The following is a 72,089-nucleotide window of genomic DNA, read 5'->3' as shown; positions in this document are numbered from 1 at the left end:
CATGTCAAATTAATCCAATTAATTATTTTGGGAGAACGCCTCTATGTTCGGCTTGCAAAAATGAAAAGGTAGAATGTGTAACAACGCTACATTTCATTTATGTTCGTCACTTTTTTGTGTAATTTTTAATTCTGGTTAGTTTATTTAGGAATTTTTTGTTTGTATTAAAATGGTTAAATTTCTGTGTATTTTTTTTTCAAGGGGATACTCATTTTACATATGATTAATAACAAGAATATTTTGGTATTTCATCAGTGAAATAAGAAAAGCTGCTAGTTAGTAATACACTTTTAAAAAAGAAAACAAAATGACTGTTGAAAGATATTTTTCAGTACTAATAGAAAAATAATTCATAATTGATAAAATAATTTTTAATGGGAGGCTTTTGTCCTAGGGGGCTTTTATCCGGGGGAGGGGGCTTTTGTCTTATCCCGATTAGAATGAATAAATCCCACAAATTTTAAACGCCACTGTCATAGTTACCCGATTGTGTTTTAAATGTGTATCACAGCTGCAGAACATACGAGACGTCACGTAGCACGTCGATGAAAAAATAGGCCCGAAAGGAAATTTTAACGCGTATAAAACTTATGTATTTAGGTCAGAAAAACTGAAAATAAAACAAAAATAATACTTACAATTCAGCAAAACAGTGATAAACATATTATTTTGTTTTCAATTCGCCGGAAATTCTCTCTCGTTGAAAAAAAATATATTATACAATCTTATATTCTTTGTGTAAGTTTTCACCAAATTTTTACTTAGTAGGCGTAGCAATCGTAACGCGTTATTTGTAATTTTCGTAAAAATTTAGCTTACATTATCCCTCGTGTATGTACTGAAAATAAATATTTTCTTCAATATTATTACCAATCATCAACATTTACGATAATATAGGCTATGTGAAGATAAATTTGGACAAGCTGACGGATTAAATTAATTGTAAGAAGTCAGGGGGATTCTTTCGTGAATGTGCATTTATTGAGTGGTGCGTTTGATGTGATATTTGAAAATATAAACGACACAATTTTGTTTGAAGGTCAAAAACTTTTTTGAACTAAATTACTCAATTTATGTCAAAACTTCAAAGTTTAAGACACACTCTAACTATATAATTCCATAAATCTGCATTTCTCACTCGAGTTATGAGTCTTAGAACGTTATTGAGTTCTGAGAAAATGCACTTTTTTGACGATGTCCAAATTCAGAAACTTGCGAGATATATCCATGAACAATTTTTTGTCATGGCAACAAAATAAATTGAAAAAACTAACGAATATCGTCTTGGGTTGCAAAATACAATGCAGTGACTACCTGAGAAAAGAAATGGGTCTTGAAATTTCATATTGCAATCCAACATATTATTCTAGCATTTTAATTAATGAAGACATCATTAACAATTATGTGGTCTTTGTTTTATTTGAAGTAATATAAAAATGACTCTAAATTTATCGAATATCGAAGGGCAAATATATATATGTGTATTTTTTATTTTATTATTATTATTTTTTTGGGGGGGTTATCAATGACCTAATTTTTTAAAAGACAACTTTCTTAACATTTGACTAAATTCAAGCTTATCATAGTCATGAACAAGAGTCTAATTTTCCATTACAACCTCATTAAGTGTGCTTATTGTAGCTATATACATCATTAACAACTGTTTGTCTATAACCATGCCTACCACTAAAATTCAATCATCATAGGTAGTTGCAATGTAGCTTTCAAATTGTAAAATTATCTGGAAATATTTACGGGATATTTGTCTTTTTCAACCTCTTGAAACATGATTTCTTCAGTCTCTTTATACATTTCCCTATTTACATTAGTTGCTGTCTCTTCAATTTGTTTACAGAGATGTAAAGTCTAAGTCTCATGACTTCATAATTTCAAAAGTATTTGGACGTCCAAAGTTAATAGATATTGTCGATCATTCTGACTTTATGTTTATTTTGAAAACGTGCAAAAGAGACGGAAGAATGTTAGACTTACCATGAAAGAGAAGATGATAAAACTGAACAAAGAAAACACAAATCTTATACTAATTTATCCACATCCTGCCAAACCCAAAGAAAACCCTAAAATCCATGAAGTTAGTCATCTCTATAGGACAATTTTAAATTGAAAAGCACAGTAACAGAGAAAATGAACTTTAAACAAACTGAGTAATACACCAGTTACAATAAAAAAGATTTTTTTTTTTCTGCTTTGACGTGGTGAAACTGTCCAACTTTTCCTAGAAGAGGATTTGAAGGCATGTTAAGATGCGCTAAATTGTAGATTCCAACCAAACATTTATTGGAAATGAAAATTGGTTTTACAAGGAGAAATTTTGAATAAAAATAAAAAGCAATACTTACAAAAATAAGATGTGACAATTGGCTCAAAACCGGGAGGGATATGCTTGCACCAATGTACAAGTAGCATTACAATGTCACTACAACCGGGTAGAATTTGTTGTCATAACAGTGAAATTAAAAAAGGGGTAGACAAGAACTAATTATACAATAAAGAAAGACAGGCTACAGTGGGAAGTCTGTAAAATGATAACTGAAGAGACTCGATAAACTGAAGCGTGGAGATCTTCTGAAGAGGATGGAAACGAAAAATGATAAAATCCAATTAGTACCACTCGTGGTCACCTAATCGGATCTTCTACCTAATCTGAATGAGTTATAAAAAAGTAAAGACATCATGAGTTACTATGAGAAATAAAATACATAAGAATAATGTACTCAGAACCATATCTTATAGCATGTAGACAAGACAGAAACCTAAATGAAATAATTGTCCATGGGAAACTAAATAAGATAAATTTGAATTTAAAAAAAAAAGAAAAAGAACATGTAAATAGAAAATTTGAGGTATGTAGTATACTAAGAAGAGATGATAGAAAGATAGAAAAATAAAACAAGACGATATTACATGCAGAGTTAAAAATAGATATGGATACAAAATGGAGAGTTACATAAATGGTGTACATTGCAACAATGTGGGAATAAAATATGCTGATGAAACACTAAAGAACATTACAGGACATAATCAAAGAACACATATCTGATGACAGGCAGAAAAAGAAGAAAATAATGAATGAAAATTTCTACCAGGCAGACCATAAGCAAAATGATATGATTATACCCATTTTGTAACAAATCTTTACTAAATCCCCTTTTTATGGAAATAACAACATTGAATTACAATGGATACAACAACTGAACAAAATTGAACTCTTTTGAGAAAACATTAATTAAAAATAATTTAAAAGAAAACATCTTGACTTTGGCTTTGGATGTCAATACACTTTTGACATTATAACGTCATGACACTATGACGTCATAGACAAACTGATGGAACACCAACCGATAAATATGTAGAGAAGGATCTATAAATGGTTACTGAAGACGGCTTGTGGCCGAAACTTTTTTTTTTGTTAATTAAAGAGATTGGAAAAGACCATTATATACAATAACTGTAGTTAAAATTTTAAAATTAGTCGCCTTTTGTACAATTGAAAACAGAAGCGTAACCTTGATATTATATCATATTTTATAATATGTTTGTCGAAGAAATCAACTCTCTTAAATTGTTAATAAGCTAAGCTTAGTAAAAGTCAGAGAAGCTTTTGATCATATTACGTCAGTATTACACCTCCTGAAACATGTAACATTCCCATTTTAGAGTGCTTCGTGTGCTTCTTGTGCGTGTTTCGTGGGATCATGTATCGTGCAGCGTGGGATTCGTGTGCGTGCTTCGTTCTTTGTGTATCGTGCAAACTTTCTTCGTTCAACGGTTCTGTATTTTGATTGAATGATAAAAATAGCTCCTATGGTGGATCAATTGTACCGGATACCGTAGTATATTTGTTTTCTATGCCCAGTGAAAATGTTTTCGCAATGTACCATGTAAATTAAAAATGAACACTTCTCATATCAAAATGCAATAGCTCTTTTTTTAGAAAAATAAGATGGTATCACATTAGTAAAAATAGCTAAATTATTTCAAAATAGTGTACTTTGGACTAATACTTAATGAAATTTTGGTATTTTTATTCTCATAGAACAAATTAGTGTGTTCCAAATGATTCATATACAACAAATACGGGCATTCGTTACATTATTTTACATGTAAAATTCTGTCCATATTCAGAACAATACGATGCTGTCGCATAAGTAAAAAAAATACTCTATTATCTTAAAGTTAAGTATATTTTATCCCAATGTTATGAAATTTCTATCTTTTCATAATCCAATACCTATGAAAATGTTTTCGCAATGTACAATGTATAATAAGAATAGACTTTTTTTAAATCAACAAAGCAATATGTTTTAAACAAATAAGATGGTTTTGCATTAGTTAAAATAGCTGAATTTATATCAAAATAATGCACTTTTCACTAATACTTTATGAAATTTTGGTATTTCTATTCTCCTTCAACAAGGAAAATATGTTCCAAATGATCCATATACAATAAATATGGATTTTTTTTTCAGATAAAAATTACTTTTTTTTCCATATTCAGAGCAATTAGATGGTATCGCATGAGTCAAAAATACTTTATTATCAAATATTGAGTATATTTTATCCCTATTTTTTGAAATTTTAATATTATCTTACTCCCAAACCATGAAAATATTTTCGCAATGTACCATGTATAATAAAATGGACAATTTTTATATTAACAATGCAATATTATTTTTTGAGACAAATAAGATGATTTTGCATTAGTTCAACTAACTTAAATACCTCCAAATAGAATATTTGTATCAATATTTTATGAAATTTTGATATTTTAATTCTCCTGGAACTAGAAAATATGTTCGCAATTCAAGAATTAGTGACATTTTCCACAAAAAAATTGTTTTATTTATTTCATTTTCAAAGTAATATGATTGTATGGTAGAAAGCTTTATCAACTTGTTATTTTGAAAATTTTACTTCAATTTTCATACTCCAATACCAATGAAAATGTTTTCGCAATGTACCATGTATAACGAAATTGGACGTGATTTTATATCAACACATATATAGACATTTAAAAATTGTATATATCGAATGTGTTTATTAAACCATTATACATATTAATGTAAAACTACATGTAAGTTGTATGCAATCACTAAAACACGACGAACACTGTATATCTTAATTTTTTATTAGTTTCGTTTTGCAAGTTTAATTCCAAAATATACCAATATACTGAGATGAACATTTCCAGCGAACACGATCATTCGTGTATCGTGCTTCGTTTAACGTGTTTCGTTTGGCTTTCGTGTATCATTTGCTTCGTGTATGTGGGATTGGGAACGTTTCAGGAGGTGTATATACAATCTTTCACTGCTTATCGTTTCTATTTGTGCCTAAGTTAATTGCTAGAGTATTTTTCACTTTTATTAAGTTGAAACTTGAAATACCAAGAATATTGACTATACACTTTTGACATTTATTGTTATTTATTTTGTAACAATGTAAATATATTTGATTTATTCTTATTCCAATTCGTTAGTTCCAACTAAACATAATTCGTCAATTTTGCTTTTGACAGAAATGTTGTACATGTAATATGCAAACACGCACATGTAGTTTTTACGGTAATCCTTACATTAACAATTTCAAATTTATCTGGTACCCTCATTGCGGGTAGCCTTATGTATCCAACAACAATGAAAATTTAACGTTCTATTTCGAACATCATTGACTGTCAGTCTCCGTAAGAATCGGGCATTGGTATGGAAAAAATCTCAATTTTAAAAGTTTAATTTGACTATTTGCACCATCAGAATCAAGAAAACAAGACAAGAATTCCCATATAACATTGGCAAATTAATTTATAATTGCATTCAAATACACTGAAAAGGAACAATAGCAAGATAGTTCACTTATTTTTCTAACATTCTAGTGAACAATATCTGAGCAAATCCAGTGATGCAGAGATATTAAATAATGTTGTATTGAAATAAAATACAAAAAAACATTCTTGAGTGAAATTATATTGTCAGTTCGGCGAGGTTTTGACATGAATGTGACTGTTTTTGTTTTCAATTTTGCTGGTTTCTTACATAAACTTACTCTTAAGAATAATTGATAAGAGTTATTACATGACACGTGATATACTTTCATGATATTTCGTATCTGTTATTCGGACAAGTTTAACACAATATGCCAAGAAAGGTGTTTTAAGGACGAGAGTTAATTGTTAAATGTGAAGATTGCTGTGATATTGTTATTCATTTTATGAACATGTTTATAAGAGACTTAACTGGCCAGATATGTGATAATACAATAATGCAATCCAAAGCTTACTGGATGATTTTTATGTAAAGTATATCACTGTTTTCATATTAACCACACATTATCTAACTATTCAGCATAAGCCGTTTCCAAACACCATTGGTATTCCCGGAAGTCTTCCGAATTCTAGAAATTTTGTTTGATCAGGAAACACCTATCCCCATTTTGTACATTTATTAGGTAGTTTTCTGTCCGCCTAATACCTTTATCATTTTGTACAATAATTTTGAAAGCCCGCCTAAAAACCAGTGTTACTTTTTCAGTCGAATCTTTGAAACCTATAAGAAGTCCATTTTCTGTTATTACACTGAGTAAATTATGGATGATCAACGACCATTCAGAACGGAATAACTCTATATCACTTAACATTATGGTTTGGTGGAGACAAAATAGAGAACAAAATTGAAACCAATGTCTACACTGTATTATTTATTGTTAATACGATCAAAGCATAATTTTATGACTAAACCTTCACTCAGAAAATGCTTCTTCTATTGCAATTTCAATATAATCAATTTATTTTAATTTCACGTTTCGGTGCCAGTTACAGCCTGTCCTGTGGTGTTTAGGTTTCTTTGTCGTTCAGTTAAGACGATTGGTGGTCTTGAAATGAAACTTTAAAATCCCGGTGGAGTTGTTATCTCTTTGGCATATTCACCATTTGCATTCTCATTATATTCAAAATATATTTGAATCGAAACCTGTATTACTGACGAGGAAATATTATCTCACCAACAACTCTTGAGCATTTATCGTAGAATTGTTTTTGTAAAACCGAGTTTGTTTATTATCCGAAAAAAGCAATATCTACTTAGATTTGGTACGGATTGAATATATGTTTAATAAAAAAAGCTCCCCTGAACGAAAAGTGATTTTTGTTAAACGAAAAACAGTGAGAATGTGTTCAATTTTGTTACCGTAAGAACAAGAAAATAGCATGCACGAACAGGCAATAGCACTAAACACTAACCTTTAAAAGACACAAACAAAGGGTATCTTTTTTATCCAAATTTGAAATATGATTTTGTGACTTTTCCTGGCAAAAATATTGACCAATGTCGTTAACAACATATAGTAGTACAGTGCATAAAAAAATTACATGCATTGGTAATGTTTCCTAAACCTTCATTCCCCTCCATTTGTAATCGTAATTATATCATGTAGGCTGATGGTGTATTGTTGGTGACCCTCAAGTTTAAGTTTGTCAGTAACATATGTAATTCATACGAAAAATTCCATGTTTTCTCTTGAGAATGCATGTTGTACATAAAATCAGTAATGCATTCCACAAGAAGAATATTTCATATTAAAAATTTATTCCAATCTAATTCAATCTTATTTAGAATTCTTATTAAAGTTAATATGATTTTTATCCGCCAAAGATCAGACAATCTTAAATCTGTCTCTAGAGATACCATCTCGTTAAACCTTAAATTGGATGAATATTTTGTATTGTAAGTTGATGTGTTGACAGTTTGACCTAAATATCATATAATTTTGGTAGGAATAATTTCTTTACTGATTTTTCCCCAGATTAACCATTATCCGTGTTTTTGCTCTGCAGATATTGTTGTTACATAAGTAAGAATGTAGGGATAAGTGCTGGATTTGATTTTGATATTCTTTAGGTTTTGTGTACTGTTTGTATAAGATTAATAAAATCACCCAATGTATCTGTTTGTAATGCTGTTGATTAGAGGTAAAAGAAATCAAGGGAACCAAGATTTTAGCGAAAATGTAAAGATGTATCAGATATGTGTTATTCTAAAGATTATTATTTTAATCTTTGTTTGGAGATACCTTAACACTTGTTGCGTTAAGATAAAATGTTATATAATAAAATATGATGCGAATATTATTTATTGTATCAACAGAGCATACGTGATTTTGCCTAATGTTTCAAGAAAATACCAAGTGACCTGTGATAAATAGATGCGATGGATTTGATGACAGTAGTAGAGAACGTAACTTACAGAAAATGCTATGGAGAAAACATGCTGTTTGTTTGTTTTCAAAGATTTAAGTAGCAGTCCTTATAAAAATCGTCGGGAGGTAGTTCATGCATATACAAAAAATCGTCGATGCAGTTTTATTTCTTCTTCAGAAACTGTTATACAACACGTTACCAGTCTTGGTTTTTTCATTTGAGGGTTGCACATTTGAGATAAGATTTAAATGGATTGTACATGCAATTAGCACTTTGCAAAAGTTATCTGTCTTGATTAAGTGTGATATGATAGATTTTATTGGGATATTAAAGTGTATTTTTACCAAAGTACAGATTTGAATACAGAAAGGACCACTGTCACAAAAATGTATAGACACAAAAAGCATCGTCTGATCCATGGGTTTTCTACGCTATGAATCACCTTACCATTGACAGTGTCTGAATTCTTAATGGACTGTTACTTATGATCTTACTAAATTCGGTGTTCCTCACATTGATTTTACTAGGTACACATTTATTGTTGTTTCGTCAACCCTCATTGAATGAGCTAAATTACCTGAAATTGCATTCCTTATACGGAAAATTTAGTTCAAGTTTCCAAGAAATATATAACTGTTTACCGCTAACAACGTAGATACGTTATTTCCCTTTGAAAATAAATGACTAAAACCGCTTGCCTTCTAAAATATGAAACTAAAAAGACTATTGGTTTAATAAGTTAGCACTGATATATCCATATTACATTTTTTCCTAAATGCAAATACGAAGAAAAAATGTTATAAAAACAACACAAATTTGATAAAATTCAAATGCTTTCAATCAGTAGATCAACCAAAAAAAAACTTGAAACATGACAAGAACGCTCGTGGATTTATATCAAGCGTAAGTTTTGGTAAATCAATGACGTAGCACTTCCATATATGGTAAGTGGAGTTCACTTCCGGTTTTCATTTATGCATAATAAGGGTCGTTGTGATAACACAAGTATTTCATTCTAACTTTGTCTAAATATACTATAATTTTATATATATAAACGTTTAAAAATGATATTTTGGTGTCACGCCTCCTTAAAAAAAGTGCACTGCATAAAATAAAATTACAAAACGTTTCGATCTTAAACAAATTAAATTTGCAAGTTTCACATTATCACATTATTAAATTTGTTAAATAGAAGCTATAGAAGTTAAATATTCAGGGAAATGAATTGCTGCTGTACTTTTATTTATTATCATCACGCGGTTGTTACCGTTTATAAAAAGTTTCAACCTAGCATTGGACATTTCATATAAGAAATTATTAGCAAAGAATAATCTTTTGAAACTATTTAATTTCTAGGTGAAAGTTTTGGGTAAATGCATCATGAGTTCTTATGATATTTAAACATGTCAGCCAGATTTAATTTTCAATTCTGACAAAAATCTGGTTTTTCCCTAATCCTATAGAAATCAAATGTACCATATATAGTATGATACAGGTTGATACATTGAAGTACTGTACCTCATGTTGAAAATACGTTGATTCAATGATCGATTCATCTTTCTGTTGCTACAAGATAGAAGTCATCACTACAAAAGTTTTATCGTCGTCATCATGAACTCGTGGATCGTTATGGTGTATCCATTAGCCCCACGAAAATTGATTTATTCAACGTTTCATAGTTTTCCTTTCCTCTTTCGTCTACCCCTGACTTGAACTTTTATGTGCAACTCGGCGGGTGTTTCTATAAAAGCAAAGGACGCTCACCCTACCGATGCACTTGGTCCATGCTCCCAGTTTTTAGTTGAGTCCGAGTTACTCATTTGCTTTTGGTACTTTTTATGTATAATTTTAATTACTTTATGTTCTTTGTTGTGTAGGTCTGTTTTCCATGGATTACTTTCTTTTGATTACCGCTATAACCTCATACGTTATGCCAGAGCTTGCCAGGACTACGCAGACTTTTTGTATCGCGCTAGAACTCTAACAAAAAGGCTTCTGGAACAGGGTTATGTTGCTACAAGATTGAAATTATGACTACAGAAGTTTTATGGTCGTCATCATGAACTCGTGGATCGTTATGGTGTATCCATTAGCCCCACGAAAATTGATTTATTCAACGTTTCATAGTTTTCCTTTCCTCTTTCGTCTACCCCTGACTTGAACTTTTATGTGCAACTCGGCGGGTGTTTCTATAAAAGCAAAGGACGCTTACCCTACCGATGCACTTGGTCCATGCTCCCAGTTTTTAGTTGAGTCCGAGTTACTCATTTGCTTTTGGTACTTTTTATGTATAATTTTAGTTACTTTATGTTTTTTGTTGTATAGGTCTTTTTTCCATGGATTACTTTCTTTTGATTACCGCTATAACCTTGGTTCCGTTGATTTCGCAGCACAATATAGAAATAATATCCAATTATGGTAATTGAATTAAGGTTGTTTAAGCTACAACTCTGTAACATAATGTCCATTCCTATATGTCGATAACATTTATCACCATAACAAAATACTAGAGAAAGCAATGAATATAAACAGCTCTTGCTTGTTATCGACTTCGTCTAACCTATACCATATACCATTCTTAGATCTCATTAGCAGTTTGAATTAATGTAAATAAAATGATTAACTACTGTTTAATAGTCTTACTTACTTTAACATGTATTCCATTATTTATGAGTAAATGGGATAAGTTTTTGGAATGTAGAACTTTATCCCAGTTCGAAATTATTTTCGATCTTCATTCTGGGACTACTCTTGTATTCCATTATTTATGAGTAAATGGGATAAGTTTTTGGAATGTAGAACTTTATCCCAGTTCGAAATTATTTTCGATCCTCATTCTGGGACTACTCTTGTATTCCATTATTTATGAGTAAATGGGATAAGTTTTTGGAATGTAGAACTTTATCCCAGTTCGAAATTATTTTCGATCCTCATTCTGGGACTACTCTTGTATTCCATTATTTATGAGTAAATGGGATAAGTTTTTTGAATGTAGAACTTTATCCCAGTTCGAAATTATTTTCGATCCTCATTCTGGGACTACTCTTGTATTCCATTATTTATGAGTAAATGGGATAAGTTTTTTGAATGTAGAACTTTATCCCAGTTCGAAATTATGTTCGATCCTCATTCTGGGACTACTCTTGTATTCCATTATTTATGAGTAAATGGGATAAGTTTTTTGAATGTAGAACTTTATCCCAGTTCGAAATTATTTTCGATCCTCATTCTGGGACTACTCTTGTATTCCATTATTTATGAGTAAATGGGATAAGTTTTTTGAATGTAGAACTTTATCCCAGTTCGAAATTATTTTCGATCCTCATTCTGGGACTACTCTTTTCAAGGACGTTCAAATGAAAATCTGTTGGAATTAGAAACAATACAAACTATTAAATTGAAAAACAATATAACTACGGTATTTCATTTATAATGTGATTTTACATAATTAAATGTCGGGATCTCGAAGAATCGGGCAGTTAGTCAAATATTGACATGCAATGACCTATCATAGCAGAATTGAAGTGGGAAGAAAGTTTGAATGAACAATAAACACAATTCATTGATATATATAATATATCCCTACCATGTACATACACTATACACAACTTCAGTGTTTTCAGTACAGTGTAATTAAAAACTCTGTAGCCCATAATTATATATCTTGCAAATTTGATAACGTTGAAAACCACAAATGTTCACGTTAAAACATAGAAAATGGTTTGCATAAGGTTTTCAAATGTAAATATGTACATATATGTGAAATTGTTGAATGGTAGATCTCAATAAAAAAAATCCTACATTTGACAAAAGTGTCTACTGTGTATAAGAGTCTGGTAATACAGATTTTAATTATATATATAATTTATTCTGATAAAACCGATATAGTACAAAAACATATTATTACAAATTGCATTGAATTGTACAGTTGCAGATGGAAATGCAATCATAGTTTTAAGAGGTCAGAGAGAATCTAGAGTTTCATTTATAATTCTAATGAATTTGCACAATTTTCTTAGTTTGGATTGTTGTTTGTGATTCATAACAGCACTAAATTTTAAAAATATTACAGTTAAATATGAATCTTTATCAATGTAAAGCTTTCTATCGTTTCGACAATTTGGACATTCCATCAGGTATTGGTACTTATCACCGATGGCCTATCTGCATACCTTGTATCCTATTATGTAAACCCATTAATCTAAAATTGACAATCATGTATAACAAATTGTCTTAGATATGTCAAACAAACATTCAAGTTACTAGAAAATATATATCTAAGGTTATACATAAGATGAGAAAAGTTCAGAAACACGTTTCCATATTCATATTTGAAATCTAGATAAATAAAGGGCAGAAGTCTTTGTAGTCTGAAAACTTTGTGTATATATGCTGTTTTGTACTGATAAATACTGAATTTCAGTATTTCATGCATTGTTTAACCAGTACTGTGCTGTGCGGTTAAACAAGGAAAATGTAATGAAAATAACTTAACAAAAAACAAAACAAAACAAAACAAAACAAAAACAAAAACATAACAAAATATCCTACTACTTTTTACAGTAAAAGAGTAATCAAGGGAACCAAGGTTATAGCGGTAATCAAAAGAATGTAATCCAGGGACAAAGACCAGACATGGAAAACAGACATACACAACAAAGAACATAAATTAACTAAACTCATACATACAAAGTAACAAAAGTAAATGAGCAACTCGGTCTCCACTAAAAACTGGTAGCATGGACCAGGTGCACCGGTAGGGTAAGCGTCCTCTGCTTTTCTAGAAACACCCGCTGAGTTGCTCATAAAAAGTCAAGTCCGGGGTAGACAAACGAGGAAAGGAAAACTATGACCCGTTGAATAAATCAGTTTTCATGGTGCTGATGGATACACCATAACGATCCACGAGTTCATGATGACGACCATAAAACTTCTGTAGGCATGATTTCATTCTTGTAGCAACATAACTCTGTTCCAGAAGCCTATTTGTTAGAGTTCTAGCGCGATACAAAAAGTCTGCGTAGTCCCGTCAAGCTCTGGCATAACGTATGAGTTGTTATATGAACACTCCATACGCAGGAGCCGAAGGGATGTTGGCACAGATGAAAGGAAAGTTGACAATTCTGAATGAAAAGTAATCACGTTTGTCGTAAAGTTTGGTCAATAGTTTTCTATTATAATAATAGTAAGTTTCTATTTGTAGCATTGAATCAAGATATAGGGGCAGTTTTGTATATGTCATGTTTTGAAAAACGAGTCAAATGTTAATGAAACGCACTGGAAATAAACAAATCAGTGGCAGATAACTCTGTCAGAAATTTAACCTTTCTAACATATAATAAACTCATCTCAAAGATGTCGAATTTATCTTCATATTTGCATAGGTGACGTGAGACCTTACTGAATATAATTTTCCCTAAAATAGAGTGTCCTGTGTAATTAAGAAATTCCTAAATTATCTTTTATCTTTTATGAATACAATTTTCAAATACTCTACTCTTTATGAAAAAAAACATCCGTGAGACCATTAATTGCTTGTGTACGTTCGCATTAGGTTGACCAATTTATGAATAAAACCAAAGTTTCAAGCAATAACCATATTTATTACATCTTGTGAAGATCTTTGATCAAACAACTGACTGAATTGCCAAAATATTGTCTTCATTCGTTTACAAGATATTGTAAAACACAATTAGAAAGTAAGAAACTATTCGTGAAAGAAAACGTCATTGGTTATCTTTTCTATATACTTAGAATCAAGGTACTTTGTTGTTACTCTTAATTATGATTTTTTTTTCTGTAGCGTGAATAATCCATACATAATATATAATTTTTTTTTTAACAATACATGCTTTCCTATTCGCAAGTGAAAAGTCCCACAAGAGCAATTATTCGTGTTAAAGCTCATTTCATCTAATTCAAAATTCTTATTAGAATTATTTTGAAATTTATCCACACAATTTAAAATGAACCTCTAGAGATACCATCTGGTTAGACGTCAATAAAATGTATATTGCTTTTGCATTTATTTTGTTTTGCCCGTCCCACGAGTTGACCTTAATATCGAATATTTTTGTAGGAAATAATTTACAGGACCAATAGCTAGCATCAGCTGTTCATACCAGAGGCATTCATTTGAATACGCAGTGTTGTTTTAAAGATTATCAGTTAAGTATTCCAGATGATAATGGTGATGTTTCACACAGTACTGTGACAAAAGGTTATCAACATAAATCATATAAGATAACAAACATGACATAACAAATTTAAAAAAGAAGTGTACATGCTGACGCAGTCTTTTTATTAAGATAATATGTGCTAGATATGACGAATTTTCGACATTAGCGACATTAATGTCGCATGAGTTGTAAAGGAAAACTCTAACAAATATTAACACATAAAATATCCAGCAGTTTTAATTTAGTTTATATTCTAAATTAAGAGTTATATTCGTCGTGTTAAAATTCTTCATCGTTACTCCAGTTGACCTTTATCAACAAATTTCAAAACGTTTCGAATACATCAATGATTATAGAACATGTAAACGCAACTAACTGTAACTATAATTTTACTTCCTAATTTTAAATGCATTACACTGTAAAAATAGTATTTTAAAAAGACCAAACACTCGACAAAACAATATAGCAAAGCAATCTTTGATGCTTAACATATTTTTTTAACTTGCAATGTTATATATGCTGCTTACGGAATAGGAAGGTATGATCACACGTCCTGAGCACCAGATATCACTCTTGTTTTTTTTTTGTTTTTTTTTTGTTTGTGCTTTTATTATATGTTTTAGTGCGTGTTGCATGTACTTAAATCCATTGTACTCATTGTGTATTTTGTCTGTTTTCGGCACCGGTTAAAATGTTATGTCTTTTAATTTACCTCATATGTTTATGGTTTCAGTGTTTTTTTTTTCCAAATCATTTCAAATAACTAAACCTGGCGAAAAACCTTTGGACGATCCTGAATCATAGTTTGAGAAAAAGAAAATGCGATGTAACAGTAATTTGCAGAGGTTCCTTTCTTCTTTTATACGCTCCCTAAGGGGGCGGTTTTTTTTTTTGTATTATCAATCGGGTTTACAATACATAAAGCAAGAAAAAACATCAATATCCGGTTTGTGCTTGTCCAATGGGTAGCTTACAAGTAGCACAATGTCAGATCAATTCTCGTATACTTGGTAAATGCAATTATGAACCACACCAGTCTAAGACACATACGCTAGTTACGATGATTAAATGCAAATCAAATATTTACTTTTTCCAAGGTAGTAGTGGTCGAGACATGCCATCCGAATGTTTACGAAAATGACGTAAACAGATTATCAATACCGAACAATTCGACCCAAAGGCAATTCGAACAATGACAACTCACAATTTCTTGCCAAAGTCGGACATTTCGGCCAATACATCTTTCAGATCACAAAATTAGAATGCACAAGGACATTAAAAACTCTCAAAACAACTGCTTTAATTTGGAGGTCAATAATTACAGGGCTTATAGTTTCAACGTGATGTTCAACACCACAATCGATACGTTTGTTACTTTTCAATTTGCGAGAGATAATAAATGCTACAATAACGTTTAAAACTTCAGTAGAAAACATAGAACGGAATAAAAACCAAGAAAAGGTGCCATAGATATCAAAGTGTTACGAGTTCGAGTCCCGCGGATAAACGAAAAATAATTGCATTGCAAATTCGACAGTTCTAACAAAGTTGGAAAATTTTCAGACCGTTCTATAAGTTTACATTATCTTCCCTGTTTCAATTTGATCCGAAGGAGCAGTATACAGAAAACATAAAAAAGAGTTTTTTGGGTACCAATATTAAGAAAATAAACACACTTTATAAATATGTATTAAAGTAAATGAGCAACCGTGGCTCAACGAAATACTCGGGACCCGGACCTTGTGCACCATTAGGTTTAGAGTTCAATGTTTATTTCTAGAAACACCTAACCGGTTGCTCTTGAAATGCCTGGTCTTGGATAGACAAAAGGAAAAATGAAAACTTTGTTTCGATGCACAAATTTGTTCTAATATTGCAGATTGGCACACAGTAATGATGACGATCATACAACTTTTGTAGGGCTAAAATAATTTCGAAATAGAGAAGTGAAACACGGTACAAAACGTCGGATGGTTTGCCGAGCTACTGAATACCGTGTAAATTGTGATATGAAACTTAATAAGCAGGCGCTGAAGGGATGTTTCAGATGAACGGAAAAGATGACACTTTGTATTTAAATAAACTTATTTTCCTATTTTCGGGGATTTTTTAAAAATCTACTCCAAATGTCAGTTATTGCCATAACTACACAGAATCTTTACACCGTGCTAGACATTGTACAGTATTGCCCATTGGACAGTGCTTTATTGCTATAAGATTGAAGTCATCACTGCAGAAGTTTTGTGGTCTTCATCATGATCTCCCGTGGATTATGTTGGATTCATCTGCATCATGAAAACTGATTTGTTCAAACCGTTATAGCTTCACATTCCTCTTTTGCCAACATCGGACCCAATATTTAATGACCTATCCGGCGAATGGTTTTATAAGATAGAGGACACCGATACACCTGATCTTTGCTACCAGCTTTTTTGTCGTTTACATTTCTTTATTATTTCATGTTCTTAGTTTTGTGTGTTTGTTTCCCCAGTATAATCTTTATCTTTAGAGTTCCACTCGAATGTTTTCTTTCCAAGAAATATTTTTATAATGGTACTCCTATGAATTTGAAAACAAAAATGTATTTGATAACTATGGTATTGCATCTATGTTGTGTTCTTTTCACTATTCAGTGTTGTATCAGTCATGATATGAAATGACCTACCATTTCGAAAGTACGTTTGGTTGTTTGTAGCGTTTGAAGTATGGAAAAGGGACAATGTTTAACATGTTTTTTTTAAACGAAGTGTAAATGTAATTAAATTGCACTACGACTGAACAAACCAGTGACAGATACATCTATCGGAAGTCACTAATTTTGGCATAATAATGAAACATTCATAAATATTTTCCATAATGGCAAGAGGAAAGTTGTTTGAGTATATATTCCTTTGTTTCGATGAAATACGATTATTGGCCGCAAATACAAGAACAATGATTAAGTAAACAATGACACTGAAACAAATGTAGCAGTAACGCCGAAGTGTACGAAACTACTTAGAAAAATAAATTTGGCGGGTCTTGAACTATTGTCGATGTTTCATTTAATTTGTTATCAGCTAACTGGTTTAATAGAGGAATGATAAAAACAACATTTATGTTGAGTATAAAATGTAGTGGTGTAAAGACAGCCATCAGGTGATATAACATTTTACCGCTTTAATTCCCTTTTCTTGATTTAGTCAAGAAAATATGATAAGGCTGTGATGAAGGAAAGTTGGTTAAAGAAATCTAAAATAACAAACACTTGTTGTATGATACTGTATTTGTCTGATAAAACGTAGTGTTGAAAACCATTTAGTATATTTTCCAACCGCTGAAAGAGCTGCGTCTAGTTGAGTCACTTTTGATCGCCCCAATAGTACTTCCGGTAATGGATGTACGAATATGAATTACGTCCCCTTGATTAATATTTGCAACGACAAGACCCGTCGTCTGATGCACGTCATTAATTTCTTCACTATTTGTGACAATTGCTCCTACAGAGTTTGAATTTTGGATAAGTTCAGTATATATGCGACCATGTACATCACATGCAATTGTCCACGAAAAGACATAGTAGCCAGTTGCCGGAGCGGTAAATATGCCATCATGCTTGTTGTAACCGTTTCCCAAATTTACTGGAACCCTATCAAAAATCAATGTTTGCTTCCTTCCCGGAGCTGACTGATCTGTACTCATATATGCATTGAACGCAGCCGTTTGTCCGTCATTGATGGCTGCAAATAAGATTAAAATTACGAAAAAATAACAAAAAAAAACATTTATATGTCTCCCAATGAACACACAACTAAGATCACACAACATGTCTTATCTATACATGTAAATGGTAAATTATGACTATTACTTTTGATGATTAAGCATTAATTATTTGATAAATTTCTTGCATTATTAAGTTGAAATATAATGACCTAATCATCAGTAAATCACCATATTTTGTGTCAATAGTCCACTGATAGTATACGCAAATCGAGCCATTGCGAAATGAAATCTGCTTGAAGTCAAGGATGATGCAGAAACGGTATGTCCAGATTTTATATACTTAACATTTAAACAATCCAGACCTTGTCTTACAGCAAGGAAGAATGACCAGGTTACATTTATATGCTAAACACTTTTAATTGTTATTGCTATTTGATTATCAGGATAATGCTCTACAATCTCAGTGCTTAAATACTGTTTAATTTTGCTTCAACTAGCTTTTTGGTTTATTGTCTGCATACCAATTATTTTGTAATGGAAGCCTGTCTTTAACATTTTTGAGAATTTATTGCAATGAAAGTTGTAAAGGAATTTTCAGATTTGTCTGTATGTTATCTCGCATGTTTATCTATCCACATAACTCATTCCAAATCGCCCAAGGTGTTTGATAAAACTCTAACAAAATATAGCCAACACATATCCATGTATCCATGCTGAAATATTGCTGCTCGGACGTTAAACCCCAACAAACAAAAAACATATCCATGTACATGAAATAGTATATGTTTTATATGACGCTTGCAAAAAGAAAAGAAGGAATTTCATTATAGAAAAACTATTCGTTACACTTCTAGAACAACTTGTTTATATATCTGGGTATTAGTAAAACTTTTTATGATCAGTGACTAACATTTAATTGTATTGTTAATAACATAAAAGAAAATATAAAAAATGTATCTCACTGTTTAGTAGGAGACGTTTCCTAACTGCATTATTATTCACTGAAGATTTCTGAATGTTTAAAGCGGCGTTTGGTTCTTCATTAGTCTGAAGATCTCCAACTGAACTGCTTGAGTTTTTTGGGGTCATGGCAGTATAATCCTTCTTGCTATTGGAAGTGATAGGATAATCAACACAGCTTTTCTTTAAGTCACTCACAGTTTCTTCAAGTTTCTTTATCCTTTTGCTCTGTTCGTCCGACTGAAACTGTAATACACGAATTTGCTTTGCCACCTCCTTTTGAATTATGTCCGCAACAGCATCATGTTGTATACTAATGCTGTGTACACAAGGCATACAATAGAACAGAAGGAGAAATATTATCATTTTAGAAAGGATATTCGACATACGCAAATGCAATGAAGGTAAGTTACTAGATAAATATATAACCAACGTTTGGCACCTAAAGAAAGAGGTCATAGATAGTGTAAGTAGTACAATGTCATACCAAATTACGATTAACAAGGTCGTCATATGATATTTTAAATAGAATGTTCAGTTCAAAAGTACGTTTAGTAATACAGGGTGTGGATGTGCTTTGATCAATTTTTTATCAATTTTTTTAGTATAATATTTAATTGATAACCTACTCGTTTACCTAAAGATTATTTATTTAAGTTTATGAATTTGTCTGCGTTAATAAAAACGGGTCGGGTATGAAAGCATTTTTTTTTTTCGGAATGGGAATATGTTCCTACAAAATAAGTCATCAATAGTGGTTTTATGCGCACCACAATGAACTCGCAGATCATTATACTGTATCTGTATCCATCTGCATCTTGAGGACCGTTTGGTTCATCGAGTTATAGGTTTTCTGGTTTGTCTTTCCTTGATGTCATTGTTTTACGAGCAGGTTAATGGGCATTTATCTAAGAGAGTAATCAAGGGAACCAAGGTTATAGCGGTAATCAAAAGAATGTAATCCAGGGACAAACAAACACAACAAAGAACATGATGACGACCATAAAACTTCTGTAGTCATAATTTCAATCTTGTAGCAACATAACCCTGTTCCAGAAGCCTTTTTGTTAGAGTTCTAGCGCGATACAAAAAGTCTGCGTAGTCCTGGCAAGCTCTGGCATAACGTATGAGGTTATAGCGGTAATCAAAAGAAAGTAATCCATGGAAAACAGACCTACACAACAAAGAACATAAAGTAACTAAAATCATACATACAAAGTAACAAAAGTAAATAAGCAACTCGGACTCCACTAAAAACTGGGAGCATGGACCAGGTGCACTGGTAGGGTAAGCGTCCTCTGATTTTCTAGAAACACCCGCCGAGTTGCTCATAAAAAGTCAAGTCCGGGGTAGACAAACGAGGAAAGGAAAACTATGACCCGTTGAATAAATCAGTTTTCATGGTGCTGATGGATACAAAGATGCTTACCATACCGGTGCACCTGATACAAGCATATAGTTTTAATTGATTCCAGATTGAACAATTATTTTTGTTTATTCCTATGCGAGTAATATTTTTTTCCGTGTCCAATTTCTGTGTCTAGTCGTTATCCCTGTATTGTTTTCTTTTGCCTTTTAACTCCCTTGATTTCTCATTAAGCAACTCTTGAGTAATTCAGTCATAAAAAATAACAAGAACAGTAACACGACGTTAAGTGTCTAATGTTGGTGTCCATATTTTTAATAAGATGCCTGATGTTTTTATCAACGCATATTGCATGAATATTATTTTATCATTATATACTAATAATCTCTCAACCTTTCTTTTGGATACAAATGCATATATATTGGTATATGTGTATAGTAATCATTTACCTTTGTAAAGTTATTCTCGACTGATATCTTTAGAATAAGTTATTTGAAAAAGCAGAAAGTTAAGTGTTATATATCAATGAATATAGAGGTTTTCATAGAAGACATTTTTTTCTGTTTCTTATGAACCAGGCAGTGGATTGTACATGACAAATTTTGTTATAAAAAAAATTCCATTCATTTCATATCATAAATGCCTGCTTTCTCAAAGTAAAATGTTGATTTGTTTATTAACTGCAACAGTTAAAGAGACCAAAATACATAAAAAGCTTTATTTGTCTTAAAAAAATGGATCACTCTTTATTTTTGTGCATACTTCGTTGCTTTGGACATTTTAATACACATGTGAAGAAGAAAGTTTTGACTTTGGACAAGGGTAAAATAACAGTACGTAATACATATACTTATACAAATCAGGTGGAATATAGATCAACAAATGAATTATGAAGAAAAAACTAAACAAACAAACAATTGACGAATCTGTCCAAAAGTATTTACTTTTAAGTGCAATTTGTCCATACAAATTAGGTGAAGTTACCAGCGTGTCTGTAACAGTATACACCTCTGCAATTGGAACCAGTTATTGTATCGAAAAAAAATGAAACTAAATTATTCCAAACTAATATGAATCAGTAGAGAAAAAAATAATAAGTTAGTGTACAGTGATCAAGGTTCGGTATCATTGTGCACGCTCTATCTATATTCTCTTTATATATAGTTTTAATTTTGCGTTTATCAATAAAATAAAAATCTACGATTCGTGCAAAGCATTCTATCGTATGAAAGTTTCAAAATGATAAAATTCTCCTTACATGTTTTTTTTTGTCGTTTGACATCGCATACCACATTAAATGTCACACACTCATTCTCTGTACATGGTATTCTTTCTGTGTCAAATGCCGAAAAAGAATCATAAAATGCATATGGTTTTAATTTTGCCCTTCTGTCAAAAGTCAAAGATTGACAATATTAACACAGAGTGTAATCGTTCCTTAATTGTTCTAAAATTTATTATGAACCTTTAGAGGTGGTTAAATCTTACTACTGTACAGAATACATGATCTCCCCTCCCCCTATATGCCCACTGATATCACATCCCCGTATACCACTTATAGTAAAATTTATAACGGAAGGCCTAAAACGTCGAAGAAGCTATACAAAAGTAATTACCTATATGTTAAATCATGTCATGTTTACATCTTGTCGGACTTGGCAGTATGGTACACGAATAGGATTTCAACCAGTTAAGTTTATCTGAATGGAAAAAGGAAATGGAAATGTTTACATCTAATATAATCAGTAGACAGAAAGAAATTTGCTTTTGTAATACAATAGTCGTGATGTGGTATGTCTGAACACGTCTTATCTACATTCTCCAATTTTGTGTACACTCCATGAGACGTTTAGGTTTCCCGCACGCACGATACCTAAACAAACGCTAAACGCTGACCAAAAGCACGATAAACGAACGCTCCTATAGTTTAAACGCATCATAGACGAACGCTCATAGCGTGCGTGTAAACACACGATAGATGAACGATGAAAAATAATAATAATCACGAATAATGACAAAAAGAGAAATAGAAAATGAAATTAATGAAAATATAAAGTTTAATAATAGCAAAAAAATATAAAATTAAACTTAAATCAAGGAAATAATCAAAGTACAAAAAATAAACGAACGCTTCTATCGTGCGTTTATCGTGCATTTAAACGAACGCAAAACGATGTGTGAACGCACAATAAACGATGCATGAACGCTAAAATGGGAAACGTGAACGTCTCAAGGAGTGTTACACTGTGCTAATCTATTAAACTAATAATTTAGTTTACGCGTAGTGCATTCTGTTTAGTGACCATTACTCCATGTCTCCTTTTGTTTTATTGCATGTCGTAAGTTACATTTTTTTGTAAGAAAAACATGCCTAATGCAGTTATGCAGGCTCAACGCAGAAAAAAAAACAGGTCAAATACGGCCAGTTTCATAATTTATGTAAAATATTGGAAATTCTATTCTTACTGTATTCCAATGACAATTATTTTATTCTGGGAAAGAATGACAAAATAACCTTAGTTTTGCCAATCTTGAATATATTGAAATATTTAAAACTGAAGGTAAATCATTTCAACATTATTTCAAAACTTCTATAGAATCTTGAGAGATTACAAATCGTTCTTCATTGCGCTTACTTGTATGCTTACATATACTACCGTGTAAAACAGAAACTCCATTCTTTAAAAACATACAAAAAAGTTTATTGCATTGTGATTCCTCATTTCATTTTGTGTACACCTTTATACTGTCAGCTTCCAAAGTTTACCTAGGAATATTTTGTCAGGGTATGCTTTAACCGTCAGATTTTTGTAAATAGTGCTAATTGTCATATCCCGATTTTTGTGAAAAAAAATTCAGGTCTATATCCCCTTCCTCTTCCTGTGGAAGGCTTTTTAAAATTAATGTTTGTTATATTACAATATAGTGTGTAGTGTAAGATAATATATTTTCGTTATAGTTTCAAACACTTTTTGTACATTGTAAATATATACTTCATTATCATGACAAAAAAGAATGCACCGTGCTATAGGTACGATTCAACTTTTGTAACCTTTCTTTGTACGTTATTCATAGAAACTGCTGCACGGCGTGTAGGGAAATCTGTGATTCTTGATAGTAAAATTTTACCATCTGACTGCTTAGACACTTTGTGCATAGTTCTCAATATTATAACTTTACCTTCAGTTGAAACTGTTTGTGTTAACAAATAAACGGACAGCAAAAAGAACTTCGAAGGTTCGTTTTTACGGAAACATCGATATCTGTATTGGAAATTTGAATACGTTTTTCAAAAAAAAAAATAAAACAATTGTCTAGAGTTATCAAGAGGACCAAGGTTATAGTGGTAACCAAAAGAGTGTAATTCAGGGACAAAGACCAGACATGGAAAACAGACATACACAACAAAGAACATAGAGTAACTAAAATCATACATACAAAGTAACAAAAGCAAATGAGCAACCTGGACTCCACTAAAAACAGGGAGCATAGACCAGGTGCATCGGTAGGGTAAGCGTCTTCTGCTTTTCTAGAAACACCCGCTGAGTTGCTCATAAAAGTTCGGGGTAGACAAGCGAGGAAAGGAAAACTATGACCCGTTGAATAAATCAGTTTTCATGGTGCTGATGGATACACCATAACTATCCACGAGTTTATGATGACGACATAAAAAACTTCTGTAGTAATGACTTCAATTTTGTAGCAACATAACCCTGTTCCAGAAGCCTATTTGTTAGAGTTTTAGCGCGATACAAAAAGTTTGCGCAGTTTGGGCGAAGGGATGTTGCCACAGATGAAAGGAAAGTTTTAAATTTTAAATGAAAAGTCACGATATGAGGCTGACTTTACAGTGTCTGTAGTATCCTTTATCTTAAGTTCTTTTGGGTAGATGCGATGTACCAAATCCCTGAAATTAGGATTGTTTAAAGATACTACGTCATCTTTATAGCGGAAACTGAGATTGGAGGATCTAGCCAAACGATATTCTTTCTTTCTGATCAGATCAGCTATAAAGTCAGCCTCATAAGAGTGAAGGAATAGGTCAGCAAATAAAGGAGCACAATTTGTTCCCATTGGAATGCCCACCTTTTGTTGAAAAACACGTCCACCACACTGGCCTGTACAAATATGTTGTCGATTAAAAAATTTCAGCATTTTGTAAACATCTTCCTCCGTATATTTGGAAGATGATTGGGAATCATTTCTTACAAAGTATGAGGAATCTCTACCAAGAACTATATATTTTATCTAGTTGTACCATCTTTTTTGGAAAAACAACGATGTATAATGTTTTTAAGTCGGGATTTTAACTGAGTATGGGGAATAGAAGTATACAGTGTTGAAAAATCATAGGTTTTAATGCTATTATATTCAGATAATAGTCTTGGACTGATTGTCTCCAAAAGATCTTTCGAATTTTTCAGGATCCACATTGAATTGATACCACTACGGGAGTAACAGACCCTCTTTGACAGTTGTGAGTATAGAAGTCAAAAGTTTTGAAAGAGGTTTGTTGGTACATTTTGCAGATCTAGCTATGGGACGTTGTTTGTATGGATTCTTGTGGAGTTTAGGAATCCAGTACATAGACGGTAAATCACAATCATGTAGGTCTGAGTTCACTTAGGACGTAGACACGAAAAGGGCCCATGAAAGAGAGAAAACAATATTTTTTCTCACAAGCCAATTACTTTTATCATTTATTCAAGTCCACCTATGAACAATCTGCAATGAATCGTCACATTTCTTCCAGCATATCATTACAGGGTGAATTGTCAATAGACATTTACTCCAAACAAACAGAAAAAGAGTATAACATTAAGTCATGCTAAAGGTAAATGCACATTTTTCTAGCGGAGTATTTTTAAAAAGCGGCTGGGTCAACATAAAACGATATAGGGGGCAACAATAATAAAAGGTCCCCAAGTACAAAATAAAATGAAAAAAACATTCGAAAGATCAGCCTCTTACTGTACACACCAAGTGTAAAATAACTTCTTGTATACCCGAAATATTATTTATGAGCACTTGTTCTCTGTCAAATTATTGTTTGTATGCAGCCGCACCGTTTTCGCAATCTGACAAATAGAATAGGTCCACAAACATATGCACTAGAACAGTCACAGTAAAACGTTATTAAATGTTTTGAAACACGCACTGCAAGAGTGTAAATTCGATAAACTTGCTTCACTCTACCTTGTTTGATCTCTTATATGATAGCTAAAGCAAACAAAAATTTCACAAGACTTTAAAAGGACACGGAATCATCTTTACAAAACATCTTTACTTTCTGTGAGTCTACATTTCAGATTGCTTAGCCACTGTCTATAGAAATCTAGCAAACAATTCTCTAAGGAACAAAATATTACTTCTAGAGTATTGCAAAGTACAGTACTATCATGTAGTACTATAATCATGTTTCACGTTACAACTATGTTCCATGTTTTCCAAGGTTACAAATGTATTCAAACCCATATAAAGGGATTTTTGAAGTATATGGTTTAGCCAGGTTTTCGAAATATTCAATGTGTGATTAAGACTGTTTTAACGGTATAGCCTAGCTTAGACTAGGACGCCGGATTTAGTGCATGTGATACTCCCGTAGTCCCGCCCTAACATTTGCTTTCAGTTTTATTGTTGTTACACTGTAAGCAATTACAAGTACAAGTATCAAACATTTAAGTTTTCAGACCGTTATAGCTTAACATTGTGGAACTGGTGATGCAATGGAGCAGTGTAACGAAAGTGTGTTCCAAGACACATATCAAAATGATTACAATATGTCAGTTAACTTTGATAGCATTTATTACTTTGGTTATTGCACTAAGTATTTGTACTTTGGTGTTTCCAATCATGAAAACACATAATGAATGTAAATAAATACGTCACCAAATAAGCATAAAATACAATATCAATATTCCAGGATTAAAAATGTCCTACCTCGGAATTTTTGCTTGTCTCTATATCTATTTGACTCACATTTACTACATGTATCATATTTCAAGAACCAACGTATTTATATAGTAGTTTCATATGATTTTCTATTTATTGTTTTAAACTAATTTAGTAGTGTAATCAACAAAATGTATTTTATTCGGATTGTTTACATGTTATCATGAATGAATAAACTCAATCATTTTCGATTGCACAAGAAATCTTCTTCGGTTTTATAGTGAACATAACTGAAGAGATTTTTGTACCGTAAACATCCATGTCGTGATCAGTTTTGTCGAAGAGTAAAATAATCAAACTGTTCAGGTAGGCAACTTAGTTTATCGCTTAGTTCGTAAATATTTATCTGAAATTTTGACAAATACACCTCTGCGTACTAAAAATTCACTGAAAAAACGTTAGTAATGTGGTAAACGTGTGTTTTTAGTTCCCACAATTTCTAAATATTAGGATATATATGGGGCTATTTACATTCTCCGTCTAGACACAGGTGTTGCTATGACTTTAAGTACATTTTATAATTTATGTTATTGAGGTTTATTATCTAAGAAATGCAACGACCAAAATAAAATAAATATGTATAGATACACCTGCTATGCAATCAAAGGAAGTTTAAGCAAGTTATCTTAATTATGTAGAAACTGGTGAAGAATATGATATGTTTTATTACATCTTGTAGCGCATCTACTATCTCTTGTACTCAACAACATACTTTTACAACCTAGCATGCATTCCAAATCACTGCTTGGATTTCGAGTCGATGAAGTAAACAATACAGTTATATCCAATGCTGTTCATTTCAACTATTGTAAATTGTTATAAACGGAAACCTTGAGGTAGCAGAAAAATACACATTTGGTTTATTTTTCTTAAAACTAGAAGCCTATTCAATGGTAGACACATAGAAATATATATTTTAGTTCTGTTTTCTGCTATTCAGAATACATTCAACAAACATATGTTGGTAGTATTAAGTACAGCATCAACTATCAGTCATGTAAAAGTAAAAAAAAAATCAAAAAAACTTTATTCAACTTTAAACCACTTAAAATCTTTCAATCGTCTTTATAGAACTTGCCAAATAATACTATATCTCAGAAAGACTCACAACAGTTCACTATACCATTTTACTGTTAAAAGTTAAATCATCAGCAAAATGGACAACAACGACATTTTCAATTGAGCCTACAAGGTCAATTGATTCTAGATTGAATCAAAACATTTATTTTATCGGTTCATATGATTAAATCATAATAAAGTTTGCTGACAAAAAGTCTTTGTGTTGAACCGTTCTACTGACCAACATTCAACCCGCTTAACGTGACTCACCAAATGTTATCGACTTTAACAACAACAAAAAAGTTTTGGTTGATTAGACAGTATTCTACAATAATTACTGTCTACGTCAATTTACTAAATATGCGTCGAAACTTGACTGTGAAGATGCCGGCTAGGTACAATAATGGTTATTTTACAAATAATCGTGAAAACCAATACCGGTATTTAAAGTTGCACACTTTTCCAAAAGAATGTTTTTTTTACTTAAATATCAAAAATAAATACATATATCTGTCCTTATAAAAATATACATTTAAAGACATCGCCATTAGTGTATAACAGGGTAAACATCTCAAATTACAGTTTGATGTTCAGTACAATAGCAGGTTTGTAAAACAGACATTTAAAGTCAAAATGTAGGCCTCTGCACCTTAATGCTATTGCTGGATGTAAATGTCTTAATAGTAAAGGAAGTAAATTTGTTACTATAAAGATGTTCGTAGTTAGGTGAGTAATTTGATAATATTTCCAACAGGATTCAGAGTACTTCTACTGCAAGAAGGATAATATGTGTGCAAGTTTCATGTTCGAAATAGTAAGTTTTTTTTTCAGTTTTATCCGTATAAAGCAATAAAACTAGACGCCACTATAATGTCTCTGAAGACAGGGTTGTTATAAAGAAAAGTTTCCTGCTTACTTGTTACATGTATTTATGCATTATTACAAGTTGAACTGATGTTGTCATGTAAAATAAACATTTAATTACTGCAATAAAATCCTCACTTTAATAAATGTAATCCCAGTAACAACATCTATCAGTTACCATTTAAATTAATCTGGAAGTAGTAAATCCATTGTGACATAACAACATCTATCAGTTACCATTTAAATTAATCCGGAAGTAGTAAATCCATTGTGACATATAACTAAATCAAATTAAACGTCCAAAGATGTCGAAAGCGGGTCAAAAAGATATGGGAATTTTGAATCAGTGAAACATAGCCGAACTTGAAATGCAAAATGAAGTAGATACTACTAGTTACATTGTCAAAATAAAACGTGATGAAATGATTAAATGAAAGTCTGTTTCGACAATACGTCTTAGGTCACAGGCAAATAACCCTACACGAGAAGATAATTACAAAATGGAATATCATTTTGAAGTTTTTCTATCTTTTGACTTAATAAGCAGGAATTTTTTACATGGCATTAATGTATTTATGTAACTTTGGTTCTTAAACAACTGGCTACAGTTTATGTCCAGAAGAATTTTGTCTAATTTCGAAATTTAGCTATTTGTTAAATTGATACATAGATGATATTTTTTTCTCTTTTTTTCTTTAAAGTTTAGAAAGTTACACATCTATATGTTTATTTTAACTAAGTAAGTTTTGACAAAAACAGCAGAACATTGAACAGCAAACCGTCACTAGTGCCAACAAATGCTTTGATGGGTTGTTGAACGGTTAAATAGTTAAAAGTGCAAGATTGATTTACTTGGCAATCTGAAAACATAATCAACTAGTAGTGTATTTGAAATTGAAATCTTTGAAGTGCTTAAAAACTTCGATATCTCCCTAGATAAAACCACATTTATTCTTAGTGTTTGATACATCTTAACTCCATCATACTTATATTTGCTAAACCTGAAATGTTCGCTATCAATAATTTCCTGTTGCATAGTGGCGATTATCTTTATCGCATTCATGTTGAATTGTAGTAATGTAATGAACATTTCATCTTAAAAAAACAGACTACTAATTTGATCGTCTTAAGTTATGCATTATAATGCTCAAAGCATTGCGGTAATGTATTTCACAGAAATAGATATATCAAAAAAGATAAACAATGCAATTAGATCGAATATATGACCAAGATGGATGAACCCTTTTCTCCCTTTTTCTTCATTGTGAATTACACGACATATTGACTTGTTTTTAAACGTACATTTACCTTATTACTTGTACTGTACACAACTTAAGGCGTATTTCATCACTGAAATTGCCAGGCTATATCATTAGCGGTTAGTGCATTTATATCCTCTTCACATAAGTAAAATATTTAAGATAGGTAACTGTTTGAATGTTTATCATTTGATAATAAATGTATTATTAAAAACTCAAGAGTGCAAAAAACAACCATAGTATTATTCCCGTTTATTCATTTTCGTTACCCCGTACACATAATTGAATGTCTCCCATTGTTACATACTATTACTAAAACTGTCATGGTTAATTCGAAGCTTTTTTGTCGACCATATGGATTAAAGACCCACTTAAATGAAAATGATAGTTGTTTAGATTCAAAAATGTTTTTTGTGCAATTGCTTACCTACCGGTGCACCTGGTCTATGCTCCCAGTTCTTTTTAGTGGAGTCCGAGTTGCTCCTTTGCTTTTGTTACTTTGCATGTATGATTTTAGTTACTGTGTGTTCTTTGTTATGTATGTCTGTTTCCCATGCCTGGTCTTTGTCCCTGGATTGCATTCTCTTGATTACCGCTATAACCTTGGTTCCCTTGATTACTCTTTTAAAAATCCTGTAAAATAACGAATTGGTATATGTTGTTTAACGAAAGCCGTAACTTGTCACTCTAGTGTATCTTTATCAATTAAAATGTTCATTTGTTGTATTTGTTTATCGTTTGATTATATGTATTTTGATCAAATCATTCTCGTTATTTACGGTGTATAATTACGATTGCTATCTAATTCGCATCAGTTAAATGCCGGACTCAAGGTAGAAAATTCGTCGTTATAGAATAAATCTCCGAGAATATATTACCTAGTAGATTAAAGCTATATTTCGACAGACTAGCTGGGGAAATGAGCTAAATGATCTATGGCGCAAGCTTTTGGTTAGCGTTATTGTAATTCACATGCGTTTCACATCAGTACAAATTCATAGCCCGCTAGTTGGGCGATAAATTATGCTTATTTTGTCCATCCATTCTAGTAATTCATGCTTTTATAAATTCATTCTCATTAAACGTTACTATATGCAATAAATAGACAGAAGGCGGTAATTAAAATAAATGTTATATTAATAAAATTTACAATATTTAAACTGCTTAATGGTATTATTTTGGGCATACAATAACGTCTACCATAAATGATAAATCAACAATTCAATTTATGATCATTGAGGATTGCTAAAAGAAACATTTAGGCGAACAGGATTTAAGTATTTATTTTGATAATGCACCTTTGAAATTTAATTGTATTTTTGTACTATATTCCATTATAATCCTTTTTCATATCAATGATTAAATCATTAATTCAATTAACATTTTATTGTTGAACTATAATTGTGGTAAAAGCAGCATTATTTAGTGCTGATAAAACTCCGTGTTATGCGATATTCATTTGATATTATTTGATGTAAAACAAATTAAGTTTTATGTGGGCGCACTTTCCTTAATCTGAAAGCAAAATCTGGGTGTATGTTTGAGTAGGTTTTGAATTATTAAGTTTACGCGTAGCGTTCTTTGCCCCTTTGCTGAAATGATTTTGTTTTCAATAATGATGTTTTAAACGATAAACAATATTAATTTGAATCACAGTACCGTAACATTTTTGAAATTATAGCTTAGAAAAAGATGAAAACAATGTCTTTAATTCAATATCATCATTCGGATAATTTATTGCTTATATCTATTGTCAACAGCCTGTCAATCGTTTAAAATTGGAAATCATGTCAGGACCTTTGTTATGCCATATTCTATTCTAAGATTTAACTTGAATGGATATGACACTTTATCTTGTAAACCTGTAAATATGGTTCAAATGATAACATCAAATAAATGACTTATCGACTTTAATTTACATAATGTAAAATCAATTCTAAATATCGTGTTTTTTTTTTTTTTATAAAATAATTGTTTATTGTATGGTGGGTAGCACTCAAGCTACGAATCATGCAAAATGTGATTCATGGTTGGAAAGTCTACATATATTTATTTTTATGTGGTTTTTCATATAACCTGTGATTTTAGGAAGTAACAATTCTATATAATGTACTGTTAATTTCAGGGAGGTAACTCTGTAAATGACACTAAAATACAATACAAACTGTTGAATTTTCAATGTCGATTATCCCCTAAGATCAGACAGATTGGGATGAATAATTATTGATTTCATCATATAAACCTATAAACCTATCATATAAACCATTTTACCTATAAAGCAACTTAACTTAAAAACAAAAAAATAAAAATATGAAAGCTTTGATGAAGGAGTATCATATATTACAGAATATGCATTATTCTTACATAGACTACTACTTAATCGCTCGCGCAGATAATCAAGGCGTCAATAGATATGATATTTAAATTACAACTTACAAAACAAAACAAAAAAAAAAAAAAAAAAAAAAAAAAAAAAGGCATGTAACATCTGGCTTTCGAAAATTAAAAACCGATCCATTTTTGTTTGGAAAATTTTATATTTTTGTAGTCATGGTGGACTTCTTTTGTTAATTACAGGTCGATATCATACAGACTCATATGTGAAGATCTAATCTCACTTCCTGGTGATCAGTTAGGACAAACAATTCAAAATATTTTACCTATCATACTTTGACCTTGGATAGAATTGTCCAATACCATTATCCTTATGATATTTTTCATGAAATGAATTAAATAAGAGCAATAATTTTAAATCCTAGTATTATGATGTATAAACGTTTTGTAGACTTTTATTTGACTTATACGATAAAGCATAATAACTCAAGTACCAGTCTTATTAAAATCGTCAGTCAAAAGTCCGTATAACAAATGACAACATCATGGTTAAAAAATTTTATTATAAAATAATCATGTAATCGTGAAGGACACAAATTAAAACAATATCCTATACCATAAACGTAGGGACATAAAAAAATGCAACTTCTGCGAACATACTTTAATCAAACATCAATAAACAAAAATATATAAAAATAAATACGTATGTGTACAATGAGTTTCAGCAGTTTTCAACAAAAATTTCTGTTTAAAATCATTACACTTCGATTTGAGTTTTCAAGGAAGTTAAAGACATTATTTAAAGTCATGTAATGGATCATAATACGTTTTATTTCTTACGTATGTTGCGAAAGAAATTATGTCTAGAAACGTTCAAACAGAAATAGCATTAACATATACAATGTTTTTCCTGTTTAATTTTTTTTTAACTGACTTATCAAATGCAGCTGGTGATGAGTTGAAAACAGAAAAAGTAAACTACTACGTAATACAGAGCTAAAATACCTGAAGAAATTTGTTGATTTCGGGAATGCGGAACTGATCGTTAAATGCATATCACTTGCTTTCAATCCCTTCAAATCGACAACTGAAACAAAATAAAAAAAAAACAAAAACAAAAACAAAAAAAAAAACACGATGACAAATTTTTCTTACAACAGTGTCAATTACCCTTATTTTTTTATCTTTAAATAATTTTCATAAGTCATTTCTCATATCTTAATACATTTGACTTTGTTTGCTGTACTGAGTTTGTAGGCTGTCTCTGTTTTATTGTTTTCCTGATTCGGCCATGAAAAACCAATGTACTCGTATATTCTTTTGAGTTTTCATTTTGCTTTGCAGTTCTGGTCTGTTTTTATTTTTTTTTTGTTTGTTTTATTTCTATTTTTGTTTTGTTTTTGTTTTTGTTTTTGTTTTTTTTTTTTGATCAGAGATATGAACAAGTCTTTAATGTAAATTAGAATTCAGGTTGAGTGTGCCAATGTATTTTTAGTTGACAAGATATTATTAGATAAGTGTTTACTGATATTGTATACATGAACATCAATGAAATTTAAGTTGAAACTGCTTGGTAATCTGTAATCATCATATTAGGGCAATAAATAGATTTGGTCTTAAACATCGAATTTGCTATGCATTTTTGATTAAATATTTTAAATGAAATCGTACATTAACTAACGTAGCAATACACAAGGCTCTCCTTAATTAAGTTATTATCCATTTCCTTTGCAGTAAAAACAAAACTGTTTGGGGATGAAGTGAATCATCCGTGAAAATCATATTGCAACTTAAAGGCATTTATAGATTTTATGAAATATTGTTGCTAATATCCGAATTTCTGCACAGTTACTTAAACTAATAACCTATTTGAATTGAAGTATTTCTATATGTTAGTGTAAAATTAAGCATCACTACATGTATCAAATATGATATGTCTAAACAAATGAATCTTTCATTCTTTGTGTAATTAATAATATGATATATTAACTAAGTTCGGTTATTATAATAAGCATGATAAAAAGGCCAATGAAATATAAAATACAAAACCGCGCCAATACGGGATTTTGTCGTCCAAGAGGGAGTATGTCGTCCATTACGGCTTTATCCCGTCCAATTCGTTACATTGACCTGGTTAAATCTATATAGGTCTAGGGCAATCTGAGGTATTGGACTAGTTAGTCAATTAAGGTATACTTGCGTAAGGTTGTCCATACTTGTTGAGTTATTGGGCCTCCGCTAGCAATATTTGACCTACGCTAATCCCAATAATGTTAGCCTCACACCAATAGCAAGCCAATATGGATTGATTGATTGTTGGGGTTTAACGTCCGAGCAGCAATATTTCAACTATATTCAGGCAATGAATATGATATGGATGATGAAATGAACATGAATGATGATGAAATTAAAAACTAAGGGATGGGACACAAGGATAACAAGATCGACAGATTTTGATTGCCACTAGAAAATGGAGGGATGGGTAAGGTCGGGCAATTTTAGCCTTCTGTGGCGGAGCGCAAAGGTTCCTACTCCTATCTAATACCACAGCAGGGTTCTTTAACGTGCAAGGAACGTGACATCTTTCCCAACACGGTGCACCACTATGGTTTGTGGTCAGGTTTTCCGTATTATAGCCTGACAACCCTAGCATGTAACACGCCAGGGGTACCCAATTCCACCACCTGGTGCACACATTCCGTTGCTCTGTGGGCAGAGCACCTAGCCCTAGGCTATGTTTCTGAGCACTGTTTAGTCGCCTTTTACGACAAGCTTAGCGCTGTTGCAGGCCTATTCTTTTGACACCCGGACCTGCAAGGGGCAGACCAATATGGAAAACCTTACGCAATAATACTATAATGAAAGTGGTTTGTGTATGTGAGTGTGCACTGTAACATTTAAACAGGTCGCACTGAAAAAAGCGATGGTACTTTTACATACAGCATGGGTGATTTAACATAATACTTTAACGTTTATGGTTCCATCGACATTGTATCTAAAATGTTGAATAAATAATAGTCCAAAAAAAATATGGAATATTTCCTGTTTACATTCTTTGCTTAGTTATCAAATGCAGCTGATGCCAAAAAATATATCATGAACATTATGTTACACGGTGGCTTAAAATATATTAAGACATTTGCAGGTTTTCCGAATGCTCACCTGATTTATAATTGCATTCTCAATTACTACGTTATTACAAAATGAAGCACTCAAGGTAAAGGGTACATATTATAAGTCAGTGTGAAGCTTTTTTTTTTTTATATCACCAGTTTATATATTCCATTGTGTTTTATTATGTTTGCAACGTTGAGTGAATGCATGTAGGTAGCCTCTGTTTTCAGTTTTTACGTTTTTCAAAGGTAATTATTTTTTATATCTCTGAATTCTCTTCTTTTTGCTTCTGTTTTTTACTATATGACAGATATATGAACAGGACTATTTAAGGCAGATTAGGATTCAGGTCAAATCTAATAATGTTATTGCAATTGACATTATACTATCAGATAGCTTGTTTACTGGCTACATTTACTGGGGAATCAATTAAAGTTATATTGGAATTATTGGGGTATTGCTTTTTACCAACAGATTGGTGCACTAATTTGATTTTGTCTTTTTACAATAAAAAACTTTACACATCTTTGATTTCGTGGATCGTCATGGTGTATCCAACTGCGCCACGAAAGCTGATTTATTCAACATGTCATTGTTTTCCTTTCCTCGTTTATCTACCCCGGACTTGACTTTTCGTGAGCAACTCGGCGGGTGTTTCTAGAAAAAGCAGAGGACGCTTACTCTACCGGTGCCCCTCGTCCATGCTTCCAGTTGTTTATGGAGTCCGAGTTGCTCATTTGCTTTCATTACTTTGTATATATGATTTTAGTCGCTTCATGTTTTTGTTGTGTATGTCTGTTTTCCATGTCTGGTCTTTGTCCCTGGATACCATATTTTTGAGTACTGATATAACCTTGGTTCCCTTGATTATTTCTTTGTAACGGATGAAAGGATTCACCCATGAAAACAATTAGGATTTTAATGGGCATCCACAATTTTTCGAAATGTTGTTGTGATTTTTATGATATCATTGTGTTAATGTAATTAAAGGTAATAACAACATAGCTGAAATGATAAAATCTTCGTTGTAGTTTTAAGGAAAAGGCAAATGGGCAGTCAAAATTGTCACCAGCTAAATTCGATAAAAATATGTAGTCAGAACAGTACAAAAAATATGAAAAAATAAGCAAACGTAAAAAGAACTAAACTAAACTAATAAAAAAATGAGGTAAATACCGAATAGTACTGTTCTTATTGTTAATATAATATGTATCGTTTAAAATACGTATAGCTAATTAGTTATTTTACCGTTTGACTAACAAATACATTTGTTTCAAAACAGGTTTCAATATGTGAGGTCGTACTTAAAATTCCTTAACGTTGTGCAATTGCATTTTTTCTTGCAAAAAGCGTAATTAAAACTAAGTACTTTTTATTTGTCTTTATTCAAGATGCTTGTAAAAAGTATTCTTTAAGACAAGTAAGTGTGAATTTTGAACTTGCTAACATAAAAAGCAAGTACCATTTCGAGGTAGATACAGCTTGTTGTCTTTTGATTTAATAATGTAAGTGTTTGTAAGATGTATTGATGTGTATAGTTAAACCCGAATGTAACAGATTTTTATAGTTCGTTGTATTGTTGTATTGTTCCACCAGTGTCCCATATTACGTAGAAGGCTGAGCGCCCACGAACATGTTTAACCGCGCAACATACTTTACATATATGTGCCTGTCCAAAACCAGGAACATGCAGTGCAGTGTTTGTAAGTGTCATTTTTTATGTTCATTGTTACATTTTACATTTTGTCTAGGAAGAAGGCCGATTTTCGTCTTTTATGAATTGATTCACGTCGTTTATTTAGGGCTGTTTACAATTTACTTTATGGTATAAGTTTTGTCCATTATTAAATCCGTCTGGGTATACGTTTACGTATTCGTTGCTTGGCTTCTGTGGATGACTGTCTCATAAGAAATCTTACATCATCTCCTATTATTTTTATTATGCAATCTTAAGGAGGTAGACCTAGGGTAAGGGACATAACTCTTTAAATCAGTGATATGATTGTATCATGTTCAATTTCACCAAAGCCTTTCAAGCTTTCCTTTGAAAAAGAATGAAATCTGTCCAAGTTACTTAGATGCTTACGTGAGATTGATGTAAAATGCTGAATACAAACGTTCCAATGATTTTTATGAGTTGTGTCCCTTATCCTAGGTCTACTTCCTTAATTCAAAATTTTCTAACACGTTAACGGAACCTCGTCAAGTGTTATGGTGTTGTTCCTTCGAATCAAGATGAAAGAATGTTGTGAATAATTAATTGATGCATTGAGATTGATTTTATGTCCTTTTGATGGTAGTCCATGCATTCTAATGCAGCACACAATGAGAAATCGAATAGATCACGCTTGTTTTTAATCCGACTTGCCAAGTTGAATGTTTCTTTTTCTTATCCAAGCTAGGATAATCAACGTACCGCGGATATACATGTCTCTATAGTCAATCACATTCTTCTGATTCCAAGTCAAGCAATCGTCACTCATATGCTATTGTTTTAGACGTAGTGACAGGTGTGACCCGATGGGGTAAAAGCTTTTAGTTGCTATAACAGAATATGTTATTATACACATTTAGTTATGTGACCCTTAAGTGTTAATAATTCCCTTTATTCTAGTTTACGCTCCTCCCCCTAAACGAATGGTTGCCACCTTAACGCAATAGTAAGCTCATGATGAAACTCAATTCAACTCTTATTCTCTGTTTTTCAAGAGAATAAGTTTTCCGATTTTTTTTTTACGAAATTCAAAGTAAATGATAACTATGTAAATTCCGTTGACTGTGTAATATCATTGCCAAAATTAATCCAAGCACTTTACGATCTGATTAACAACATAGGTTATGTACATATACGGCAAGTATTATTAGTATTTATATCATCTTAATGCATTAATACCTCAACATATCTGAATGCATGCTTCAATCCCGAGAATCAATGATTGCTACTTTGCATACCATTTTTTTAATTAAATTGGTATGAAACTTGAAAAAGCGATTGTAAATGTAAGCCTTGAAACTAACAATAAAAAGAAAAATAGATAAAACAAAGTAAAAAAAAAGTGTCTAATCGAGCAACCTGTAGTATTTGTTTATTCATTATGCTAGGGTATGCATTGTCCACAAAATGTCATGACGTAAATTAATAATATTAAAAAATCCGTTTAATTTTTTGCTTGTTTGTTTGCTTTTGTTTTTTTGTTTTGGTTCTGAAGCATTTGATTGAGTGTTGCCTTACCCATTTTACCAAAACCTTAAAACCTGAAAATAAAATTTTTCCGATTACAATCTACATGATGAGAGTTCATTAGTCCTCATTGTATCCTTATCAATATTTATACACATGATTGATTTTACTTATTGTCATGGACTAGACCTATGGTCAGAAACTTCATAGCTTTATTCATATTATCAATACTGTTGGTTATGTATGATTAGTGTACAAAGATGGAACGTTTGTTAAAGGTATTTAAAGTCAAAAATGCAGATAGTTTACCTTTGAAATAGCGCATAAGGTATGAACATAAATGATGATGATAGAACACGTTTTGTCTGCAAGGTTGTTAACTATTTGCCTTTAAAACTTGTTGGCATGTAATAGTTCATTTCACAAGGAAAAGGTTTAGTTTGGTGTATGTAAATGGTGAGGTCTTTTTTTTTCTTTTTTTATTTACATAAAGGGTTTTTTTTCCTTCAAGAAAGTGATATCTGGAACATCTGTTCCATATCATGCATGTGAAGAATTGAAATCGGCACGTTGGGATTACTTTGTTTGGTGTAAATCCAGACAGACAGTGTCGAACACATTTGCTACCATTTCCAAATTTATTCGATAGATAAAACCTTCAACTTATGTATTTCGAATTGAAATTTTATCCAGTTGATGAATCTCGGTACACGCTTATAGCTATACGCAACAATGTGATTTTATTTGTAACACCTAAGAATCAAAGTTCATTTTTTCGCAGTAAGTAAGAAAGGAATTATATCAATTCATATTCACTCAGGATCAAAAATAAAGAAGATAAACAAGGAGTATTCATTTTTTTTTTTGGCTTATAAATGCACAAAATAACCTGCTCCTATCAACTAAAGTAAAGGTCATGTGCTGATAGTAGAAATAATCAGTAACAAATCAACAACATTATTCTAATTGTATCATTTTAGGGATGTCCAATTACAAAATATCACTCAATCGCATTTCATTCATGCCGAACAGGAGTAATATCTATTATCAGGAATAAAAATTTCATATAATCATCATGATGTTCGACATGATATTATAGCACATCGATGAGATAGAGTCATGCTCTATGAACTATTGCATTTATAACAGAATGAGAATCCAACTTAAAAAAAAAGATAACTGAAGATAACTATATAATGTAAAGATATTCTGCATAGTATGTGACATAGTATCACTAACAAAACTGTTTTTGTAACAAACTTTAGAAAATGAGTTTGGTTTAATTATTGAATAAAAATTGCAAGGAATTGTGAGTTAAAATTTCTTTTGTTTTTCTTTTCTGTTTTCGAGCAAATGAGCAACTCGGACTCCACTAACAACTGGGAGCATGGACCAGGTGTACTGGTAGGGTAAGCGTCCTCTGCTTTTGTAGAAACAACAGCCGAGTTGCTCATACAAAGTCAAGTCCGGGGGAGACAAACGAGGGAAGTAAAACTATGACCCGTTGAATACATCAGTTTTCATGGTGCTGATGTAAAACAACAATGCATATATGGTTTTCGTATGAAAACAAAAGTAGGAGGATCCAGCAGAATATATGACACGTTGAACAAATCAGTTTTTATGGCGCAGATGGATACACCATAACGATCCACGAGTTTCTGATGACGCCCATAAAACTTTTATAGTGATGACTTCAATCTTATAGCAATATAGCCCTGTTCTAGAAGCCTATTTGTCAGAATTCTAGCGCGATACAAAAAGTCTGCGTAGTCTCGGCAAGTTCTCGTATAACGTATGAGTTGTGAATTCTGAATGAAAAGACATCACGTTTGTCGTAAAGTTTGGTCAATAGTTTTCCTTTACCATCGATTGCTAAGTGTAGGTTAAGATATGAGGCTGACTTTAAAGTGTCTGTAGTATCCTTTATCTCAAGTTCTTTTGGGTAGATGCGATGTATCAAATCCCCGATTAGGATTGTTTAAAGATAATACGTCATCTATATAGCGAAAACTGAGATTAAAGGTCTAGCTATACGATATTATTTCTTCCGGATCAGATCAGCTATAAAACCAGCCTAATAAGAGTGAAGGATTAGGTCAGCAAGTAGATGAACACAATTTATTCCCATTGGGATGCCAACCGTTTGTTGAAAAACGCGTCTACCACACTGGACAAATATGTTGTCGATTAAAAATTCCAGGATTTTGTAAACATCTTCTTCGGTATATTTGGAAGATGACTTGGCATTATTTCATTCAAAGTATGAGGAATCTTTACCAAGAACTATATATTTGTATCTAGGTATACCACCTTTTTTGGAAAAACAATAAAACAAATTATGTAATTCTTTTTTTGAACCATGGAACGCTTCAAAGGAATATGATATGATTTTTTAAGGCCTGTCGATGCCTGTTTATACATATAAATTGCTTCCAAAAAGTTTTCAAATGGATTTCTATTAAAAAGCGTTAACAATCACAGTTAGAGCATCACATTTCAATAGAATTGTTTTGTTTTAAACAACGGTATGGCTTATCAATATCTTTTCATTATTATTTTTTGATCATACTTGATTGTTCTATATAGTTATGCATATGTCCATTTTAGAAGATATCCTATCCCCTGACAGTATGTTATTATGATCGCTATCAAGACGTAATCCTGTAATTGAGAATATTTAATTACACTAGACAACCATTAGTAAACAGTCGCTTATTTAATAAATCATGGATTATTTTGAATGATAATTACAAAAGAAATGTTAATAGATATTTAAATAAATGGTGATTTTAATTGTTACCAATTACAAAAATTATTCTACGGTAAAAATGTAAGACCTATTATAAATAGTATAGTATTAAAATGGTCAGTTTTTTATCTCCCTTATATGCACAAAAATCAGATGAATTCCAGTTAAGGACATACTACAATGGTTATCACATACTTTCATTTACTTGTTGTTTTAAATAATAGGCTGAGCATTTATATCGTACACCAAAAAAAGGGAAGAAAAAACACGAGGTTTAGGGAGAAAAAAAATCATACATTTGTTTCGATATGTTTTAACATATAAAGTTTGCATGCCCGATAAGCAATACAAACACATAAGAGAACGTCAAAAGTACGGAGTTTTTTTTAATAATTAATGTATTTATTTTTCTATTTGAGTTTTCTCAAAACTATAGCACAAAAGGTCTATAATTACTTTCAAGTGAATCCTTAAAGTGAAACTAATATTCATCATACTATAAAACCGAACCTCTGATTTCTAATGCGTAAAAGAAGTTATAATCAGAACGCTGAGTTATTTTATATGATACCGTGATCAGCAATAGTATAAACACAACAAGGAACCCGGCTTCAAATTCCATATTCTAGTTTGTCTGCTTTAAAGAATGACACAAACGATTCGTAACGTACAAAACGTCAGCAATATGTGGGATCAAAACCATTTTTAAAACGAATTTGTGTTTAAGTTCATTCAAAATTCTTTTAAAATGTACAAATTTCCTCTTAGAATTCCCTGAAAAAAATATTCAAAGGTACATGTGCATATTTACGCAAAATAATTTCGTTTGTACAAGGAGAAGCATATAATAACAAATTACTCTGATTTTTAAGTGTCAGTTTTTGCAAGTATCAGGCAGTGGTTGAAAAATGGTATGAACAAACTCACAATTTTTAAAGTTAAATTTAAGTATTTAACAAAAAAGAAAGCATCTTTGTGTGACATTTTATTGTCAAACCGGTGGGGCTTTGGCATGCATGTTTCTTATTATTCCCATTTTGCATGATTCTTAAAAATACGTACACTGAAAACATATAACGTGTGCCTAGACGTATTCTAACTTATATATTTTTTTAATAATTTTCTAGCATTATAAAACTGCCATTTTTAATCGCAGAGCTTAACAAATTTATCGAAAAATAATGATATTGCCAATAAATTATGTACAGTAAATACCATTCATTTAGCAATAACAATTAGAAACATAACAATTGAGTTTTTCTATTCAAGGAAATCTTTTTTGTGACTTTGAAAGAAAACAACTGACTATTTGATCACAACTCTATTTTCATCCACCACGTCATTTTTTGACTACTTTCAGAGCAAGAAGTTATTGTGGAATTGACTACATATCTGCACGTTTGCTAACGACAGATTGAAACAGATGATTCAAAGTTGACTATAACTCTATGATACCGAAAAATCTTGTACATGTTATACATAGGAGACAGCATGTACGCAGCCGTTGTATACCAATTAATTTTAAAAAAAAATATATTTATCAATCATTATATATACCAGCATAGTTTCTTACATGTAACCGTGCGTTAAAGGACCAATCCCTCTTACCTGTTTAACATCTGTTTTAAATAGTGTATATATATATATATATATATAGAAGGGTCTGAAAAATTTCCAACGATGTTAGAACTGTCAAATTAACGAAGCAAATTTTTGTCGTTCCCTCCGCGGGACTCGAACTCGTACCGCTATGACGTCCATTGCAACACCGCCTGCACTAAGTCCAGCGCCCTAGACCACTCGGCCAGCTAGGCTATATAAATATAGCTTTCGCTGGCCGGGTGATTCCTCCTCGTAGGATTAATCTAGGGCTGTAACTTAGTACACGATGTATGGTAGTACGGGACAGTTCATCTAGGTGTTATTATGTAGGATAAAGGATCAAATTAATGATGCATGTCACAACAAATCAATATTATACAACGTCTCAGAATGTGACGATTCTATTCTCTACACTACTCCATTAAATTGATACGAGTTTGAGTCCCGCGGAGGGAACAACAAAAACTCTATAAGTTTACGTTATCTTCCCTGTATCAATTTGATCCGATGGAGCAGTGTAGAGAATAGAGTCGTCACAATCTGAGACGTTATATATATATATATCTAATCATTGATAAGATAAGTGATTTGACTAAAATCATCCGGGTACTGTCGATATATAAGAAATGTTACAAATGGAAGTATATGAATTTCGCTTTTTATATAGGTATCTAACCGATGATATATAATCCTACAAAGAGTTTGGTAAAGCAATTTGGTCAAATATATCAGCAATATGATATGAATTGATTTGAAGGATATCTGAAAAAAATTCATATTTTAGCCCATTTTCATGATCATATAGTAGTTTTGTTGGTTTATGAGCAAATAAAGTATGTTTAAACACACTGAGAATCGCAAGAAGCTTGTAACTTTATGATAGACTCAATTATGTTCTTTTCGAACACAACCGAACAAACCTAACGTTCAAAATAGGACTTTTAATCTTTAAATCACGTTTGAATAAATTATAATTATTTCAGCTAATCTAAAATACACCTTACAAATCAAATTGAATTGACTACTTAATGTCCAATCGCAAACATACACAGATGTATCGGTCCGTATTAAATGTAATAATATACTCAGACCATATAAGCTTACCAAACTTAACACCGTCGATGTATGAATGGATTTGACACTAACAGTTTTCTAAAAACGAAATTAGAAAATGTTTCGTTTTTTTTAAGCTGCATTATTCAGTAAGAAATTTGAAAAAAAAGTTATATTTTTAGTCAATTAACATATATCTATAAAAATCAAAGTATATCGCTCTTCGATCGTATTTGGGCGTGAACATTTGCCGAGTGCTGATGTGACCAGTAGGGGACCAATGACAGTTCAGAGGTAAAATGCAAGTTAATTGTTGTGTTTTAAGGAGAAAAAAGCGTCGTATCTTTTTGACTTCATCGATTTCCTTCACTTGTGAAAGAACTTCACAGTAATGTTTCATTCATCTCTGCAAAAAGAAATCGTATAAATTTTCTAAATGAAATAAACAATGAATGTTTAAGGAGGTAAACCAAGGGGATAACTCATGAAATCAGTGATATGTTCTTATCATATTTAATTTTCCAAAGCCTATCAACCTTTCATTTGAAACAGAGTCCAAATTATTTTAATGCTTACATGACAATGATGTAAAATGCTGAATACAAACATACCAATGATTTATAACAGTAGGTCTAGCTGCTTAATATGTGTTTTTTTTTTCTTACATTTATGCAGGACCGATATTTATACTTGATGCTAATGATACTTAGTAATCTGTCTGACTAAATTGTGTACTTTTTATGTGTTTAGCTAATTTCCTGTTCATTTTTTGTTTTGTTTTTGTTAATTTTATGTATGCTATGCTGATAAATGTATTCAAAGTGTTCATTTATGTAATTATATATTAATCAACCTTAAAAAAAAAACATAGACATATTAAGAGTTGTGATATTTTTTCTGGAAAACAAATATAGTTATTGTTTATGTAAGATAGCCTAATTCATATCTGTATTGAACATTAAATTTCATTATTTAATTAAATGGTCCTTGAAACGAAATTTAAAAGAAAAAGAGGTGGAAGATTGAGAGATATTTCATGTTAAAGGAAGCTGCTATTTAAATATTTTTTCTCGCAAATACATGAAGCAATTTTTTTCAAAATAATTCAAGATTACATGTATTGCGCAAGAATTGAGCAGATAGTATTTGTGACAGAGATAATGTAAAATCCGCGTGAACTTTCACATGTAGTTCATGTTAATTGAATTTAGCATGAAAGTTATGTTAAAACATGTGAGTAAATCAAATGAACTACATTTATTGATTAAAAATAAAATATAAACAACATCAAATGGAAATATAAGAATTTAAAGTTTCAATTTTTGTGTTCTAATTGGTTTGTAATAGCGTTGACTGGCGCGCTTCATTGAAAATGTGCTACAACCAAGACTTTTTTTCACCAGCAGGCAAAGCCCGAAATAACATTGTTTTTGTCTGCAAAACGTTTTATATCCAATGTTTATTATCAGAGGTAGACGTAGAAAATAATAGCAGTGATATGACCTACACTGCTACCACTCTCTCCAAGAAGAAATTGTGGAAAACCATAAATATGTACTATCGTCTTTTGGTCTCTCTACCAAGGACGATGATTGAGATTTAGTCTATGTACTGGATTCCTAAACTTCACAAGAATCCATACAAACAACGTTTCATAGCTGGATCTGCAAAATGTACCACCAAACCTTTTTCAAAACTTTTAACTTCTATACTCACAACTGTCATAGAGGGTCTACAGTCCTACCACAACACTTGTTACTCCCGTAGTGGTATTAATTCAATGTGGATCCTGAAAAATTCGAAAGATCTTTTGGAGACAATCAGTTCAACGCTATTATCTGAATATAATAGCATTAAAACCTATGATTTTTCAACACTGTATACTTTTATTCCCCATACGCAGTTAAAATCCCGACTTAAAAACATTACACATCGTTGTTTTTCCAAAAAAGATGGTACACCTAGATACAAATATATAGTTCTTGGTAGAGATTCCTCATACTTTGTAAGAAATAATTCCAAATCGTCTTCCAAATATGCAGAGGAAGATGTTTACAAAATGCTGGAATTTTTAATCAACAACATATTTGTCCAGTGTGGTAGACGCGTTTTTCAACAAACGGTTGGCATCCCAATGGGAACAAATTGTGCTCATCTACTTGCTGACCTAATCCATCACTCTTATTAGGCTGATTGTATAGCTGATCTGACCTGGAAGACAAAATATCGTTTGGCTAGATCCTTCAATCTCAGTTTCCGCTATATAGATGACGTATTATTTTTAAACAATCCTAATTTCGGGGATTGATACATCGCATCTACCCAAAAGAACTTGAGATAAAGGATACTACAGACACTGTGAAGTCAGCCTCATATCTTGACCTACACTTAGAAATCGATGGTAAAGGAAAACTATTGACCAAACTTTACGACAAACGTGATGTCTTTTCATTCAGAATTGTTAACTTTCCTTTCATATGTGGCAACATCCCTTCGGCTCCTGAATATGGAGTGTTCATATCACAACTAATACGTTATACCAGAGCTTGCCGAAAGTACGCAGACTTTTTGTATCGCGCTAGAACTCTAACGAATAGGCTTCTGGAACAGGGTTTTGTTGCTACAAGATTGAAGTCATCACTACAGAAGTTTTATGGTCGTCATCATGAACTCATGGATCGTTATGGTGTGTCCATCAGCACCATGAAAACTGATGTATTCAACGGGTCATAGTTTTCCTTTCCTCGTTTGTCTATCCCGGACTTGACTTTTTATGAGCAACTCTGCGGGTGTTTCTAGAAAAGCAGATGACGCTTATCCTACTGGTCCACCTGCTCCCAGTTTTTAGTGGAGTCCGAGTTGCTCATTTACTTTTGTTACTTTGTATGTATGATTTTAGTTACTTTATGTTCTTTGTTGTGAATTTCTGTTTTCCATGTCTGGTCTGTGTCTCTGGATTGCATTCTTTTGATTACCGCTATAACCTTGATTCCCTTGGTTACTCTTTCACGTCTATGTAAAATCCAAACAGAATTTTTCAAATCTTAAATGATTTTCATGTTTAAATGATTCTAAGGTAGACAGCTTATTTAACTGGTATCAATGTCTTATTGCATCTGCCTCATTTGATATTATATAATTGATATGTGCATAAACAAAGTGCCCTTTTTCTAAATTTAAAATAGAACCTAACTAACCAGATCGTATTAAATGTGTAGAGCACTCAATAATTTTAAAAACTTGTTTTTGTTTTTATTTTATCCTTTGTAAATGATACATGCGCATGCTGTTTTATCATTAGGGTAATAACAAAATATGGAACTTGTAAGCATGTATCGCAAAACGAAGGAAAATATCAAGTAATACATAAAACAGCAAATTCAAAAACAGGACAGGAAATGCACACAACCTTCTTGACTTGGTACAGGCATTACAAATATCTTGAATATACAGTAGCCAAAATAGTTGTGATGGAAGTTGTGTCTTGGGCAAAAAGGTCAAAATAGGTGCAACAGTAGTCAACTACATGTATGTGTAAGACTACACAACTGGTACAACTAAGATTACAAATGTTATTATGTGCTCTGTTGTTACAACACTATATGCGACAAGATCTTAAAATCGACTAGAAAAAATGTTTGATTTTTTGGTTATTCAGTACTAAGACAAAAAAAGGGAACATTAGCTATTTATCGACAAACTGCCTAAATGTTAGTACATTGTACATTGTCACTAATTCATGGCCCTTTATTTTTTTTAATTGATTTTATTGTTAAAAGCATAATTTTGAACGATCCCATTAATGTATCAATTTCACATAAACGGTTAAGTTTTCAATTAAGTTCACATTGTATCGTCTAAATCTAACTATGGTATTATCGTGTTTTAATTTATTTGCTAAATTACTCTTTGTGAAATGTTATGTAAAGCTGGTAATTTGCAGAAGTAATAAATCATTTCTTGCAGGTTTAAGATATTGTCTTTAGAATACATCTGATGTTCAGTAAAAAAAAATCCTTATTTCATTTTCCAATTAAGCAGATGATAAGCTCTTCTTGAGTTATGTCCGCCTTTTGCAACTATTTTTGTCTGTCGTATATATAGTGAACATGTTAGGTTCCATCGGTCTCAACCTTGACAAATGTGATCATACTGAATGATATCACTTTCTCGGCATCTCAATGTTCGTTTCGATTGTGAGATGTCGTTGATTCATTGTACTAGATGAATTGTAGTAAATAACAGTATATCAATCATATCAATTTTGCAAATTTCGGTATGATGTGCATGTTTCAAGAAGTCATTTGGCACTAGCAGCATTATAATCAAATACACGAGAAGATCTAAATCCCCTCACAATAATTGTCCGAAAAGAAGTGCTCATAATCAAAAGTATTGAAATAGGAAAACAAATATGTCATCAAAAAGTTCTATCATTTGCAATATACGGAATAATCCTGAGCTTTTTTGTTGTTGTCATTTTGTTATTTGTTATACTGAAAATTTTGATAAATATTATATGATATAATTCGGGGTCATATTAGTCTGACTACTTGGTTCGTAAATAACCTCGGGAACTGCAAATTAAGAATTAACACTTTAAAATTCCGTTACTCTGTATCGGACTCATGAAAGGCAGGATATATACGATAAATCAAACATTCTCGTGTACAAAGAATTCGATATCATTCACATATAATATAACGTATGAACAACTTTTATGCCTTAGGTTTCTTTAGTGATTTGCACTACTTCGAAAGTCATAATAAACGAAACAAAATGCTAATTGTTCAACAAAATGTAAATTGCAATATATTCTTTGAGAAGCAATTAATTTCAGTCCTTAGACATAAATGAAGGGTGACAGGCAATGAAAATATAAATTTAAGCGTTGGTACGCTATCGGTCACGGCATGCAAACGCTCAGTTTGTAATATAAATTCGACTTGATTTATTATTAATCAGATAATTCTATTAAGGAATGAGCACATGCAATCAAAAATATGACTTTCATAAAATGAAAATTAAACAATATATATTAAAAACGTTGAATGAAAAATCTGAAACTGCCAATCAAAAGCTAACTGAAGAAAAACAATTCCAATTTATATTCAGTTGATAGGCTTTATAATTGTTGCCATCATACTGAAACCAGAATATTTCGAATCAAAGTCACTGTTTGCGCAGCATGGTCAGAAACATTTATGATCTATCTTATGTTCATTTTGTCTATGCACAATTTGTACCAGACAAATAAGAAATAAGATAATGTTACAATACCAATATTAGGTTATTGTTGATGGAAATGCCACGTTTTCAAAATGTATCATGTAAATATTTGATTGAATAAGTCATGATTGTGGTTCCTGTTTATATTCCCTTTATATCTGCGTTTGACTTCAAAGGAATTACTCCGTAACCTTTGCATATTCAAATATGCATTGTTTAATGATTACAGTTGTGCTAAACCTGCCAAAGATTACATCTGGTTACATCTGTTACAAAGTCTTAAAAAGTTTGGTTTTTTTTCTGAGCTCTGCGAAATGAGAGGAAATCATCTTATAATAGTACTGAACGATTTAACATTATATATTGTAGCAGGAATGAAAACTATCAGCCTCCCATCGGTCTTCAATTAACGACAAGGAAACCTTTGCATCACAAAGCAGGTTGCAGCTGGTCCCATAACAACATTTAACATAGGTAAAGCGATATTGTTGCCCCTATATACTCCAGAAACATAGAAGGAAATTAAAATTGAAAACGAAACAATGCAATTATTTATACGTCTGAAACATGCATAGCGCAAAAATGGTCTGTCGAATGCGACGTTATTTTGTAAATTCATTATATGGTTCTGCGCATGCGAAGTAACCGCAAAACATTTTACAGATGACGGGATACCACCGCTATATTTCACACATCAAGAATCAATGCAGCACAATGACGACATTGAACTTTTAACCTTTCAACTGAACACGGTTTATCACCTTAAGTTTTTTGCAGTTTAACACAACACTGATCAGAAGTGTACGATGCAAAAAAATCACTATAGTACCATCATGATATTAAATCTATAACCGCTGGCACTGTCATGTAATGTTTTACTTTCTGATCTTATGGTGTCCTCCACTACCGCAGCTAATGGAGTGCGCTAATCCAATGTTCTATCTGACAGACGAGGCCACTGCTAAAAATAAAATATATTTAGTTTATGCTTTTGGGTTATATGCACGGAATTATCGAATTATTGCATTATTGACTACAAAAAGTTGAGTATAGAGTTCATTTCTAACTCGAATTGTCATATTTGAGAAAACAACACTTTGCAATCTAATGAATCACTGTGTCATGATAGGTTATGTTAAAAAAGAATGCATGTACATTTGACGCTTTCATGTGTGATGGTAATTGGTGTATATTCGTTGAAAGATTGAGTCGATAGCGTTTTTGACAGAAATCATAATACTAAAAATAACGTATTTAGTCAATGAATTTTGAGTGGTGAACGCTCAAATTGGTACGTTGAACTGTACACGGACAGCCATTTCCATGATGCTGTAATAGTACAGTGAAATATTCAATCTTACTGTTGCTATGTTACAAACATGTTAGATTAGTTATGTTCTTGTCACGAAATTACTAGTCACAAAAAGTTCGATGAATTGAATCCCCTGCGGTTTCCACGAAATGGTAATTGAATAATTATGCTTTCACAATTAATTAGTGTTTATGGCCGTTAAACGTAATTAATTCCGATAAAATAAATGGAAATATGTCGTAGGTATTGAAAATAAATCGAAATACCAATAGTCACAGCAATTAGATAAAAATGAGATCCTGTTGATACTGAAAAATAGTTCAAAGTTGTATGCCTCCATATTGCTAAAATAACAGAAAATTGCATTGTTCTGTAATCAATTATAAACATACTGCTGGCTAATCTAGCAAAATATTGAAAACTACATTCGTATGATTCACGTAAACTACGATTTTGTATTTATATTGTATTCAAGACATATTTAAGGAAAATTATTAGGAAGGTAGTAAAACAACTTCAACAGTTAAAACATAATTATATGCTTTCTAATACGCATCCGATTCGTACGCTTACTTATAAATGCATATATTTGAATCCGTCAACCTGGGTGCGTTAAACGTACAGCCTTTTGATAGTTATCATTTTGGATATTAAAGATAATAAATACAATATAGTTGCTTCATTTTTCAAAAATTATTACATTTCACTACATTGTACTTATCGTGGTTTCATTGACAAATTTTATTACATGTACTACGTTGTACTTAACGTTGCTTCATAGACAAATTTATTACATGTACAAGTGTGGACACATATATACTGGTATTGCCCGAAGAGCAAATTTGAACATACATACGTTGTGCCTTCAAAATCAATATTCCAACTTAATCTTGTATCAAACAATTTCAATCAACTTCTAAATAGTTATATACATTTATAACCTGAAAAAATGGTTCCTTGGACAAAACCTGTATACTACAGTACTTGTTTTGCAGCTGTATAAAATATATCTAGAGGCACTGCCAGTATCGTTTGGTTTCAGAACTAATGTAACGTGTATGTACATTCAGTATTTCAAAACACTGTCATTGATTTTTCTTTAAATTCTCTATTTCATTAAATCCTGTAAATCTTCACAATGTTTATAAAACCTAGTTATTTTTACGTGTGTAGTATTAGTGAATTGATACTAAACAAAACCCTCATCCTTTTAACAGAAAAGCGATTCATCCATATTTGTCTATCTGCAAATATATGAAAAAAAAATTGACATTTATTTTTAATTCTTTACAAAGAATAACAGATATACGGAAAGTGCTATCGTTCTTTTTTTTTCAAATTTATTGTTATAGGGTTATTTAACTACATTGTACTTATAGTTGATTCATTGACAAATGTATCACTTGTACTACATTGTATTTAAAGTTGACTAATTAGGCTTCCTATTCCGATTTAAAGTATCTCGATATATGTCTATTTTGTGTAGTGGTAACTCCTTACTTATCTAGCTCTAATTGTGCTAATGAGAGGTTATTCATACCAAAACTTTTTAAAAACACTCCGAGATTTGAATTTTATTTTATGATTGGTATCACGTAGTTACTTGTACAAAACAAAGTATAATTTCTAGATTCAATACTCTGATGTTGTGGTTTTACGCTACACGTTTCATTTCATAAACTGATATTTCAAAGATGGCAAAAAAATACAACATTTTGCTATCACTCTCCTGTATCGACGCGTTAAATCTGGACAAAAATAAGCAGGTGTAAAACAAACTGTTTGATAATATGAAATACTACAAAGATATCATCTATACAATTGATAAAAAATATAATATCAAGTATTAAAATCATTTGCACTATTACAACCGTTTAAAATAGCATGGTTAACGGTATCGCTCAAATCCATCACATTAGCACCAACTTGAAATGATATTGATATCAGTTAGATTAAAACTAGATAGTATGCTCTTATAATCCGATAACGTTCCGTAATGCCCTATATAATTGAACTCCTAAATTGGAACATTCTGTAAAATGAAGAAAAGCCGTATTCAGAACATCGATCAATGTTCGAAAATCAAAAACCATTGTGAGTGCGCACGTATGAAATAAAATTATGATATGTGCTATACAATCGATTTTAAAAATGAATATTTTTCGTATTTTAAAACTTTTTAAAAACACTCCGAGATTTGAATTTTATTTTATGATTGGTATCACGTAGTTACTTGTACAAAACAAATTATAATTTCTAGATTCAATACTCTGATGTTGTGGTTTTACGCTACACGTTTCATTTCATAAACTGATATTTCAAAGATGGCAAAAAAAATACAACATTTTGCTATCACTCTCCTGTATCGACGCGTTAAATCTGGACAAAAATAAGCAGGTGTAAAACAAACTGTTTGATAATATGAAATACTACAAAGATATCATCTATACAATTGATAAAAAATATAATATCAAGTATTAAAATCATTTGCACTATTACAACCGTTTAAAATAGCATGGTTAACGGTATCGCTCAAATCCATCACATTAGCACCAACTTGAAATGATATTGATATCAGTTAGATTAAAACTAGATAGTATGCTCTTATAATCCGATAACGTTCCGTAATGCCCTATATAATTGAACTCCTAAATTGGAACATTCTGTAAAATGAAGAAAAGCCGTATTCAGAACATCGATCAATGTTCGAAAATCAAAAACCATTGTGAGTGCGCACGTATGAAATAAAATTATGATATGTGCTATACAATCGATTTTAAAAATGAATATTTTTCGTATTTTAAAGTCAACATGATTTGACATTCTCAGAAAACTTTTTGTTTTCCGTGTAAAAATCGATAGTTTCATGTTTAAACAATTGGATAGAGAGTTTGGTAGCAGCAATTTTTTCAGTAAACACTATTTACAAGACAAATAACCGATGAGTACATTTCAACGTCATCTGCAGCCCATGCAATGTGTCCTGATTTCGGTTCATTTTGTTTTAAGATATATAGATTATATAACGCTAGTATATTGTCGTCAGCTTTGATCGAATTTTCTTTGTTATTATTCAGATTTTAGAAAAAAACAATCAATGCTTTGTAAAAGGTGGTTTATATCGAACATGTATAAATCTTGCATTTTACAATGGTCATATTGTAAGCATGCACATATTGTTAAAATATGAAAGTAAATAAATTAGATGACTAATTACATATACTAAAGCAATTCGTATAATACAATACATCACCGATCATTTGTCATGTGTTTTGGATCACTCATCGGTCCATAAAGCAAATTAATAAAATGTTGTTTGTTTAAGTCCTATATTCAAAACAGCTGAAAAAAATAAAAAAAACTGAATTGTTTGTTTGTTTGTTTGTTTTTTTTTTTAATTCTAATTTACTCGTATATATCCTTTAAAAATTATGGATACCCGCCAATTAGTGATCACCCATGAAAATGCAATATCATCAGAGTCAATTCTGAAAGGCTTAAGATCTTTTCTGAAATAGTCATTGTATAGCATTTTGTGCAAAACAATATTTAATTTTGCACCGCTATATTTCTACTGAAATTAATAAACAATATTTCATTGCTATGTACTAAAACTTTAAATTACATATTGTAGAAACATGCCAATTCCTTATTTTCATTTTGTCTAATATCTTGAAAACATGCATACTGTAAAAACTACATTAAGTATCCTTTGATATAACCACATATCAAATAGGAAGGAAAAGACGTTAAGATTGCTTTCCAGGCGCTTTCTCGACGGTATTTCCTATTACCTGTTATTAAAGAATTAGAGATAAATAAATTCTTCAAGTACCGTGAACCACGCTCCATCAATTGGAATTATAATTTTAAAGTTCTTATGGATGCCTTGGGGGACTGAAACGTGAACAAGAAGACATTGTTTCCTTGTCAGAGTGCTTAAAGGCCGTGAGATTAAATTTTAAAACGAATGAAAGTTTTAAGTAGGTCAACGAGTGCCAAGGCTACATCAGTTTTCAAAGACTCCGATGTAGCAAAAACATTGTCTACTATACATGGCAAATATGTTGTCTTACCAGCAGACACAGCCCCAAACAACATTGTTTTTGTCTGCAAAATGTTTTTCATCCGATGTTTATTATCAGAGGTAGACGTAAAAAATACTAGCAGTGATAAGACCTATACTGCTACCACACTCTCCAAAGAGGAGATTGTGGAAAACCATAAATCTGTGCTATTTTCTTTTGGTCTCTCTACCAAGGACGATGATTGTGATCTACCGTCTATGTACTGGATTCCTAAACTCCACAAGAATGCATACAAACAACGTTTCATAGCTCGATCTGCAAAATGTACCACCAAACCTCTTTCAAAACTTCTATAACTTCTATACTCACAACTGTCAACGAGGATCTACAGTCCTACCACAATACTTCTTACTCCCGTAGTGGTATTAATTCAATGTGTATTCTAAAAATCCGAAAGATCTTTTGGAGACAATCAATTCAAGACTATTATCAGAATATAATAGCATTAAAACCTATGATTTTTCAACACTGTATGATTCTTTCTCCCATACTCAGTTCAAATGCCGACTGAAAAATATTATACATCGTTGTTTTTTCCCAAAAAATATGGTACACCTAGATACAAATATATAGTTCTTGGTAGAGATTCGTCATACATTGTAAGAAATAATTTCAAATCATCTGCCACAGAAGATGTTTACTAAATGCTGGAATTTTTAATCGACAACAAATTTGTCCAGTGTAGTGGATGCGTTTTTCAACAGTCGGCATTCCAATGGGAACAAATTGTGCTCTTCTACTTGCTGACATATTCCTTCACTATTATGAGGCTGACTGTATATCTGATCTGATCCGAAAGAAAGAATATCGTTTAGCTAGATCCTTTAATCTCAGTTTTCGATATATAGATGACGTATCTTTAAACAATCCTAATTTTGGGGTTTGATACATCATGAACTCGAGGATCGTTATGGTGTATCCATCTGCGCCATGTTCAACGTGTCATATTTTTTTCTTTCCTCTGTCGTCTACCCCGGAGTTGACTTTTTATGATCAACTCGGCGGGTGTTTCTAGAAAATCAGAGGACGCTTACCCTACCGCTATACCTGGCCCATACTCCCAGTTTTTAGTTGAGTCCGAGTTGCTGATTTGCTAGGTTCCCTTGATTACTCTTCCAAAATACAAAAAGAAATACCGCATTGGTATACTTTGAATTTAAAGTTTTCAATCTTTGTAGTAATTGCCAGTTGGCAAAACATTTATTTCTCGTTGTAAAATTGATTTTTCAAAAAACAAAAATTGAAAACATGTGGTTTTGAAAAATCCGCAAAGGAGGGGGTAACCTAGGGTGTATGTAGCCCATGAACTATATAATTCGTTATCTTTATACGGATTCGTACTGAAATCCTTTAACCAGTACATGATTATCATCAAACATTTCAATTTGTTCATCAGATAAGCAAACAGAATGCTAACTTGAAGTGGCTTTCAACTGATTACGGAAAATGAGAAATATAAATGTTACAAGCCTCAAGGTAATGATATACATTTAGTGGTGAACCTAACTATACTTAATCTATTAATCTAAGTTTCATATAATAATACAAACGAAAAATAAATGTTTTTTTCAATGCTATTATTATAATATAAATGTACAATTGACAAAAGGAATATTAAAAACTTATTATACTTATATTACTGCATGCAGTTATTATTTTTTTATTATTATTTTGAGATTTAATGGATTTAAAATTACACTTAGTGTATTATTTGTGTGTGAGTGTGTGCGTTGATCTTCCGACACGCATATTATGTTTACTGTTTGTGAGGATGTATGTACTCACAAACTTTACAGTCTGTCGATAAACCATCGAGGACAGAAGTTGAATTGTACTGCTTGTTACAGTATTCATTATCAATTGCATTTAACAAGCATGTCGTTTGAAGTACTTACTTCCATTGAGTATGTAATAGTCGTACAACAAAAAGGAAATGGCCAAGTATTGTTTTAAATATGCAATTAAATTATCTGATTTTTTTATCAAATTTCTACAGGTAAAGAAGTTATTTGTACTGGTTATACCTTCTGCGCAATTGCATTAGTCTTCATTATTGAAAAAACACTAGGTGTTGGTTCGTTATCTGTGTTTTTATACCAGGCCTGCAGAAATTAAAAAGAATACATTTCACTCGGAGAAACACATGCACCCACAAATGCCCCTGAATCGTACAATACAATTCAATTATATTTAAACTGACTTTTAACTTTCAAAGTGGGGTAAACCAGATTTAAACGTCACGGTAATCAATGGTTTAATTATCAGAAGCAAACAATCTATGATACAGCTTCCGTTGTGTAATAATATAATGAACACGATCGTTTATTAATGATTATGACGACAAAATATGCTGGATATAGTATCAGAAGCCAATATAGATTTTTTTTTTTGGTGTTTGCTTAAATTGATATTTAAATACTAATTTAAATGAATATATATTTTACGCGTGATATAAAGAGGGAAGCAGCTAGCATTACATTAGCGAACTGCAGGCTTACAACGCAATATCTGATAAATTCTAAAATATTTTCGAAATAATAAGTTTACTTACTTTGACAAAATGCATTAGAAGAGTTGTTTTTAACATACATTAGAGTGGATTTTTTAACCATTAGAGAAGGTAAGACATTTATTGTTGTGCCATTATTATGAATAGCATTAATCAAGGAATGTTTAATTGCTCTTTAAAGCCTATAATATACATGTTACATAACAAAGATGTATTCTGTCTTTTTTACGCTCTTTTATCATTCATGCATGCATTTCAAGGACAATTGTGTCATTAAATATTTATATAGTATTTGACTTTTGATACTAAGTAGATATAACTAACTCCAGATGAACAGATCATATACAATCCTATTAAACAGTGGGTTTTGTTTTCTGTTTTATTTTAGAAAAAAGCGAAATATGCAGTGTATAATTGTGGTGCTCTCTTTATATTTCATATTTTAGAGAAAATTCATGACATTTTGTATCTGTTTATCTATTGAAGTTTGTGGCAAACTTTTGGAAATATATTATATATATTTGATAGAAAATAAAATAATGACCAAATTGTATTACTGTAGGACCAATATGTGTACGATCATGTTTTGTTATATTGCAAAATTTTTAACCACTTATGTCATCTACTCTCTTCTACCATATGTTACATGTGTATCATTATTATGCAAGAATAACAAATCATACATTGATCAAATAATAGAATAATTACTTAACCGAATAGGTCGTTTTGTTTGGCAAGTTTACAGATTTGATGCTGCTACATTCGTTATAATAGTCGCTGTACTGGTTAAAGTGCATTTGACGATGGGTATGCATATGGTGTAGTGTGCAATAAGCTCTCGTTTACAAAAATAAAATTCTTTGCTTAAGTGAGTGCAAAACCTGAAAAAAAATATCTGAATGGAAACGTAACAATTCGATATTTCAGTTCATGTGGCTTGCCTAGTTTAAACTTACATTTGACTTTCGAGTGGTGTTTTATTTTCTTTGATGTCATTACTTTTTTTTTAAAACCCAACCCTGAAACAAGATAACTTTCTTTAATAAATATTTGATGGAAACTAATTCTTCATTTCGTTTAAAAAAATCTTTATATTCATTCATATTGTTTTCTTTTGCTGTTGTTGGTTTTTTTTTAATTCTGGTGATGTTTGTATGTAAGATTAATCAAAGGAACCACGATTCTACCGAAGATCAAAAGAATGTAATCCAGGAACAAAGACCAGACATGAAAAACAGACAAACACAACGACGAACACAAAATCACCAAGTTTGTAAATGAAAGCATTCTCGTATCTTCATGATGACTTTTCATTCAGAATTGTCAACCTTCCTTTCATCTGTGGCAACATCCCTTCGGCTCTTGCGTATGGAGTGTTCATATCACAACTCATACGTTATGCCAGAGCTTGCCGAAACTACGCAGACTTTTTGTACAGAACTCTAACAAATAGGCTTCTGGAACAGGGTTATGTTGCTACAAGATTAAAGTCATCACTACAGAAGTTTTATGGTCGTCATCATGAACTCGTGGATTGTTATGGTGTATCAATCAGCACCATGACAACTGATTAATTCAACGGGTCATAGTTTTCCTTACCTCGTTTGTCTACCGCAGACTTCCCAACGTGACTTTTTATGAGCAACTCGGCGGATGTTTCTAGAAAAGCAGAGGACGCTAACCCTACCGGTGAACCTGGTCCATGCTCCCAGTTTTTAGTGGAGTCCGAGTTGCTCATTTACTTTTGTTACTTTGTATGTATGAATTAATTGTTGTGTATGTCTGTTTTCCATGCCTGGTCTTTGTCCCTGGATTACATTCTTTTGATTACCGTTATAACCTTGGTTCCCTTGATTACTCTTTCTATCGGTAAATAACTATACATATTTTTTTATTCAAACGACGTGTAAATAAAAGGGCAATGAGTATTTTTTTCAGTACGGTATTTTAAATAAGTAAACTAATTTGTTGTATCAATAATTGTCATTTATACTTTAAAGTGATTGGCACCCATTGTCCATTGCATTGTTTGAATTGTTTAATCCATGAAACTTACACCATTAAGTAACATTATATTGACTCAATCTAATAATTGATCGAAGGTACTTTAGAATTCAGAATTAATTGTTTAAATAATGCACGAAATGTCTTTTTTTTCACGATAGATACTCTTTAAAACAGAGACAGTCTCGTTTGATATCATATGAGGAATTAATTCTTTTCTTTTGTGAAAATGACTGCAGATGATACAGATGAACATTTTAACTCTATGTTCGGGAGCATAAATAAAACGTATATTCTGTCAGGAAGTATACGGTTTGTAAGTCTCGTTCTAGTATCAGTTTCTCTTCCGGAATTTCCGGTGTAGAACGTATTGAAATCAGTAGACCGATAAGCATTTTAGTGTGTACTTCCGGGAAATTCAAACGCTGCTTCACGATGCAAAATCTTCTATTTTATGCTATTCTAAACATTTTTATCTCTTTAAACCCCAAAATCATTCGATCAACAACAAATATTGAATTCGATATGTGAATAAAAATTACTTATTTAAATATATATATATATATATATATATATATTAATATTAATTAATTGGTTTCACTTGTGTGCGCGTGGGTTGAATACCCTTGGTATAGGTGTGCTTTCAATTGCTTTGCCATATTTGGTACTAATTCAATCCCGTAATGGTGTTTAACTGAAGTAAAAAGTTGAAAAAAATATGTAAGTCTGAGAAAACTCTTAACTTTGTGACGTCGTCGATTTCAAAGGCTTTGATTTGATATACCATGGAAGTTCAGAATATTCTCAGACTAGAGTTTTTGATTTTTTTTTGTGGCGCCAGGCCTGTATGTTAAGAACATACGTTACTCACTTGCTCAGCGACATCAGAGTCGATTTAACGTAATATCATATCACAACTTGCCGATATTATTAGTTTTACGGCAGGAGACCGAGAAGGAAAATGAAGTCAGACATATAAAAACGATTAAGTTAAGTATAAAAGAACTTTCAGATTGGAACTTTGTGTATAATAATGAAATAGTAAATTCGAGGTGGAGATAGGGCTGTTTTTGTGTGTTGTAACCTTTATTGTTGATTTTGTTCCCTTTTGTACTTTTTCTTTCTCATTTTTCGCCATGGACAAAATCGTTTCAACTTTTCCTTAAAAGAAAATAAACTGGTAGGTCGATTGAATATTTACCAAAACAGACTTGATTGAACAAATACGTATCCTGTTTACATTTATTAGAATAAAAAGAAAGAGAACTGTAATTATGTTTTATAACAAGTGTAAATTAGTGCTATTATAAACGTTTGATGGGTAGTAAAAATGTCTCAATTAAATATTCCTTAATATGAAATTACAAATTGATGATCTGGTGTCATTTCCATAGTATTGTGAAATAATGGTTGTGATTGTCATTTAATATTTTTTATATCCGTGATTTAAAATTTTATAGCATTGAACGTGTACAAATAATGACAGTAAGGGTGTTTCTATAAAGGCAGTAATGATATTGTTATTACTTGTATATTTTTTTTTATATTAGACTCAGTGAACGTTGCATTCGGTCTTACTCTCAGAGTGAATGTAAGGAGATCACTAACTTTGTATTATATATTGTAAAATAAGCAGCAAGTTACTTTCTTAAATGTATTGTCCTTGCCACTATAATATTACTTAAACTATGAGACCAATTGACTAAACAAATGTGGCTCGTCAATAGAATACACGTTAAAACAATGTTTACACTAGCATATGATTAACACAAATCAAAATAAGTCTCTTAGGACGCTTTGTTATGGTAACCTTCTTATATTAGTGATATAATTTAATGATAAGATGATATTACAGTGAGAAATTCAAAGCTGGTTTTTATGACATTTGCATTTAACATTTTGTTGCTGTACCGTTTTCTCTTTTAAGTGAAAAAAAATGACGATGTATAAATCGGCTGATCAGTAAGCACAATCGTTTTTACCTTGCTGTAATAGTTTATTAATATTATGGATTCATGCGTTACGTAATATGTTAATGATTTCAAACAGCTGTATAAAACTTTTCAGCTTTATCAATGGACAAGGTTTTTGGCAATTACACAAAAAGGTGGTTACATAATATTTTTTTAAACGCATATAGGTAAAAAAAAGTGTTCACCTTGGTTCTAAACCCTGTATGTGAAGAATTAGGATTTATGTTACATACGATTAGGATATAACTTTGTGTTGGTTTAAACTGGTCTGGAGTTTATATGTCAGTTAACAGCAAGTAGTTATTTGTTTGTTCATTTGTCTTACGGATAATCAGTTTCTTTATTTTTTTACAAGTATTTTATTCTCTCCATGTCGTAAATCAGAAATTTCTGGACTATATATATATATATGTATTGTTTCGTTTTCATTTTCAGTTCAGTTTCAGTTTCAGTTTTATGTTGCTCGAGTATATTAGAACAACTATTTCGCTGTACTTTTGTACAGTGATGTTTTTAGGTCCAGCTGAGCCTGCCCTGTGGCATGATGGTTTCATCTTCATTGATGGAAGACCTATTGGTTCCTTGAGCTATCTTTCATCCCGGTTGAGTGGTTGTCTTTTTGACATGTTCAACAATTTTCATTACCATTATATCCTTGTACACGTTGATACTGATAAGTCGAAATATTACCTGTTAAACCCGAAATATATGAAAATAGTACCCTCGAATACAAGTTCGTACGGAGTTTTCCTCTGATATATTTACGTCATACATATGTTTCGCCATGAGAGTTGATATTTCCAGTATTAAAATGATTCTACTTGATTGAGATTGTATGTTAAAGTAAGATTTTTTCGACGTTCCTACCATTCTTTAATATCAGCTATGTTGGGTAAAAACAACCTGGTGCTCGATCCGTCTGGCAACTACATTTTGTACAGCAGAACTATGATAAAAATGGAATTGGACTTACAATTACAGCTGCAATTAAATTACACATACAATTAAATGGACTAAATGACTTCAATGATTCAAGTTTTTGTGACAAATATCGATGCAGTTTTAAAAATATACACATGCAACGTAAATTCTATCTTAGTTTTGAGGATAACTAATAATATCGGTGTGTATCACTGAAATTTACATTATGAGAATAGTATGAAATATTTGTGTTGAATTTGATATGAGAACTTTTTTTGAGATATCGTATATGACTTTCTTTTTGTAACAAAAATAGTGAATTGTTGAATAAAATCAACTTCTTGCATCTCAATAACTGTAAGTAAATATAAAATGACCTCAATAACAAAGGACAGCCAAGACCTTACATATTTAAGTCATAATACAATAAAAACAAAATACAAATGTATATACAACGCTTGAATGAATCAATTAATTCCCGTGTACACTACCCACTATTTACATTTTCCATTGTCCCATTGAATCCAACTGCATTTTCCAATAGGAGGTTATAACATTTTCTACCACATATTCAAATCGTTAAATTCTTCAAAAATAAAAGCATTATTTGATATCCAATCAAATTTTATTACGATGATAATACAAAAAGCTTTTAAATACTAGATTACCGCATATAAAAAATACATCGATTGCTTTCCAATCGACTTTAGATTAGACAATCGTGTTAATCTGTTAACCTGAAAAACCTCTTCCGCTCAGTAACAATTGAAAACGCATGACTTCGTTTTATCATTTCATGATGCACAATCAATCCATTTGTAAGTAACTATTTGTAAGTGTAATAAACAAAATCATGATGTATTTTATAGAAAATTCTAAAATGACGACGAAGTAAAAGTTGTCATTTTATTTTCGACATGTATCAGTAGTTGAGCATGGAGAGACTAATAAATTAAACAAGTTAAAGCGTCATTTCTTAGTAATTTTGCTAATAAGTGTCGGGTTTTCGTAACTTGATAGTACTTTATTACATGAGTTGATTGTATGATGAAGCTTCCATCCACTTACATGTATACCAAAAATATATATATAGAAGGGCCTGAAAATTTACCAACGATGTTAGATGTTAGATTATATAGCCTAGCTGGTCGAGTGGTCTAGGGCGCTGGACTTAGTGCAGGCGGTGTTGCCATAGATGTCACAGCGGTACGAGTTCGAGTCCCGCGGAGGGAACAACCAAACAATTTGATTCGCAAATTTGACAGTTCTAACATCGTTGGGAATTTTCATACCCTTTTATAAGTTAACGTTATCTTCCCTGTATCAATTTGATCCGATGGAGCAGTGTAGCGAATAGAGTCGTCACATTCTGAGACGTTATATATATATATATATATATATAGGAAGATCTGAAAAATTCGCAACGATGTTAGAACTGTCAAATTTGCGAAGCAAATTGTTTGGTCGTTCCCTCCGCGGGACTCGAACTCGTACTGCTGTGACATCTATGGCAACACCGACTGCACAAAGTCCAGCGCCCTAGACCACTTCCCTGTATCAATTTGATCCGATGGAGCAGTGTTATATAAAATAATATACAAAAGTACCAATTATATGAATTGCAAATTTGATCTGCTGTAAACGTTTTTGTTATGGAGTAAACTCTCATAAGCAGCATTAGAATCAAATATGTATATATTGCATGATAAATTAGTTATGAATATTCAAAGGTCGAAAAACAATCCCGTTGCAACAACGCACTTTCAGTTTTTATGTTAATTATTTTTTTTAAATTTAACTAAGTCTTTGAAGACATTTTAAAAAAGTGTAATCAGGGGAACCAGAATTCTAGCCGAAATCAAACGACAACCAATCCCGGGACAACGACCAGACATGGAAAACGACACACACAACAAAAAACATACAATAACCAAATAATACGTACGAATCCAAATTAAATGGGTTACTCGTATTTCACTTAAAACTTGGAGCATGGATCAGATGCACCAAAAGGGAAAGTGGCATCTGTTTGTTTTAAAAACACCCGACGAGCCGCTCATAAAAAGTCAAGTTTTGGGATGACGAAAGAGGACATGAAAGCTAAGACACGTTGAACAAATCGGTTCTCATGATGCAGATGGATACACCGTAACGATTCACGAGTTCATGATGACGACCATACAACTTATGTAGTGATGATTGTAATTTTGTTGCATCACTTATAATCATTTTCAATTAAGAAAATGTAATTATCGATATTGAACATAAGGATTTTGATCTCTGATTTGTATGTAAAGCAAACTACCCAGTGAAAGTGGAATCAAGAGAAACCAAAACATTTGGCATGTGTATGACTTGAAATTGCAAATTTGTTGATTTAAAGAGAAATTGAGGTCACCGATATTCGAGTGGAAGTCAAAGAAATATGTTTAACAGAAAACGACTTGACACGGAAAAAATTCACACTCAAGCAAAATACTTAAAATAACAAAAAGAGAAAAAAAAACACATGAACTAAGAAACAATAGTAAATGAACAAACTCCACTACAAACTGGAAGTATAGACGAGGGGCGACGGTGCCGTAAGCATCCTGTGTTTTTTTTAAAGGTGTTTGAAAATAATCCAATGAAAATGAAGGGTATTCCTCACTAGTTCATTCGACATGAAGTATGTAATGTATATAAAGATCACTTGTCATTTGAGACAATGACATTTCTCTCTCTTGGAAGGTTCATCGGAACAATCTTAACAGTATGTACTGAATCATTGATCAATAGTTTGATCTAGACTGGCTGCAATTATTTTGAAATATTGAATGTACTTTATTATAGTTAGTGTTATGTTTGCTTTATAAGTTGAATCATTTGTTTTTTTTTTATGGATAATGGATTTGATGTTAAAATTTGTTATACTTTGTTCTATTTCTATCCTCTGGTCAATTATTAAACATTGTAACTTATTTATTTCCTTTTAAGTTTTTTGTAACAATTGACTGTATCGGAGAATTCGAAAAGCCAGCGGTATAACGATCATGCGATTTTTGTACAATCAATTCGTGTCATTTATGAAATATATAGTTAACTTTGTTTCAGTGCCTACAATCTAACAATCCTTGAACGAATAAAGTCTCCTGCAGTGATAGTAATAATCTAACTTATGTAGTTTATAATTAATTATGTAGTGGCGGAAATGCATTAAACAATTATTATTGAAACGGAATGACAATAATTACACAAATTCATCATATAATACTGTAACACTTTGAACATACATCGAAAAACTTATTATTACCCTAAGCTTGCAAATATTATCTGAAATCCTAATACGTTAGTCGATACACAATATAAATGTTTTTACCAATATTTTATGTACATGAGACCAGAGTCCCCCGAATAATCTGTTATCAAAGTTGCAAATTAATTATTGATACATTTTATGTTTAGAAAAAAAACTGATGCTCTGATGCAAAAAACAAACATAAAAAAACAAAAACCAAAATACAAAAAATACAAAAAAACAAAAAACAAAACCAAACACGTTCCTGATAATGTTTGAATCTGTTCATCTAAATATGTAATCAAAAAAATTCAACGAAGTGTCAATAGTGAATTACGTAATAAAATTCACAAAAAAAAACAAAATGTAGCACACATGTCCGAGAAATATGTTGAACTTTAATACAGTTAATGTTATGTAATAATGTTAACACACTGTAACTCATAATACCATAATTGTATTTTAAAAGTACGGAATAAAGGGTCTTTTACATGTAAAAAGGGAAACTTTAGGAAATATAGGGCTTGGGTGTTTGTAGTGAAGTAATTCATTATGATGAAATAACAGTTTTGAATACGACGTAGGTTTTCCAATATAGTGTGTCTCTTTTAAATCGTTTTCAGTTTACCATTAAATAGTTTGCTGGATGAAACTTCACCAATGGCATAAAGTGTCAAAAAACATACAATCTTACCTGCATAATATTATGAACCCTGAATAAAGTCGTTGGTACATGCATACGATTAAGTTAAACATAGTCTAATGCCATTGGTCAATTGCATTGCATATGTAAATGAGTTTCACATGTGTACCTATAATAATTGGAATACAAGACTGCAAAGAGTTTAAAACAATTGATACTAGCTAAGGCGTTTAAGCATAGTCAGTTTCACCCACAAAATATGTGCAATGGTCAATCTAAAATCGTGTTTTATATTATTTAAAATGATAATTGACATGCTGAAATTTAAATCACTTCATTTAAACTTTATATCAATGTGATATCAAATAATGACCCTATATTATTGACGTGCACCGTGTAATGTAATCCGCAAAACAATCAATCAACAGAGTAACAAGACATTTAAAATCATCCAAACGCAACCAAACTGGCACCTTAAATTTGTCAATCAAGACATGCAGGTAAACATGTAGAAATATTAAATATCAAGAATTCGTACATTTCTTTGCCTAAAAATAGGTTCTATCTTATAGTGTAAATGCAATGTAGTTGCTCTATTATCTATCAAGCTTCAATGTGTTATTTTAAATTTGTATGTACCGTTTGTTCATTATGTGAGTTTTGTTTTGATTTAAAGTGTACTTTACTCAATTTAGAACATTTCTTTGCAATCTGAACAAAAGACTGAAACTAAGACCGCATGAGATATCATTATACAGGTTTGAACAGTTGTTTTATAACGTTTCATGTCGCTGTATCATACAATAAAGTTATTATATGTACTTCTTCAGGATATATACATAAAATTTTAATTTGTTCGAATATACATCAAAATTACATTATTCGCGTAAATGATTATATATGAATCAAGAATTTAACTTCCCTTTTCAGAAGTATGGCGAATGAGACCGACCGAACTAATACATCACAAGTGGTTCCAAAATGTCATACATGGATTGCTGAGGAACTCAAAGGAGTTAATGTGACTCTTCATATACTTAATGACCAGCTTGTAAGACGAAACTACGGAGGAATAGCACTACTTATCTGTTTCTGTGTGTTCGGATTGTTAGGAAATATACATGTGTTATACATATATTCGAAACAGTACAAGAAATCAAACTATAGAATATTTGTACTTTTTCTTTCAATACTGGACGTTATCAATTGTACGATAGTTGCGCCATTGGTAGTTGCCTACTTGTTTTTCCCTCTGACGTTTCCATCCGACGTGTTCTGTAAAATATTCAGAACTATCTTGTACTTTATGGCAATATCTTCAACGTTATCGCTCGTATCAATAGCCATCGATCGATATCGAAAAATATGTCATCCGTTCAGAGAACAATTCACAACTAAGCATGTTAAGCTATTGTGTTTGGGCAGTTTACTCGTAGGCTCATTATTAACCTGGCCGGCCCCGATTCTCTGGGGATTAAGCACAGTTGAGAGTGGCATTCCTGGAATTACAGGAAAACGTTGCTTCACATCAGACGATTTTAAAACTACTGCAATAAACTTTCAAGGGTTGTACAATGCAACATTAATCCTGTTTTATTTTCTAGTTTCAAGTACACTTATAATCATTTATATCCACATTGGAAGATACATACGTAAAAATAACGAATTTAGAGATGCACAACGGCGCATGTCTGTTAAGTATGAGGAAGAAGCTGTAAAAGCTGCCGGGAACAGTGCCCGGAAGTCCACTATTACGTTATCTGCCGTAACAATAACGTATGTTCTAAGTGCTCTTCCGCATCACCTTCTTGCGACACTGATATTTCTTGTGCCAAACTTTGACTGTAATCTTAGTCTGATCGGTTCGCAAGTTTACTATACCTTCATTTGGTCATATTTCATCAACTCAGTCGTAAATCCGTTGATATATGGTATTAGAGACCGGAAGTTTAGATTTGCAGTAAAGAGACTATATAGAAAAAGTCAAAATGAAAATGTTGCTGTGCAAAATATTTATTCTCGTTCAATTAGTGTAACAAGCGGGAAAAGTTGCAATTTGTAGAAAGTCTTTTATTATTCTTGTCGAATTATATTATTAAGATCGACTCGAATATTTGTTTTTTGTTCATATATATCAAGAAATTTCAAACAAAGACAGGGAACCATTTATTTACTTTCAGAATTATTAAAGGAATGTTCAAGGTTAACCGACCTTATCATTCCTACATACCAGATTGTCACTTCTTGATATGAAAATGCACATTTCGACGAAATTGACTTAGTAATGAGTTCTTGCAAACCACACTAAATGAAATCGATATTAATAGTAAGTATGTGTAAGAATCATGCAAAGTGGGAAAAATCTGAAACATGCATGTTAAAAATCAACCGATCTGACCAGGTAATATCACTCAAGGATACTTTCTCTATTTGAAAAAAACTATTATTCAACTCAACGGTGGAGCATGATATGGAAACTCTTGCTTTTTCTTGATTCTGATGGTGCAAATAGTCAAATTACACTATAAAAATAATGTTTGTTTTCATCTTGTTTCATCTACTGCCTGATTTGTACGGGGACTTAAAAATGTTAAGGCTTATTACGTTTCTTTTTCCCCCTTTGAAATCCTTTGGTATTTAACTAGTCATTTAAAATTATCTTGTATACTGCAAATATTTATATTTTCTATAAGAAGAAAACTTTAGAGGACGCCAATTCAAAATATATTAGAGAGGAACAACCAATCTACTTTTATGCCTTTACGCCTTTGATAATGTACCACCATAAATAAATAGTACAGTTTCCACTTTGTTTTTATTTTATTTGTATGAGAATAGGGTGTCGAGGCTTTTCTGAAGTTATTACTTGACAATGTAATTGTATTTTGTTATGGAATGCAATATAAACAAGCGTAGAAGAGCGAAAACTGCTTTGTCAGATGCTTCGTTTACAATTTAGTATACATGTAAATAAATTATAATATTAGTGTCATATATTGAGTAGTGGAAAACAGTTCTTTCTTATTAACGCCCTAAAAATATATGAGAAGAAAATTTGCTGCTAACACCAAGGCTATAAATTAACGTGTAACATGTTAACTTTCGTAATACCACTACAAATAAATAAAGACATGGTTTCAGATAAAATTTATCCACGTTGTTTTAGTGATGTTGTTTATTATTTAAATTCCTTATTTTGCACATGCCATACAGTAGGCAACTTGATTGCATGTTGTGGTCGTCAGAAAGCAGCTTTACTGTCTTAATACTACATATATCACAAGTGTATAACTATGTATATATTTTACAGGTGATAGTGTTTTATGTTAAACCATTTGTAAAAAAGAATGCATTGATTGATTGATTTCCTCGTGGAAATGAATATTGAGCATGTTTTTCACATGCTTATCGACTATCCTTCAGTTAGCACAAACGGATCTATTATCCAATGCCACGGTCAAAGCAAGTAGGAATAATGATGTAAAAGATAAAAAAAAAATATAATGATAGTTTGTCATGCATGTTGGAACATAAACAGACTTTATTCTGTTATGAACACATCAATTACAGATAAGATTTTGAGGAATATGGTGGCATTCAAATATAAAAGTGCTACTTAGAGAAAATGTTGTTATCTACACATTCTAGTTCTAATATTTCATTCAATATGTAAATCAGAGAAAAAGCAGTAAAGACGAAGGTACGAGTGAAGTGTAATCAATAAATAGAAGAACTTGCGATAAAGTATATTACAGACCCTGTGAAGGCTGATTCATATCTTGACCTACACTTTGAGATCGATTGTAAAGGAGACCTATTGACCAAACTATACGGCAAACCCGATAACATTTCAGTCCAACTTTCCATTCACCTGTGGCAACATCCCTTCAGCACCTGCGTGTGGAGTTTTCATATCGCATGCATACGTTATGCCAGAGCTTGCCGTAACTACACTGACTGTTTTTGTATCGCGTTAGACTACTTAAAATTAGGTTTCTGAAAAAAGGTTATGTTGCTACAAGATTGAAGTCAATATATTACAGGAGTTTTATGGTCGTCATCACGAACTCGATGATTGTAACGGTGTATCCATCTGCACCATGAAAACTGTTTTGTTTGATGTGTCATAATGTTCCTTTCCTCTTTCGTCTACTCTGGATTCGATTTTTATGAGCAACTCGACGGGTGTTTCTAAAAAAGCAGAGGACGCTTACCCTACCGGTGCACCTAGTCCATGATCCCAGTCAGTTTTTAATGAAGTCCCAATTGCTCATGAATTTTAGTCACTTTGTACGTATTATTTTTGCGAATTTATGTTCTTTGGTGTGCGTGTCTGTTATTCATGTCTGGTCTTTGTCCCTGATTACTCATACAGGAGAAAGAAAAAAATTGTAATTTTAAAATTATTTCTTCCAAGCAATATAAACCGGTATTTTACTAGCAAATTCTGATAAAAGGCGAATGCATTTTCCCAGTACTTGTCTATTCGATGCCTCATTTTGAGGAAACCTTTTTTTCTGCGTACATGTATAAAATTCTTTGTATTTATGTCATTGCTCTATGCTGATTATTGCACTATCGATCGTTTACATCAGTTGATTTAACTAATACCGAGCACTGAATGCGAGACTTACGATAGAAGTTTAGTCAAACCGGAATAATTATTAGACAGGCTTATATACATTGGTCAGTGAAGTGAATTCAATGTGAAGGTAGCCTTTAAATGTATTAAAAAAATAAAATTCGGAATTCCAAAACATAGAAAAGAATTATGTGTACTATCTTGATCCAGTAGGATGATTTTCCTTTAAAGTGGGCAAGGTTTGTCTCTCATATCTCGACCCTTCCAGCTACCATCTCTTTTTGTCAATTAATTTACAAACGTAACAAATGTATTAGTGCGATTGTTGGTTGTAAGTTGCTATCTAACTCATATTAAAAGTCAATTGTAAGACAGGTATATTAACTTTAAAAGAAATGTTCATACTTCCTTAAAACACAAACAACTTTATCACTTATTTCTTATTTTTTCTTTTCAATACATACCAATTTCCAGTACGATTCCAATTACGATATTGTCCATTTTCTAATGATTCAAAGCGTTATGTGTGTGACTGGTTTGTATTGTATGTGTTCACACAAAATAACGCTTAATTAAAACAATAATATTTGTATAATAAGTGAATGTCATGTAGAAACTAAAGTTTAATCGTTGAAATGTTGTTTAAGTGTTTGTTTATGGTATTATTCAGGACTCATTAGTCCATTTTTTTAAACTGATAAATAATAAAATACTAGGCTACCCTAACTCATCATGGCAGAAACACTTTTTTCTATCTTTTAAGTTTGATTGGGTTACCATTATGATGTGTTGATGTAATGTTAATAAAGAAGCCTTTCTACGGAAATAATAGTTCAAAACGTTGACAGTTAAAACCAAGACCGGTATACAATGGTCAAAGTTCAAGGGACATAACGTTAATCTTAATCCTTATTTTAAGCAAATCAATCGGCTGTGATAAACTGTCAAAATCACTTCTGATTATATAAGGAAGCATAGACGTCTTTGTTACTTTGTTGTTCTGTTAGTAAGTGTATTTAACAAGAAAAAGCACACTCTCCGGTTATAATATATTTTTGTGTAATTGAAGACGAAATATTTATTCTTAATTAAAACAAAGATCCACATTTTACTAAGGAAAATTCTAATAGTGTATAGAAACATAAAGAGGGTCGAGTAATTGCCACGTGACCATGAAGAACCTTGGCAATATTTGCAAAAAGGTAAATCAACGGATTTAAGCAAGGGATGGACGTGTGAAAACCCGTTGAATTAAATTTGCTACCAGGATAAATAGTTGTTTTTTTATGTGTAAGACTGTATGTAGGTTCCTACACCTTTGCATCACACACAATATACATGTAAGTAGTTTTCTTCTTAAAAGAAAATTTTGTACGCAGATTCCATGTAAAATTTTCAAAACAATGAATTGTGAAGTAGAGATTAGAAAGGTAGTGACTTTACAGTATATGTCTTTGTTTTATGCTGTCATTGGATACATTACGTCATATAACAACAGAAAGTAAACTCGAGACCGTTACAGAAAATATATTCAACTTCTAATTACCGTTCGTCTAGACACATGTATCCAGCAACTGTTTAAACAAATAAGAAAAAATAAGACGTATTGTTGTCTGTAAAAAATTATATCAAACTAATGATTATACTTTAATACAAGTCAATTAACTAAAACACAATGTGGACAGGTAACCTGGTGTACACGGATTTATCAAACTTGGATTTTAAGTAATTGATTTTTATTTTTAAATGAATTTCTTCTTTTTCAAATTGATATTGATGTAGAACATGAATCATTAATTGCGACAATATTGAACTTATATCTACAATAAGCATAAAATATGCAATATACAAACCATGACTGAAAGAATTTTGCTTCGTCTTGTAAGAGAAATGAGACGACACTGCCCATAATCAAATGTAATTTCCGTCACCATTGCTCTAATTTAAATGCAGTAAGATATA

At 31.7% G+C, this 72,089-nt stretch overlaps 2 protein-coding genes across 15 annotated transcripts; one reads left to right on the top strand and one right to left on the bottom strand.

The window, feature by feature from the left end:
• Positions 1–17,637: 17,637 nt before the first annotated feature.
• On the bottom strand, positions 17,638–19,440 carry LOC148598722 (cerebellin-2-like). Its single transcript, XM_088560669.1, has 2 exons — positions 19,056–19,440; positions 17,638–18,110 (listed from the first exon to the last, which is right to left on the bottom strand). The coding sequence occupies exons 1-2, from the start codon at positions 19,438–19,440 to the stop codon at positions 17,689–17,691; spliced, it is 807 nt and encodes a 268-aa protein (XP_088416795.1). The 3' UTR covers positions 17,638–17,688.
• On the top strand, positions 19,330–67,650 carry LOC148598721 (trace amine-associated receptor 4-like). Of its 14 annotated transcripts, none has more exons than XM_088560665.1 (3): positions 28,056–28,156; positions 49,188–49,292; positions 66,476–67,650. In XM_088560665.1, exon 3 carries the CDS (start codon positions 66,480–66,482, stop codon positions 67,605–67,607), a length of 1,128 nt encoding a protein of 375 aa, XP_088416791.1. In that variant the 5' UTR covers positions 28,056–28,156; positions 49,188–49,292; positions 66,476–66,479; the 3' UTR covers positions 67,608–67,650. The 14 variants fall into 14 exon arrangements, 12 of the variants coding, with proteins under 12 accessions (XP_088416792.1, XP_088416793.1, XP_088416785.1 ...); XM_088560663.1 differs by having other exon boundaries at positions 28,056–28,244; XM_088560666.1 differs by lacking the exons at positions 28,056–28,156; positions 49,188–49,292 and adding an exon at positions 19,330–19,457.
• The last annotated feature ends 4,439 nt before the right edge of the window (positions 67,651–72,089 follow it).

Source organism: Perna viridis, chromosome 14 (assembly GCF_037379345.1).
Source record: "Perna viridis isolate PV_CMFRI_1.1 ecotype Kerala chromosome 14, ASM3737934v1, whole genome shotgun sequence".
Taxonomy (NCBI): Eukaryota; Metazoa; Mollusca; class Bivalvia; order Mytilida; family Mytilidae; genus Perna; species Perna viridis.
This window is presented reverse-complemented; position numbering and strand designations above follow the sequence as displayed.

What these genes read in the sequence shown, in the direction of transcription:
- LOC148598721 (XM_088560656.1), top strand. Translation starts at nt 66,179, where the DNA reads ATGTACCGTTTGTTCATTAT. An exon ending in ATGTACCGTTTGTTCATTAT is followed by an intron (nt 66,199 to 66,475) that starts GTGAGTTTTGTT and finishes TTCCCTTTTCAG; the next exon opens with AAGTATGGCGAATGAGACCG.
- LOC148598722 (XM_088560669.1), bottom strand. Translation starts at nt 19,440, where the DNA reads ATGTCGAATATCCTTTCTAAAATGATAATATTTCTCCTTCTGTTCTAT. An exon ending in GAAACGTCTCCTACTAAACA is followed by an intron (nt 18,111 to 19,055) that starts GTGAGATACATT and finishes TCTTATTTGCAG; the next exon opens with CCATCAATGACGGACAAACG.